This window comes from Myxine glutinosa, chromosome 2 (assembly GCF_964187855.1).
Source record: "Myxine glutinosa chromosome 2, kmMyxGlut1.1, whole genome shotgun sequence".
In the NCBI taxonomy this organism is placed as follows: domain Eukaryota; kingdom Metazoa; phylum Chordata; class Myxini; order Myxiniformes; family Myxinidae; genus Myxine; species Myxine glutinosa.
Genome location: NC_136262.1, coordinates 239,717,159 through 239,772,248, shown reverse-complemented (window position 1 = coordinate 239,772,248; position 55,090 = coordinate 239,717,159). Strand labels below are relative to the sequence as shown.

Sequence of the window (55,090 nt, the reverse complement as noted above, 5' to 3'; positions counted from 1 at the left end):
GGTACTGACCCGCGATAGGTGGAAGTTGGTGCAAGCACTCGAATGTAGCCACGAGGAAGCAGACACGCGTATGTTTCTCCACGCAAAGCACGCCGCTACCCACTACAAGACGATCATCTTAGTGGCAGATGACACCGACGTTCTGATCATCAGTCTTCATCTCAGCAGAACCATCGATAGTCAGCTCTTCATCAGACGAGGAACAAAGGTTCGAGTCAGAATGATCGACGTTGGAAAGTTGGCTGCGGTATTGGGGTCTGGAGTTTGCAGTGCATTGCCAGGGCTTCATGCATGGAGCGGGTGTGACACTGTGAGTGCTCTGGCTAGCCAAGGAAAGATAAAGGCTTTGAAGCTTGTGCAAGCGAATGAGCTGTATCTTCAAGCATTCACAGATCTGGGATCTTCGTGGAATGTACCAACAGACGTCTTCAATAGCATTCAGGCCTTCACGTGTCAGCTGTACGCCAAGAACACGAAGATCGTCGGTGTTAATTCGCTCCGTTATCACATGTTCTGTGCAAAGAAGGGCCAGATCGAATCTGGACAATTGCCGCCTTGTGAAGACTCCTTGATGCAGCATACGCTTAGGGCCAACTATCAGGCGGCTATCTGGCGACGCAGCCTTGAAAACCTACCAGACGTCCCAACACCATCAGCAGGACATGGTTGGGAACTCGATGATGGCGGTTCGCTCACAATCCGATGGATGGCGGGTCTACCAGCTCCAGATGTCGTCTTGAATCTCATCTCATGCACATGCAGAAGGACGTGTCGACCGTCAGATTGCTCCTGCATACTGAATGGGTTGAAGTGCACTGTTGTGTGTAAGCTGCAGGGATGCTCCAACATGGTGCAGGATGATGCTATCGTGGCTCAGGATGCCAATGACTCTGATGGCGACTCTGATGATTAACTTTGTGTGCACTGTATATTGTATAGCATATGTTGTTCTCTATTATAATGCAGGCCAAATTGCCTGAAAATCTTTATAGACAGATAAACGGTTTAGCAAAATGTATAATTTGGAAGATCATACCGGTGTTATTTGACTAAAACATGACATGTTCAATGATACCTCCGCTTGCTTATTAGGAATATACATCGTATGGTGTTAAAATCAGCTCCATACGTCTTTCCAAACTCTAGTAATGAATAATTAATATAATTGGCGGCCATTTTGAAATCCAAGATGGCCACCAAAGTGCAGATTTCCTATGTAACAATTTCCGCCTGCTTATTAGATATCGTATGGTGTTAAAATCCTCTCCGTACGACATTCCTAACTTGCGTTATCGTCAGAATAGATAATGCCAGCGGCGGCCTAAGTCATTTTATGCCTCTTTACATTTATTTGTTGTAAACTCGTGGTGGATGATATGTTTTAGTTTTTGAGTTCTTTTTATAGACAGATAAACGGTGTAGCACAATGCATAATTTGGAAAATCATACCAGTGTTGTTTCACTAAAAAAAGTACAAGTCTAATAATAAAATATTGAAAAATATATGATTTTTTTTCGATAATTGATTTTTATAATAATTAATCTAAAACAAAATGCTTCATATTATTTTTTATTTAGACGGTACACATCGGACGTATATTTAGTCGTCAACCGCACATCGATAGCTAGTATAGAAGTCCAGATACACGTGCAACAATGTACCCCACCAAATGGGCATTTTCGAGCTGGGTGGTTTCAAAGATGGCGTCCATCCGGGCACTAAGCTACCGTTCTCAGATGTCCATCACACCTTTTCTGACACTTGAGACATTGGTCTAATGGAAAATCATAATGAGAATTACTCCCCCCGCCGGAGCATTACTTTTGGTCTGGCTCAAGGACTAGTAGTTCGATCTCCGCACGTGGGCGGTTGAATGGACCCTTCCTGACGTGCTTCCACCGGGCACGTCCCGTACCGGGAACAACGGCTGCAGCGCACACCTCCTGGCCAAGCGAAGCGGGTAAAGCAAAGCGGGCAAAGCAACACGCGGCTTGCCCAGCGCGCGAGGCCCAACGTGCGATCCGTATGCGGCCTTGTAGACGGTGAGGCGAACTGTGCCGGACGCTTGGTTCCGTGCACGAACCCACAGTGACTTGACGTGTCAAAGGGTAGTTACACGTCCCGGTAACTCCTCTCGCCAGACGGGCTTTTACAAGCCGATTCTGTTACGTTGCTCAATCGCGATACCGCTCGCGTCCGAGCTCGGCGAGGAAGAAGAAGAATCGTCGCTTCTCCAGGACCTCGTGTCTTTTTTTTTCCCGTTTCCGGTCTCCTTTTTCCCAGAAGGGCTCCTGACCCTTTAATCACAACAACCTTTAATCGAGTCCACATTGATAAGCAGACCTGAATAGTAATTCACATACATTCACATAAATATGTAACACTCCCCCCCTTCAAGAAAGAAAGTTTGAACCCAGCGAAAACTTTCTTTGCCGGCCAACTTGGATAAACAAACCAGATAACTCACCCCCGCCAACTCATCAGTTCCCCCCGGGCACAGTCATCACTTAAAAATAAAGCAACAAAATTTCACACAATCCCCGAGATTAATTCCCTCTGGACCAAGCGTCAACCACTTCTAGTTTCTCTTGAATGACGGTTAAGAGGTGGTGACCCAAAGCCCCCAAATTTAAACCTCTCTATAGCACTTTTTCGGGAGGCCCAGCGGAGTATTCCTACATGGACGCCTTAAGGAATGTGGAGTTCACGGTTAGTCCGGGGAGGAAAGTTCATTACATGGACGCCTTTAAGAACGTGGAGTTCACGGTTAGTCCGTGCAGGAAAGTTCACTACCTGGACGCCTTTAAGAACGTGGCGTTCACGGTTAGTCCGTGTAGGAGCCTCGGCTCGGCGGCTCCCCCGTATATAGTGCTTCAACTTCTCCAGACTCCTAACAGTTACGGTGGGACCCCTTGTCCCAGCCGTTACCTGACTGGCGGTCTCCTTCTCGGCCAGTGCTCTGACATTCATTCTTTCGGGAGGTGCCGTAACTCTGGGAGCCTCCATAGTAATATCGGCTGCTGCCAACCCCAAAACTCCTGCCAAGTGGTCCTCTTCTGTAGACCTCTCGACGCCTACGAAATGCCTTCCCTACTGTTATGGTCCGACCCTCCAAATCCTTACCATTCCAATTCTTCTCTGCCTCTCTGGCGTCTCTTGTGCTTGCAAACGTGACAAAGCCGAACCCTCTTGACCGTTGCGTTTCCCTGTCTTTTACCACCCACACTTCCACCAGCGGCCCATATCTGTTGAAGACAGAGGTCAGAACTTCTTCCTCTGTGTTGAAGTTCAGTCCCCCTACAAATAACTTGGAACTTTTGTCGCCATCCCGAGCTGGTGGGGTGTTATTTTCCCTGCTGTGCTCTTTACCAACCCTCGGGTTACCATAAATTTGCCCCCCGGCCAAATCATTTCCGATAATCACAGATACTCCCTCTACAGGAAGCGTGGCTTGTAAACCGACGGTGACCGGTCCTGACACCAAATCGGATTCCAAATGGATGACATGAAGTGGGGCACTAACACAGCCACCGATCCCTTGTAACCGAACACTATCACCAGTTGCGGTACTCTTTGACAATGGCAAAATGCCTTCAAGCATTAAGGATTGATGGGCTCCTGTGTCCCTCAAAACCCTAACCGGTCTTGGGTTAGTCAAGTCTCCCTTGAGTGAGACCAACCCCTCATAAATAAATAGTTGGTAACTCTTCTGTGGGCGATTTCTTACGTTTGCCATCGCATTCGGAGTTGTACTAGTCGGACTCCGCTCTGGGTCTTCCCTTTTCATGAGGTAACAACTGGACATCAAGTGTCCAGGTTTCTTGCAAAAAGCGCAAGTAGGCCCGGAGGAAAAACTCGTGGTCTGCCTCGGGCCCCCCGGAAAATAAGTTTGTCTTGGGCCCGCAGCCCTCTGATTTCGAACAGGTGGGGTATCCGCGTTGTCCCCATAATCCTCTCGAGGCTGCCGCCATGTATTGTCGTTCTCTGCACCTGCTGTTCCCCACCTCCCCTGCGGAGATCTAGGTGAGGAGTTAGGTTCGTGGACCCCTATCCGGTGTGTTAAGGCATAATCATCTGCCAGGGTGGCTGCGTCCCACAACTTCGGTACTTTCTTTTCCTGCAGGTACACTTTGATGTCCTCGTGGACACACTGTTGAAATTCCTCCACCAGCATCAGGACACGCAATGCTTCGAAGTCGTTCCCGACTCCTTTTGACTCACACCACCGATCAAACATGTTTTCTTTCACTCTAGCAAACTCCACATGGGTCTCACTCTCCCTCTTCCTGGCATTCCTGAATTTTTGCCGGTAAGCTTCCGGAACCAACTCATAGGCTTTGAGGATGTGCTTCTTCAATACCTCATAATCTGCACATTGGTCCATTGGTAGCGCCGAATAAATCTCTTGAGCTTTTCCCACCAGCACACTTTGCACTAGTATGGTCCAGGCCTCCTCCGGCCAGTTTAACTGTCGAGCCACTTTCTCAAAGTGTGGAAAAAATTTAGCGACTTCCTTTTCACTGAAGGGTGGAACCAGCCTCACATGTCTGCCCACATCCCAGGTGTTCTGGCTAGGTGTCGACCCCGTCAGCAAGGGTGGTACCTCTCCCCGTTCTCTCATTAACTCCAGCTCCTTGAATTTAATTTCTTGCTGAAGCTCCATGTCACGTTCCTTTAATTCCCTTTCCGCTTTTCTCTCCTCTGCTTCGAGGTCCCTTGCAGCTCTCCTCTCCTCTGCTTTTCTCCCTTCTAACCTTTCCTGGAGTTCTCGTTCCACTCTCCTTTCCTCTGCTTGTTTCTCTTCTCTCCTCTCTTCTGCTTTCCTTTCTTCTTCTGCTCTTTCCTTTTCTGCTTTCCTTTCTTCTTCTGCTCTTTCCTTTTCTGCTTTCCTTTCTTATTCTGCTCTTTCCTTTTCTGCTTTCCTTTCTTCTTCTGCTAACCTTTCCTGGAGTTCTCGTTCCACTCTCCTTTCCTCTGCTTGTTTCTCTTCTCTCCTCTCTTCTGCTTTCCTTTCTTCTTCTGCTCTTTCCTTTTCTGCTTTCCTTTCTTCTTCTGCTCTTTCCTTTTCTGCTTTCCTTTCTTCTTCTGCTCTTTCCTTTTCTGCTTTCCTTTCTTCTTCTTTTAACCTTTCCTGGAGTTCTCGTTCCACTCTCCTTTCCTCTGCTTGTTTCTCTTCTCTCCTCTCTTCTGCTTTCCTTTCTTCTTCTTTAATCCGTTCCTGGCTCCGTAATTGCAACTCCAGTTTCCGGAGCTCAACGTCTTCTGGTTCTTCGGGTAGCCACTGCCAGGCTAACTCGTCCCATGTTCCTAATCCCACCATAGACTGTATCACCGTGGTCTGCAACTCTGCCTTCCTCAAATTAGTTCGGACCTCCAAGTTAAAATGTTTGGCCAATTTCAAGAGGTCCGCTTTTAGTAACACTCGGAACTGTGCCTCACTAGGTGTTACCGCAAAGTTCTGTGCAACAAACGCCATGGTGACTATCGTTAACACCTGTTAACCTTCACCCAAGACTTTACCACAATTTTTCAAAAATTTACCAATTAATAATTAATTAATTAATTTTAATTCATAAAAACTATTATTTTATTATGTTATACAATTTTAAATCCCGGACGTAGACCCAATTGCGAATCCGCAAATCGTAATTTGGACGAGCCCCCAATTCTGTTACGTGGTCCTCCCGGTAACTACCTGGTCTCGGTGACCCCCGGACCGTGAGAGGAACTCCGCCAGAAAGATCTATTATGTATGCGCTTTCGTAACGCAATCCATATGAATTCCAATCAAGAAAAAACCCCACACCAAGGATCCGGAATAAACAAGGATATATTCCCCGAGCAATCAACAACCATCAACAATCAGCAATCAATAGTACAAAGATGTAAACTCATCTACCATAACTCTAAGATGGCCATCTTATACATTCCTCACGTGAGCCCCACTCCCGACTCCCTCCATGGTCAATGTCTCTCTCAATGTCTCCGTACTCCTGTAGTTCGATCTCCGCACGTGGGCGGTTGAACGGACCCTTCCTGACGTGCTTCCACCGGGCACGTCCCGTACCGGGAACAACGGCTGCAGCGCACACCTCCTGGCCAAGCGAAGCGGGTAAAGCAAAGCGGGCAAAGCAACACGCGGCTTGCCCAGCGCGCGAGGCCCAACGTGCGATCCGTACGCGGCCTTGTAGACGGTGAGGCGAACTGTGCCGGACGCTTGGTTCCGTGCACGAACCCACAGTGACTTGACGTGTCAAAGGGTAGTTACACGTCCCGGTAACTCCTCTCGCCAGACAGGCTTTTACACGCCGATTCTGTTACGTTGCTCAATCGCGATACCGCTCGCGTCCGAGCTCGGCGAGGAAGAAGAAGAATCGTCGCTTCTCCAGGACCTCGTGTCTTTTTCTTTTTCCGTTTCCGGTCTCCTTTTTCCCAGAAGGGCTCCTGACCCTTTAATCACAACAACCTTTAATCGAGTCCACATTGATAAGCAAAGACCTGAATAGTAATTCACATACATTCACATAAATATGTAACAGTAGACACACACTTGTTCCGAGCTTGGTGGAAGGAACTGAGATTGCCTCCAGTTGGATTAGCCTTCCAAGAGGCAAAGGCAAGTTGTTTCAGGGCAACTGCCTCACCACAAGATTCGGTGTACCATGGACGGGAGGAAGGGTAAGACAACTGAAGACGAGATGGGATAAATCTGTGCATGAGAGAGATCAGTTTGCTTTGGAAGAATTCCCAGGAAGAATTGATGTCAGAGGCAGTGGAGATGGGAGACCAATCCAGACGATTGATGGCTGCTTGAAGCCCGTCCCAGTCGGCCTGAGTGAAATGCCAGACTCTTCGACGCTGAGGAGGCTCTCTGAGAATGGCCAGAGAGATGTCCACTTTGACAAGCACATGATCAGAAGAACCGATTGGAGCAGAAGAAGAGCAGCAGACATTAGCAGGGAAGTTTGTCATAACCAAGTCTAGAAGAGAAGATACTCCATTGGCTGAGATCCGGGTCGGGAAATTGACAGATTGTGTCAATCCCAGTGAGTCACAGAAGTCCTTTGCTGAGGTGCCATGACTGGTGAGAGAGGAACCCACACCCAACCAGGTGGCATGATGACAGTTGAAGTCACCACATATGAGGAAGAGAGAGTTGGGATGAGTGGATAGAAGTTGGTCCATGTTGTCAGAGAGTGAAATGTAAATTGAGTCATCACTGTTTGGGGGACGGTACAGAACACATATGAACAAAAGGTGGGAGCGGAGAGGAAGCCGTAGCCAGAGGTACTCCTGGGGGTGAGGAGGAGAGAGGGCAGTGCAAGGAGAGTGAGGAAGAGAGTTTTTGATAAAGATAGCCACCCCACAACCAGGACGAGGCTCAGGTCTATCATACCGGAAGAGGGAGTAACCAGGAAGAGATATTGAGGAATCAGAGACATCTTGAAGGAGGAAAGTCTCTGTTAAGCAGATCAAGTCTGGATTGTCAGAAGCAACCTGTATGGAGAGATCAGTCAGGTTTGAGCGAAGGCCCCGGATGTTTGAGGTCCATACCGTTAAAGAAGAGAGAGGGGGAGCATCGGGTACAGGACAGGGGAGGGGAGGAGTAGGGTAAGATGAAGGATGAGAGGGGGAGGTAGGGAGAGCAGTTGATAGTGTGTCAGAGATTACAGAAGAGTTCCAAGAAAGGGAAGGATGAGGAGGATGAAAGGTTTGGTGGTGAAGGGATGAGGCAGAGTGAGGGGTTGTTTGAGGGGGGGCATTTTTGAGGGGGGTTGTTCAGGACCTCGTGGGTTTATTTTGACTTATTTATGGCCTTTACAGGCTAAATGCCATGCGCAGCGCTTGACGGTGGTTTTCAATGCTTCAAGCGGCCTCTCGGGTTTATTTTAATTCGGAATTGATTTATGTTTTCAGGTGTAGTGGCAAGTTAAGGTCGATAAAGATCCTGTCAAAGCATATTGGGTGAAAATCCGATGAATTTTGGACAACTCACGCCTTGTAAGGAGAACGTGGGGATTGATCATGATGGGTCAGAGGATCTTCTCAAATGTTCTTCAGGACCTCGTGGGTTTATTCTAACTCCGATTTGATTTCTGTTTTCGGTTTTGGTGGTCGCTGGAGTGGTTGAACACTTGACTACAATAAACTTGGTGGAAATCCGATAAGTTTTGACTAACTTACAAACTAAGCATTTAACATTGAGAGTGCTCTCGCGAGATCACGGCGAGGTCACGTCTTTTCGAAGCTGTTCCATGCGCTCACGCTTTCGAAGCTAAGTGATCTTTCACATTTGTGTTTTTGGCGTATCTTTATCTTTCTTTTGGTGTATGTACCTATTGGGGTGACTTTAATAGGTTTCTCGGTGTTGGTTTTTCATACCTGTGTACAGAATCGTCGGTTTTTTTCATATTGTGTATTCTGAGGCCTAGTGTAGTGCTAGTAGTAGTAGTCTACCGTGTCCTCAGACCTTGGCTTGAGGCTTTTGTTTTTTGTCTCAGCGGTTCTTCGATCGCGCTGCAACTACTGTCGGTCTCTGTTTTTCACGGTCTTTTCACCCATACTCCCTTGTTTTAAAATCTCAAAAAAAAAACCAAAAATTTTTTTCCCTTCCCTGTTCTTATCCGCTTGTACGTTCTTTCGTTCTTCGTTCTTTTGCTCTTTCGTTCTTCGTTATTTGTTCTTTCGTTCTTCGACCACGTTGTTCGAGATCACGTGATCAAGTTGTTAATACATGTTTCATCTGCCCCTGAAGAACTTTATTATTATGTCATATTCTATAACACTTTTTTCTACTTCTTCTATAAAAGGATGCTTTCGACTTGCTCACCAATTCTATTCATTCAAAAAAAAAATTCCATCTCTTACAGTGCATCTTTCATTCATTCCCTAAACTCTCCAGAACTCCACCCATCCTTCAGCGTCCTCAAACGTATTTTTGACTCGAATGTCTCAAGAAACTCATTTTGCAATAAATGTTCGTTTCCCATAAATCGTACACTTTTCAAAATCCAATCTCACCCCTCCCCTCCAAATCTTCCCCATCACCCATCTCTGTCAAATCTTCCCCCTTGCCCCTCCCCCCCAAATCTTCCCAAACACCCATCCCTTTCAAATCTCCCCCCCTGCCCCTTCCCTCCTAAACTCCCCCCACACCCCTCCCCTCCGAGACTCTCCCTCACTCCTCCCCTCCTAGACTCCCCTCTCACCCCTCCTCCTCAAAGCGTCCTCCCCGCTTCTTCCCCCTTCCAACTTTCACCTTCATCTTCCTCAACCTTCTGCCTCCCTCTTCCCCCTCCTCAAATAACACCTCACTGCGCCTCACCCAAACACCATCAAACCTTTTGTCCGCCCCATTCTTCCCTTTCTCCAAGCTATTCTGTAATCTCTGACACACCTGCAACAGCTCTCCCTACCTCTTCCTCCTCTTCCACATCCTGCCCTACCGCTCCCCCCCCCCCCCCTGTTCTGTATCTGATGCTCCCTCTTCCTCTTCCTTAACAGTATGGACCTCAAACATCCGGGGCCTTCGCTCAAACTTAACTGATCTCTCCATACAGGTTGCTTCTGACAAACCAGATGTGATCTGCTTAACAGAAACCTTCCTCCTTCATGATGTCTCTGATTCCTTGGTATCTCTCCCAGGTTACTCCCTCCTCCGGTATGATAGACCTGAGCCTCGTTCTGGAGGTGGGGTTGCTATCTTTATAAAAAACTCTCTTCCTCACTCGCCCTGCACTGCCCTCTCTCCACCTCACCCCCAGGAATACCTTTGGCTACGGCTTCCCCTTCGCTCCCACCTTTTGTTCATATGCGTGTTGTACCGTCCACCAAACAGTGATGACTCCATCTACATCTCGCTGTCTGATAATATGGACCAACTTCTATCTACCCATCCCAACTCTCTCTTCCTCATATGTGGTGATTTCAACTGTCACCATGCCAGTTGGCTGGGGGTGGGTACCTCTCTCACCAGCCATGGCTCTTCAGCAAAGGACTTCTGTGACTCACTGGGACTGACACAATCTGTCAATTTCCCAACCCAGATCTCAGTCAACGGAGAATCTTCTCTTCTGGACTTGGTTATGACTAACTTCCCTGAAAATGTCTGCTGCTCTTCTACTGCTCCAATCGGCTCTTCTGATCATGTGCTTGTTAAAGTGGACATCTCTCTGACCATTTTCAGAGAGCCTCCTCAGCGTCGACGAGTCTGGCATTTCACTCAGGCCAACTGGCACGGTCTTCAAGCAGCCATCAATCATCTGGACTGGTCTCCCATCTCTACTGCCTCTGACATCAACTCATCCTGGGAATTCTTCCAAAGTAAATTGCTCTCTCTCATGCACAGTTTTATCCCTTCTCGTCTTCAGTTGTCATACCCTTCCTCCCGTCCATGGTACACGGAATCTTGTGGTGAGGCTATTGCCCAGAAACAACTTGCTTTCGTCTCCTGGAAAGCAAATCCAACGGAAGGAAATCTCATTTCTTTTCACAAAGCCCGAAACAAGTGTGTGTCCACCCTCAGGGGAGCCAGGAAACAATATCTCTCCGTCCTCAGAACCGAACTCTTTTATCTGTCTCCCTCTTCCAAATCCTGGTGGCGTCTGGTAAAATCTGTTTCTGGTGTTTGTTCCCCCTCCATCCCCTCCCTCACCTTAAATGGCCACACGGCTGACTCCGCACGTGAAAAAGCCGAATGCCTCAACTCTGTGTTTGCCTCTAAATCTTGTGTCCCAAACCCATCCCTCTCTGTACCCACCGTACCCAGTCGTACCCAGCTGCTCCTGGACTCTGTGTCCTTTCCTCCTGACAAGGTGGAAAAGTGTCTGTCAATCCTCGACTCTGATTCTGCAACTGGACCTGACGGCATCAGCCCACGGGTCCTAAAATCATGTTCTTCCGCTCTTTCACTCCCTCTCTCTGTTCTCTTCACCGTCTCTTTTGCTCAAGGTCATCTTCCATCTGCTTGGAAATCTGCCAACATCCCCGCTTTGCACAAAAAAGGTGCAAAAATAGATCCCAGCAACTACAGACCAATCAGCCTTCTCCCAATTATCAGCAAGGTCATGGAATCCATCATTGCTTCAGATATGAAATCTTTCCTCTTCTCCAATGGCTTGATCTCTGATCATCAATTTGGTTTCAGACCTGGACACTCCACTCTGGACATGCTGCTTCTGCTTTCTCAACAATGGATGGAGGTCCTCAATGCCAAACAGGAAATTAGAGCAGTCTCCCTTGACATATCACGTGCCTTCGATACAGTCTGGCACCCCGCTCTGCTCACCAAACTCTCCTCTTTTGGTATCCATGGAAATCTCCACGCATGGCTGGCGGACTTCCTCTCTAGTCGTAGTCAACGTGTGGCCCTGAATGGGTTTCTCTCATCTCCTCTTCCTGTTCAGGCTGGAGTTCCCCAAGGCAGTGTTCTGGGCCCTGTGCTTTTTCTGGTCTTCATCAATGATCTCTCTGACTCTCTTGAAAATCCTCTCTATCTCTTTGCTGACGACTCTACTCTCTGTCGCTCCATTCTTCATCCCTCAGATCGGCAGTCTGCAGCCTCCTCACTCTCTGCAGACCTTGACAAAATCACAGACTGGGCAAACAAGTGGAACATGTCTTTCAATCCTGACAAATCTCACATTCTTACGATGTCTCTCCGAAAAGACTGACTGGACAACCCTCCCATCCACTTTCTGAATAATCCTCTCCAAGAAGTTCTGTCACTCAAGCTTTTGGGTCTCACTATCTGCCATGATCTTTCCTGGAAAAACCACATTTCAAATCTGGCCTCCAAAGCCAGTCGCCGACTGGGCATCCTCCATCGTGCGAAGTCCTTACTTGGCACACCTGAGCTCCTCACCACATACAAGGCTTTCATCCGCAGCTCAATGGAATACTGCTCTCCCCTCTGGGCTGGTGCTCCTGCCTCACACCTAGCTCGCCTTCGCGCTGTTGAAACCAAAACATTCAGAATCATTGGAATCTCCCGCGATGAAGCTAACTCCAAGGGCCTCTCACTCACTCACCGCAGGCAGGTTGGTGGTCTTTCCGTCTTCTACCGACTCCTCTCTGGCCTTGCCCCCCCAGCTCTCTCTGGGCTCTGTCCCGCAAATATTCCTACAGGTCACACAAGATCTGCCTGCAACCCTCTTTTGGTTAAACTGCCAAAATCAAGACTCTCTGCTCACCTTCACTCCTTCATTCCTTTTCTCCCGCCTCTGGAACAAACTCCCTCACTCTCTTCAATCCCACTCCACCCTCCAAGTCTTTAAAACAGCTGTTCACCACCATCTCTTATCTTCCCCCATCCAAAACCTTGATCTTTACTACCCCCGCTAATTTCACCCCAATTCCACTTCTTTGAAATACCAACTTCTGTCCTGGAAGTCCTTGGTGTCCTTGTGCTTTATACTTCTCCCTCCCCCCCCCCCCCCCCTTCCCATGCCTCCTCCCCCCGGGCCCTCTCCCTTCCACACATCTTCCTGCTCTCGGATGTTGTGTTTGTGTGCTTCCCCTTTTCTCCCCATCTTGTCTTCCGCTTCTTCTTTTTGTGTATTTTGTTTGTCTGGTCGATTTGTTTGTGAAGTAAATGTTAGCTCTTTCACGAGCCTCGATTCAGTATACAAAAAAAAAAAAAAAAAAAAAAAAACATGGGAAATGATGACCACTGCAAGGTTAAGTACAACCCTCTCCACTCCTCCCTTCCCATTCCCTCACCTCCCCCACCCCTCAACTCACCCCCACCCCTTACCTCCCTCTCCCCTCCTTTCTTCCCTCACACACCCCTTCTGCTCCCCTCTTCCCATTCCAGCCCCCACCCCTCCTGCTCCCCTTCTCTTCCCCCCCTCCTCACCTCTCCCTCCCCTTCCTCTCTCCCCTGCCTTTCCCCTCCCTCTCCTCCCTTCCCCCCCCCCCCTTTTTCCAACTCTCCCTCCACCCATCCCACCTCTGTTCCCTCCCTCAGGCTCCCCTGCACTCTACCACCCCTTCCCTCCCTCCCTCTCACCCTTCTCCCCCCACTCCCCATCCCTCTCTCCCCTTCCTTTCCCCTCCCCTCTTGTCCCCTCCTGCGTCCTTCACCCATCACCTCCCCTCTCTCACCTCCTCTCTTCATAAGCGACTCTGTGTTGCCCGGCAACGCCGGGTATTTTTACTAGTTTGTAATAGGCCTAGTGAGTGTATAGTTAACGTGTCGGGTATATGATGCACGCCATGATACTTGTTTGGAGGTTAAAAAAAAGAAACTGACACGTCTGGTGCATGACTCGTCATATATAGGGTGGGGAAAGAGATGGGGGTGGGATGGTAAAAAACTGTCGTGGAGGATACACTTGTGTTTTGTTTGGGGGGAAGGGGTTAAAAAAAAATGGCATCCCACATACATGGCAGACATTTTGAGAATAAAAATCCAATAAAAAAGGCCCTCCTTCCTATTTAAAAAAAAACCGGATGATCAACTAGTATTTTGTTTTTATTTGGCCTCACAGGAGTGAAAATGTAGCCACCGTCCAACTTCGCTGGCGAAGGTCATTGGAATCTCCTGCGATGAAGCTAACTCCGAGGGCCTTTCACTCACTCACCGCAGGGAGGTTGGTGGTCTTTCTGTTTTCTACCGACTCCTCTCCGGCCTTGCTCCCCCAGCTCTCTCTGTGCTCTGTCCCCCAAATAGTCCGACAGGTCGCACAAGATCTGCCAGCAACCCTCTTATGGTTAAACTGCCAAAATCTAGGCTCTCTGCTCACCTTCACTCTTTCATTCCCCTTTTCTCTCGCCTCTGGAACAAACTCCACCACTCCCTTCAATCCCACTCCTCCCTCCAGGTCTTTAAAACAGCTGCTCACCACCATCACGTATCTTCCCCCATCCAAAACCTTGATCTTTTCTACCCCCGTTAATTCACCCCAGATACACTTTTTTGAAATTCGAACTTCTTTCCTGGAAGTCCTTGCAGTGTCCATATGTTTTATACCTCTCCCAACTACCCCCAAGCCCTCTCCCTCCCACAGTTCTCTCGATGTCCCTGCTCTCAAATGTTGTGTTTGTGTCCTTCCCTCTCTCTCCCCATCTTGTCTACCGCTCCCCTTATTTTGTGTTTTATGTGTCAGTTTGACTTTTTGTGTGATTAATGTTAATAGCTCTTTCACGAGCCTTGATCTTGTAAACAAAAAAAACAAAAAAAAATGTAGTCAAAGCAAAAACACGATTCGCAAACGGCAAAGACCTGTTCTACGAGTTTTATTCGAAGTACGTCGAGATATTTCACAAGATTACCTTCTTCTCCATTCAATAGCGACACTATACTAAATCTAACCTCTGGGTTCATCTGTAATAATATTGTGGCCCACAAAGCTCGGGGGGCTCGGCCCCAATTTAACATCGAGAGTCCACGAATTGATTTACAATCAACGACTTTGACAAAGCAAATCCAATGAAAATGCGACAATGGCAGACAGCCAGGTGTAGGGAAGAGCAACGACTCGAAAAACGACATTGTATTAATTTGATGAGAGAAATACATCGATTGCTCACCAATTCTACAGGGAATTCCATGAAAGGCGCCATGACACTTCCGCTAATCAGCGATTGGACAAAAAATAAATAATTGTATATATTAAACCCGGTCCACACATCCCGATCCAAGCGGTTTTTACCACATCATAATATCGAAATAGATCGATTTACCGATAATTTACTTTTGCGAACAATAATTTCAATGCTTTTCCTTTAATATTGTTGTTTTTGAAGCATGTTTTATTATGGATATTTCTTTCCGGCGTTTAGAAAAAATTTATCAACAACAACAACAACAACGATTGTTCTCTGGGATATCGGCAAACGTCGCAGAAAAAGACGTAACTTGGATTTTCACGTTATGATCCTCGATAGAAGAAGAATGGATTGGATTTCGTAATAAGAACGTTAATATATTCTTGTACTTATTGTCTAATTTGAATTTTATACTTACGTGAATTACGTAGTGTTGACGTCATATGACTTCCTAGTTCCTTCGGCCGACTTCCTTTCGACTCATCAGGCGCGTAGGGCAGGAGTTGTCGTTTTGAAGCACCCAGACTTCGGAACAGTTGTATATTTCTTTGCACCGATTAGCAAACTACCGCTTCCAGACATTTTGCTCCATCTTTGGTGCGTCCAGGGCCATTTCAATTTGGCCGTGTTTTGGCCTGCCAATCGAAGGGGAGGTGAGAGCCGCTGTTGGTGTTGCTGAGTATTTATTGTGTATAACTATCTATCTATAATTCCACTAATCTCTGTGTGTATGTTTGTATGTATGTTTGTATGTATGTTTCTCTGTGACCGCTGTTTCTCGACAACTACCGGTCCGATATACTTGAAACTTGCCAGGTATATTGCTGGGGACCCGAGGATGTGCCTTTTCAAGGTTTTAAATTAATCGGACAAGTAGTTACCGAGCTATGGCGATTTAGCCGTTCGCCGTTCGCTTTGGCGTTGCGAATGGGCCAAACCATTTCATGTAAATAGAGGGGGGGGTTCTGTGGTCGTTGCGAATGGACCAAACCATTTCATGTAAATAGAGGGGGGGGGGGGATTGTCACCGTACTCGCAAGCCGTTCGCCGTTCGCTTTGGCGTTGCGAATGGACCAAACCATTTCATGTAAATAGAGGGGGGGGGATATAATTTTAGATATATATATAGTACGGGCATATATATAGTACGGGCATGCCCTAGTCTATCTATAATTCCAGTAATCTCTGTGTGTATGTTTGTATGTATGTATGTATGTTTGTCTGTGACCGCTGTTTCTCGACAACTACCGGTCCGATATACTTGAAACTTGCCAGGTATATTGCTGGGGACCCGAGGATGTGCCTTTTCAAGGTTTTAAATTAATCGGACAAGTAGTTACTGAGCTATGGCGATTTCTTTACCAAACTCCGCAAGCCGTTCGCTTTGGACCAAACCATTGCATGTAAATAGAGGGGGGGGATTGTCACCGTACTCGCAAGCCGTTCGCTTTGGACCAAACCATTCCATGTAAATAGAGGGGGGGGATTGTCACCGTACTCTCAAGCCGTTCGCTTTGGACCAAACCATTCCATGTAAATAGAGGGGGGGGGGGGGGGGGATTGTCACCGTACTCGCAAGCCGTTCGCTTTGGACCAAACCATTTCATGTAAATAGAGGGGGGGGATTGTCACCGTACTCGCAAGCCGTTCGCTTTGGACCAAACCATTTCATGTAAATAGAGGGGGGGGATATAATTTTAGATATATATATAGTACGGGCATGCCCTAGTAACTATAAAATGGAGAATATATATTTATTCTCTATAATAAAGTTTTTGTTCGGTTGTCTGCACGTGCTAATCTCCTGAATGGTGAAAGATGGGAGGAAACCTCTGAAACAAAAAATGTCAGGACGGCCCCGTGATTGTTCTAGGCGAGGTGGTGAGGCCGGGCTAGGCCCATTTCTCAATAAATCGTCTTCTTTCATAATTCTCTTCAAGTACAAGTGTACAACTTATGCACTTAATAGGAATATCTGACTGATTGCAACACATACTTTCAAAATTCTCTCACGGGGGCCGACGGAAGAAAGAACAAGAATCGTTGAGCATTTAATAACTGATACATACTGGGCTCGCGTCAGACCTATGTACATAACATAAGATTACATTCATTCAAAAAGAACCTGGGCAACGCCGGGTGCATTCAGCGAGTGTATGTTGCTATGTATATATATATATATATATATATATAGAAACTAGTATAAAGCCCGTCAAAAATGACGGGTTGGAACAGTTTATTTGACGGTGCAGCCGCGTGAGCGCGCCAAAGGCTATGAAACCTGGGCCTAGTGCAGGTGTGCTTGTATCTTCTGTAGGCCTCGTGATTAGACATCCTACAGACGTAAATGAACACTCGGTTTACTCTGCGCACTTTGCACGTCACGTTCAGCGAATGTCACCTCCCTGTGCCTTGTCTTTATTGTGATTTTTAAAAAAACGCTTCCATACACCGACCTTGAAGCTCGGTTTGCAAGCCAAAACCACACCCACTCCTGCAAAACCACACCCACTCATGCAAAACCACACCCACTACTGCAAAACACACACACACTCCTGCAAAAAAAACAAAAAAACACGCACACATTGTGTTTTATATGGTAGCTATGACAAGGATAGCTGTCCTTTCCCTGTCAAGCTGATTGGCTGTGCGAGGCGATGTGCAGTGTTATAGGTACAGTGTTATATGACACCTAATCTTCGGTCCAAGTTGCACTAATTACCCTGCGCTCGCGAAGCAGAAAGCAGGGTTAGGCATTCGAGTGCACGCGTACGTGTGGCGTGTCTGCATTTAAACAATTCATTTCTGCTTGGATCCTGCTTCCGGTCCGGTCCGGAGAGGACGCTGGCGTCGCTTGCTCGCCGCTTCTCTGACTGGACCATTTTCCGTATCTTGCTTTTCTGGTGGTCGTGGCGGATTTTTGGCCATTGAGTCTGCCCTCTGCATGGTCCCGGCTCTGCTCTGCTGCTCCTAGCTTCACCTGCTCGGCTCCTTCGCTGTTTCCTCGGGCCCGCTTCCGTGGGTTGTGCCCATTGTTTGCAGCGGTGGTGATGGCGGTTTGCCGCCGTGATCTTGATTAGCGGCGGCGGTCGTTTGCCGCTGCATTTGCCGCTTTGCCTCCTCAACCTTGGCCTCGTGCTCATCTCTTCGCTCCTGCTGCCCTCTGCATGGTCCCGGCTCTGCTCCTAGCTTCACCTGCTCGGCTCCTTCGCTGTTTCCTCGGGCCCGCTCCCGTGGGTTGTGCCCATTGTTTGCAGCGGTGGTGGTGGCGGTTTGCCGCCGTGATCTTGATTAGCGGCGGCGGTCGTTTGCCTCCTCAACCTTGGCCTCGTGTTCGTCTCTTCGCTCCTGTCTGCCCTCTGCTCGGTCCCGGCTCTGCTTCACCTGCCCGGCTCCTTCGCTGTTTCCTCGGACCCGCTCCCGTGGGTTGTGGCCATTGTTTCACTCCTCGACCTTGGCCTTGTGCTCGTCTCTTCGCTCCTGCTGGCATGGCTCTGCGGTACTTCGCCGCAAGGCTTCTCCTGCTTAATACCCGCTCCACCCCATCATGCATCTCTGCAATCAAATCCAATGGACTCCTGCGTCGACCCAGGTACATTCACCGTGGCTCCGGTCGTAAGTTTGTTTATTTACAATCAGGTCACTCCATCCCCGTCCTCTGGTCGGCTCAGCGCACTCCCACTCATCGTCCCAGCGCACCTGGTCACAACAACGCACACAATCACACCTCCTGTCTGCGAACCCTGGCCAAATCACCTGAATTCATACCCACCGTACAAAACAACATCAAGCTCACCCTGTTCAATACCTGGTCCCTCAACAACACATGCCTCATCCTGAACGACTACATCCTGGAAAATAAACTGGACTTTCTCTGTCTCACTGAGACCTGGCAACAACCTCTGGACTACTTCGCACTCAACCTCACCACACCCAATGGATATTCTTACATCAATAAACCGCGCTCGGAGGGCCGACGTGGTGGAATTGCCGTTATTCACCGACAAGACATCAGGACCAGCCTCATCCCCACCGCATCTGCTCCATCATTTGAACACCTGGCTTTTAAACTCTTTGGTCACACACAGTCAGTCATGGCTGTTGTCTACCGCCCTCCCAAACCACACCCATCATTCCTGTCTGACTTCTACTTTCTGACCCAGCTATGTTCCCTCTCCCCCTCAATCCTCCTCCTTGGTGATTTCAATATCCACATGGACTCCACTGACTTCACTGATTTACTCACCTGCTTTAACCTCACTCAACATGTCGACTTTCCTACCCATAACCGTGGTCACATTTTGGACCTTATCTGCTCTACTGGACTAATTTTGCACCATCTCTCTGGCTCTGACCTCACTCTCTCTGACCACTTAGCCATCACTCTGACCATCAACATCCCCACCCCAGCACCAAGGAATTATCGCACTATCAACTTCCGAAAGCTAAACGCTCTTTCACCGACCTCATTCTCATCCACCCTCTCTGAAAAAATGTCCACTTCTCCCTTCGTTGACCTCCACACCCCTTCTGACCTCACTGACTACTACAACCACACTCTCTCCTCCTGCCTTGACCAGCTTACGCCTATGAAAACCAAAACAGTTTCTTTCACCCATTATGCTCCCTGGTTTACCCCTGAACTCCGCCTGATGAAAACTCGTGCTCGCCAACTTGAAAGACTCTGCAATAAAACAGGTCTCACAGTTCACTCCCAGGCCTACAAGGACCACCTACAACACTATAAAGATGCCCTCTCCCGCGCCCGCTCCGCCTACTACTCTCAAATTATCCACTCTGGCTCCGGAAACCCAAAAGCACTCTTCTCTACAATAAACAAACTCCTTAGCCCCCTGAACACCACCACCCAGTCATTCACAGTAGACAACTGCATCTCCTTCCTTTCATTCTTCCAACACAAAATTGAAAACATCTACAACAGCTTGACCACCGCCGCACCCGCTCCCCCTCAAACCACCTGCCCCCCCTTATCCTGCCATCCCCTGTCTCAATTCTCCCCAGTCTCCCCTACTGACCTCTCTGAACTCCTCATAGGAATGAAAACTGCCACCTGCACTCTTGACCCCATCCCCTCCAGCTTTGTCAAGGCCTCCCTTCCTGCTCTCTCTCCACTTATCATTGCAACAATAAACTCGTCCCTGTCTACAGGCATCGTCCCACCATCCCTCAAAATTGCTGCTGTTACCCCCATTCTGAAAAAACCTGGACTAAACCCTGACACCCTAAATAACTTCAGACCCATCTCCAACCTACCCTTTCTGTCAAAAGTTTTGGAACGCGCTGGAGCCACTCAACTCAAACATCACCTCTCTGCCAATAACCTGTATGAAACATTCCAATCCGGATTCCGCTCCAACCACAGTACTGAAACTGCTCTCCTCAAAATCACCAACGACCTTCTCCTCTCCTCTGACGCTGGCAACCTCAACATTCTCATCCTCCTCGACCTCAGCACCGCCTTTGACACCATCGATCACACCATCCTCCTCACCCGACTTGAAACCACCTTTAACATTACCGGCACTGCCCTGTCCTGGATTAAATCATACCTCTCTGACAGACGCCAGTTCATCTCCATCAATAACTGCAAATCCCCCACTGCTCCCCTCCCCCAAGGTTCAGTTCTTGGCCCCCTCCTCTTCATCCTTTATCTGCCCCCCTTCGGTCACTTAATCCGCTGTCATGGTCTCCATTTCCACTGCTTCGCCGATGACATCCAGCTTTTCATCTCCACCAAGTCCATCTCCACCGCCACCCACTCTATCCTGACAAACTGCATCACTGAAATAAAATCCTGGCTTCAAATCAACTTCCTCAAACTTAACTATGATAAATCTGAAATAATCATCATTGGCCCAAAAACGCTCATAAAATCCATCCATAACTTTGCCCTCAACATCGACGGTATCCCAGTATCCACCTCCCCTCACATCCGGAATCTTGGCATCATCTTTGACCAAACCCTCTCCTTCGACAAATACACTAAACAGATCACAAAGACAGCCTTCTTTCACCTGAAAAACATCGCCCGTCTCCGGACATCCCTCCCCTACGTGGCTGCAGAAACCCTCATCCACGCCTTCATCACTTCCCATCTGGACTACTGCAATAGCCTCCTTTAGGGTTCCCGCTCAACAATCACCAATAAACTCCAATACATTCAGAACTCCGCTGCCCGTCTACTCACCCATTCCCGGACCCGTGACCACATCACCCCCGTCCTTTACAAGCTTCACTGGCTCCCCATCTCCCAGATAATCCAGTTCAAAATCCTCCTCTTGACCTACAAAGCCCTCCATAACCTGGCCCCATCCTACCTGGCTGACCTCCTCTCCAGACACACTCCCACCCGTAACCTCCGCTCCGCTGGTACCAACCTCCTGACCCCCCCATCCGGACCAAATTCAGATCCTGGGGGGACAGGGCCTTCTCCATCGCTGCTCCCACCCTCTGGAACTCACTACCTCACACCATCAGAGACTCCTCCTCACTCACCACATTCAAAACATCACTCAAGACCCACCTGTTTAACACTGCATTCAACATTTAACCCACAGCATTTAACCCCTGACTATCGCCTCTCCTTCTCCCTCCTTTGTGCTTTGAATATTTCCCTATTGATTCTTCTTTTTTGCAATTGTTTTCATGTTTTGCTATGCATTATGTTTTGCTCTCTGTCAAAGCGTCTTTGGGCTTCCTGAAAAGCACTATATAAAATAAATGCATTATTATTATTATTAGTATTATTTTCTCGGCAGCCGTCAGTCCGATTGACACGAAATTGTACCGTAGGAGCGCCTCCGCCTGCAGAATTTTTTACTCATAATTATGATGTCATAGGTCACATGGTATGAACGCCATCTTGAAAAACGTCACACTTCTACATCTCTCAAACTGCTCAATGGAAAAAAGTTAAAACGAGGCTCATTGTCAAGTACTCCCCATGGGGAATAAGATATGTTGTTGATGTCATCGGTGCCTTCATTATGACGTCATAATTTGACAAGTACAATGCTTTATATGATCAGTATGAAAAAAAAAAATTCCTCTGCGACTGTTAGTCCGATGGACACGAAATTTGTACCATAGGAGCGACGCCTCCTGTATAAATTTTTTTAATGATAATTATGACGTCATATGTTACGTGGTACAGGTGCCATCTTGGAAAAATCGAAAAACGTTGCACCTCTATATCTCTGAAACAGCCCCATGGAAAAATTTGAAACATGGCTCATTGTCAAGTACTCCGCATTGGTAATAACGTGAATGATGACATCATCAGTCCCTTAATCATGACGTCATAATTCGACAAGTACAACACTTGATTCGATCAGTATGAATTTTTTTCTCTGCAATCCTTGGTCTGATTGACATGAAATTTTCACCATAGGAGCAACTCCTCCTGTAGAATATTTTAATGATAATTATGACGTAATTGGTCACTTGGTACAGGTGCCATCTTGGAAAAACTTTGCACCACTATATGTCTGAAACCACTCCATGGGAAAAAATTGAAACATGAATCATTGTCAAGTACTCACCATGGGGAATAAGATATGTTAATGATGATGTCATCGATACCTTAATTATGATGTCATAATTATCATTAATCATTCACTGACTACGACAACCACACTCTCTCCTTCTGCCTCGACCAGCTTGCGCCTATAAAAACCAAAACACTTTCTTTCACCCATTCTGCTCCCTGGTTTACCCCTGAACTCCGCCTGATGAAAACTCGTGCTCGCCAACTTGAAAGACTCCGAAATAAAACAGGTCTCACAATTCACTCCCAAGCCTACAAGGACCACCTGCAGCACTACAAAGATGCCCTCTCCCACGCCCGCTCCGCCTACTACTCTCAAATAATCCACTCTGGCTCCGGAAACCCAAAAGCACTCTTCTCTACAATAAACAAACTCCTCAGCCCCCTGGACACCACCACCCAGTCATTCACAGTAGACAACTGCATCTCCTTCCTTTCATTCTTCCAAAGCAAAATTGACAACATCTACAACAGCCTGCTCTCCCTGTCTCAAATGTTGTGTTTGTGTCCTTCCCCCTCTCTCCCCATCTTGTCTGCCGCTCCCCTTGTTTTTTGTGTTTTGTGTGTCGGTTTGTCTTTTTGTGTGATTAATGTTAGCTCTTTCACGAGCCTCGATCTTGTATACAAAAAAAAAAAAAAAAAAAGCTTAACCACCACCACACCTGCTCCCCTTCAAACCACCTGCCCCCCCTTTTCCTGCCAAACCCTGTCTCAGTTCTCCCCAGTCTCCCCTACTGACCTCTGAACTCATAGGAATGAAAACTGCCACCTGCACTCTGGACCCTATCCCCTCCAGCTTTGTCAAGGCCTCCCTTCCTGCTCTCTCTCCACTTATCACTGCAACAATAAACTCCTCCCTGTCTACAGGCATCGTCCCACCATCCCTCAAAATTGCTGCTGTTACCCCCATTCTGAAAAAACCTGGACTCAACCCTGACACCCTAAATAACTTCAGACCCATCTCCAACCTACCCTTTCTGTCAAAAGTTTTGGAACGCGCTGTAGCCACTCAACTCAAACATCACCTCTCTGCCGATAACCTGTATGAAACATTCCAATCCGGATTCCGCTCCAACCACAGTACTGAAACTGCTCTCCTCAAAATCACCAACGACTTTCTCCTCTCCTCTGACTCCGGCAACCTCAACATTCTCATCCTCCTCGACCTCAGCGCCGCCTTTGACACCATCAATCACACCATCCTCCTCACCCGACTTGAAACCACCTTTAACATTACCGGCACTGCCCTCTCTTGGATCAAATCTTACCTCTCTGACAGACGCCAGTTCATCTCCATCAATAACTGCAAATCCCCCACTGCTCCCCTCCCCAAGGTGTCCCCCAAGGTTCAGTTCTCAGCCCCCTCCTCTTCATCCTGTACCTGTCCGCCCTTGGTCACTTAATCCGCCATCATGGTCTCCAATTCCACTGCTTTGCCGATGACATCCAGCTTTTCATCTCCACCAAGTCCATCTCCACCGCCACCCACTCTATCCTGACAAACTGCATCGCTGAAATAAAATCCTGGCTTCAAATCAACTTCCTCAAACTTAACTATGATAAATCTGAAATAATCATCATTGGCCCAAAAACGCTCACCAAATCCACCCATAACGTCGCCCTCAACATTGACGGTTTCCCAGTATCCGCCTCCCCTCACATCCGGAATCTTGGCATCATCTTTGATCAAACCCTCTCCTTCGACAAATACACTAAACAAATCACAGACAGCCTTCTTTCACCTGAAAAACATCGCCCGTCTCCGTCCATCCCTCTCCTCCACGGCTGCAGAAACCCTCATCCACGCCTTCATCACCTCCCGTCTGGACTACTGCAACAGCCTCCTCTATGGTTCACCCTCAATAATCATCAATAAACTCCAATACATTCAGAACTCCGCTGCCCGTCTACTCACCCATTCCCGGACCCGTGACCACATCACCCCCGTCCTTTATAAGCTTCACTGGCTCCCCATCCCCCAGAGAATCCAGTACAAAATCCTCCTCTTGACCTACAAAGCCCTCCATAACCTGGCCCCATCCTACCTGACTGACCTCCTCTCCAGACACACTCCCACCCGCAACCTCCGCTCTGCTGGCGCCAACCTCCTGTCCCCCCCCCCCCCCCCCCCCCATCCAGACCAAATTCAGATCCTGGGGGGACAGGGCCTTCTCCATCGCTGCTCCCACCCTCTGGAACTCACTACCTCACACCATCAGAGACTCCTCACTCACCACATTCAAAACATCACTCAAGACCCACCTGTCCAACACTGCATTTAACATTTAACCCACAGCATTTAACCCCTGACTATCTCTTCTCCTTCTCCTTCCTTTTGCTTTGATTATTTACCTATTTATTTTTGTCTTTTTGCACTTGTTTTTTGTACTCTGTCAAAGCGTCTTTGGGCTTCTTGAAAAGCGCTATATAAAATAAATGTATTATTATTATTATTATTATAATTCGACAAGTATAACGCTTCATCCGATCAGTATGAATATTTTTTTTCTACAACTGCTGGTCCGATGGACACGAAATTTGTAACATAGGAGAGCCTCCTCCTGTATAATTTTTTTAATGATAATTATGACATCGGTCGCGTGGTACAGGCGCCATCGTGGAAAAATCGAAAAAAGTTGTACTTCTCTATCTCCAAAACAGCTCCATGGGAAAAAATTGAAACATGGCTCATTGTGAAGTACTCCTCATGGGGAATAAGATATGTTAATGATGATGTCATTGATACCTCAATTATGACGTCAGAATACGACAAGTACAATGCTTGATTCGATCAGTATGAATTTTTTTTTCTCTGCAATTCTTGGTCTGATGGATACGAAATTTTCACCATAGCAGCGCATCCTCCTGTAGAATATTTTAATGATAATTATGACATCATGGGTCACGTGGTACAGTTGCCATCTTGGAAAACACGTTGCACCGGAAGAGTTGGCTCGCACTAAATTGACTGTGCAGGGTAAGTATTCTATGAATACCGTCTCGTTGTTCAGGAAGTGCAAAGGAGGTTTTTGTGGAGAATTCTTGTGTATCGGCAAGCCGGACAATAACTGCTAGTTTGACTGGCACCACAAAGTAGAGTATTGGTGATAAACTAAAAAAAGAAGAAAGTAAGACAGTCCGATTCAAAAATGATTCAAATGCAATGATTTTGAAACTCCAAAATGCAATGATTCAAAAAGATCATTTATTTGTAATTACAGGGCTAAAATAAACCATTATTACATGCAGAAAACCAAAATAAAACAAATTTCAACTTTTCAGTGATTTTTCTCCAGGGAGCCCAAGATACGAGAGCTGAAGTTCCAAGAAGCTCAGGGACTAAAAGGTTAAGATGAATATTTAGGAATACTATTGCAATGCAATGATAATGAAAATTATGTAACCAGTATCGAGTAGAGTTACATCTGATAGTTAGAGGGCTAGGTATCAGACAATAAGTAAAGTAACCAGATGTGAACCGTTAGGGTTCACAAAAGGACGACTCTGATATTGGATGGTAATATTTTGATGGTAATATATTGATATTGGATGGATCAAGACTCGTTGCTCACCTTCACTCTTTCATTCCTCTTTTCTCCCACCTCTGGAACAAACTCCCTCATTCTCTTCAATCCCACTCCTCCCTCCAGGTCTTTAAAACAGCTGTTCACCGCCATCTCTTATCTTCCATCTAAAACCTTGAACTTTTCTACCCCCGTTAATTTCACCCCAGATCCACTTTTTTTGAAAGACCGACTTCTTTCCTTGAAGTCCGAGCAGTGTCCATGTGTTTTATACCTCTCCCACCTCCCCCTTTCCCATGCCTCCTCCCCCCAAGCCCTCTCCCTCCCACAGATCTCCCTATGTCCCTGTTCTCTACTGTTGTACTTGTGTGCTTCCCTCTCTCTCCCCAACTTATCTCCCGCTCCCTTTATTATGTTTTTTATGTGTCCGTTTTTTTTTTTTGTTATTAATGTTAGCTCTTACACGAGCCTCGATCTTGTATGCAAAAAAAATAAAAATTGCGATGAGTGTATGGTGAAGTGAAAATTATTCTGACTGGTTCCAGCTTGCTCCGTCTTTTTTTTTTTTTTTTTTGGTTTTTTTTTGGAAAGAATTGGTAAAAATGAGACATTTTCTCAAACTGCTATTATCTTTTAGAGGGCTTGAAGACAATATTTTTGCTGGTGCTGCAAAGCTGTTGGTAGAAAACTTTGTACCTGTCCATATTTTGCGTATTTTATTACCTATCATGTTTATATTTCTGCTAATCTACCTTTCCTTGCCTCCCCACTTTGCTTCTCCTTTTGATGCTTTGTGAAAGGTAATTCATCAAGGTTTGCTTCACATTGCTTCAAATGGAGAGTAAGAAATTCAACCTCCCTGCTGCCACACTGGATGACCTTAGTAGCCGTTTCCTGCTGCACATACCAGCTGAAGAACGAGAAGATGCTGTGAGGCTCTGCTTCCAGGTGGAGCTTGCTCACTGGTTCTACCTTGACTTCTGGCGGGCACAGGAGCCTACGCTGCCCCAACTTGGTCTGCGTGACTTTGCTCGAGCAATGTTTAACCACTGCCCATTCCTTCTGGGTGGTTATGCTGTAGAGTCGGTGCTGGACTCGTGGAAAGAGTACAAGCTTGGCGTTCCAACATATGGTGCTATTATTTTGGATGAAAGCCTCGAGCGAGTGCTGTTGGTCCAAGGTTACTTGGCCAGGGCTGGTTGGAGCTTCCCTAAGGGCAAGGTGAATGAAGAAGAGGCACCAGTAGACTGCGCTGTGCGAGAGGTCTTGGAGGAGACAGGCTTTGACATTCGTGATCGAATTGACCCATCTTCCAGAATTGAACTTCGAGTTGGAGGGCAATGTGCACGTTTGTACATTATCACTGGTGTACCTTTGCAGACAAAATTTGTGTCCCGCACGCGCAATGAGATACGAAGTATCGACTGGTTTCTCTTAAAGGAACTGCCTTGCTCCCGCCATGATCAGACACCAAAAAACTGCCTTGGTTTAAATGCAAATAAGTTTTTCATGGCCATTCCCTTCATACGGCCTTTGAAAGAGTGGATTTCTCATCATGGCGTTTTTTCCAGGGATATGCAGGCAGCAAACTTAATGGTGAAGGATGAAAATCACCAAGCAACGCAAGCAACAGAGATGCAGCTGTTGCATGCGCAGCAGCTTGCAATATTCCTCGAAAAAACAAACCATCAAACGGAGCTAATGCTTCAGTGTGCCAGTGGTCAAAGGAAACGAGATGCACCTGTTTTGGCGAAAACTACTTCACACTCCCAAAAAACCATTGAACTGCCTAGCAGGTCAGCAGTAAATAAACAGTCAAGTTTTGAGCATGATTTTCTTTTGCCTTCTCCAGCTTTTCTCAACTTCCGCTTTGATATGGAACCTATACTTTCTGCTCTCAAGGACCCGGCAAACTTTACGAGAAAAACTTTCTTTCGGCAATAACTTTTTTCAATTTTTTTTTTTGTTAAATGATTGGATTCAAATTCTATGCCAGGTACGCAAACTTTTTTTTTGTATTGTTATGTGCAACTGCAATGGTATACAAAATTTCTTCATATCTGTTTTCCACCCAAGGAATTACAGTGTCAGAAACCATTTCCATTCAAGCATAGAAGAAAACTTCAGCAAAGAGTAAAGTAAAGTAAAGAAACCGAAAAGACTAAGATTTTAGCAACGCTTCCTAATTTGCAGTAGTTGTTTGAGCATTTTGATCTGCCTCAAACAAGTTTCATTGGATGCAGTATTGTGGAGGGTTAATGAGTAAAGATCATGGGTAGGGACAGGGGATTACTTGAGATATCTTGAACTTGTGCGATTGAACAGAATAAGGAAGGAAATTATAGAAGCGGGAGAAGAGAAGAACAAAGGAGTAGAGATGAGTTGCATGGTTGGATTTTTTTGAAGTTTCCAAAGACCTCAGGAGAGGTGCAACGAAAGTAGGCCATCTACAGTCGCGTGAAAAAGTAAGTACACCCCGTGTAAAGTTTTGACTTTTTCAACATACAGATATTTGATCTTCATTTCAACAACATTGATAGATAAAGGTGATATAATATAACAAATATCATGAAACTTTTATATTTTGCAGTCCATTGTATAATTTAAATAAACATAAATGCAAATTTCGCATGTGGAAAAAGTAAGTACACCCCTACATTTATCACTACTTCAAATACCTAAAATTAGAATCAGGTGCACCAGCTCAGGTGCAAATGATTAGAACATCGTTAGAGAGGATCTTGGAGGAACCTGTCTTATTTAAACCTCAGACATTTAGTTTGGTTTTCTCTTTGTTGTTGAAGTGTGCGGCATCACCATGCCTAGATCAAAAGAGCTCTCTGAGGCCTTCAGAAAGAAGGTTATAGATGCCTACGAGTCTGGGAAGGGATTTAAAAAGATCTCAAAAACAATTTGAAATCAAGCATTCGACAGTCCGGAAGATCATCTACAAGTGGAGAAGATTCCAAACAACTGCCAACTTGTTCAGGCCAGGCCGCCCCAGTAAGTTCAGCCCGAGAGCAGACCGCAAGATGCTGAAAGAAGTCTCTAAGAACCCCAGAATGTCATCACGGGACCTACAGGTAGCTCTTGCCACTGTTGATGTCAAAGTGCACAAGTCGACCATTAGAAAGAGGCTGTACAAATTTGATCTACATGGGAGGTGTGCCAGGAGGAAACCTTTGCTGTCCAGAAAGAACATCAGGGCAAGACTGGAGTTTGCCAATGAACACCTAGGCAAAGACCAGCACTTCTGGAACAATGTGCTCTGGACAGATGAGTCAAAGGTAGAGCTATTTGGCCACAGTACCAGAAGACATGTTTGGCGAAAACCAAAGACAGCATTTGACCACAAGAACCTGATACCAACTGTAAAGCATGGTGGTGGAAATATTATGGTTTGGGGCAGCTTTGCTGCATGAGGGCCTGGGCAGCTCACCATCATAGATTCCACTATGAATTCTTCATTGTACCAGCGGGTGCTTGAAGATAATGTGAGGCCATCTGTCGGAAAGTTGAAGCTCAACCGAAGGTGGACCTTGCAACATGACAATGACCCAAAACATACCAGTAAATCCACCAAGGAATGGCTGAAAAGAAACAAATGGAGGGTTTTGGAATGGCGAAGTCAAAGCCCGGATCTAAATCCCATCGAGATGTTGTGGGGGGATTTGAAACGAGCTGTGCATGTAAGAAACCCCTCAAACATCGCACAGTTGAAAGAATTCTGCATGGAGGAGTGGGCCAAAATTTCTCCCAGTCGATGTCAGAGACTGGTGGACAGTTATAAGAAACGCCTACTTGAGGTTGTTTCTGCCAAAGGGGGAAATACCACCTATTAGAGCCAAGGGTGTACAGTACTTACTTTTTCCACATGCGAAATTTGTATTTATGTTTATTTAAATTATGCAATGGACTACAAAATGTAAATGTTTCATGATATTTGTTATATGAAATCACCTTCGTCTATCAATGTTGTTGAAATGAAGATCAAATAGCTGTATGTTGAAATATGTTGAAAAAGTCAAAACTTTACATGAGATGTACTTACTTTTTCACGTGACTGTACCTGTCTGTGCTAAGAAAGCAGCAAGAACTGCAATTTTTGTTGGAAATGCCAATGATGTTGAGAGCTTTGGATTCCACAGTCTCCAGGAGGTGAAAAGTAGGAGCACAAGCCCAATTGTTGTTTGGATTCATTGTATGGACCTGAAGCCCTTTGCGACTTAGCTCCTCCATGAGCCAAGATTTTTGCATGCGTAAAGTATTTCAGAAGTGTATTGTAAAAATCCTAAAAGACTATGTAAAAAATGCTTCATTGGTAATTCAACGAAGACGTCTCTCCCATGCCTCCTCTCCCCAAGCCCTCTCCCTCCCACAGATCTCCCGATGTCCCTGCTCTTAAATGTTGTACTTGTGTGCTACCCTCTCCCCATCTTCTCTCCCGCTCCTTTTATCATATGTTTTATGTGTCAGTTTGCCTTTTTGTGATCAATGTTAGTTCTTACACGTGTCTCGATCTTGTATACAAAAAAAAAAAAAAACTTTATAGGAGGGACTCGTCATGGAGAATATTTTATTGCTAACGCTGATGTCATCGGTCACATTTTATGGTGGCCATATTGGATTAAAGGAAAAAATTTGGACATTTTCTCCTGAACTGCTCAATGACAAAAATTGAAACTTGCCTTTTGTCATGAACTCGCCATGAGGTATATCGGGTGATAACTGATGCTATCGATGAAGTGGTATTCCAGCCATAATTGGTTGAATTTAAATCCTTATCCAAAAATGGTTTCCTCTGCAACCACTTGGTCGATTCATGCAAAACTATAACATCAGAGGGACTCCCCTCGTAAAGCCATCACTCCATGACAAACAGCATTGTCAAGTTGACGGACCATCTCCAGAGGAAGCGGCAATGACTTTTGTAGACGTGCAGCAGTTGTTTTCCACTAATACAGAACGCAACAACCCTTGTATACCCGATTGGGAAGCCAATAGTCAAATGTACCTGTCCTTACATTTTGTCACGCCACCTGTGATATAATCCTGTTATTAACTTCTTGCTGCGAAAGACAATCAGTGACATGGTTCTTTCAACAAAGTGTGGAAATGTAACTCATTGATTGGGACTGGTAACTCATTGATTGGGACTGGTAACGAAGCAGATAGACGATTTCGTAAATGAATGTCAGGAATGTGCACGAACGTGGTAATCTCTTGTTCACCTGGTCACAGCCCCGGGCTAGAGCACCCTCCTATTGTGAGGCAAATGTGACTCCCAGCAGGGGGGGAAGCGAACCGGCTCCGTAAGGCTAGCGGGATGACTTTGTAACATTTCTGCGGAGAAGGGATTAAGACTTAGCGCACGGAGGATTAACTCGAGTGTGCCGATATAAACGAGGACAAACTTTGAGTCGGGAGCACTTGTCACGAGAACCTCTGCCCGACGGAACGAACGAGTACGCAATGGGAAACAGCGCTAGGAGAGCACCGGCCAACGAAGAAGAACCAACGACTTGAATTACTAAATTCGCTATGGTATTATAGTTATTTTGTATTTGAAACAAGTGAATTATTAGCTAATAAAGCTTTGCTTTTGTAAAAGCCCTGTTTGGTCATATCGTAGCCTCCTGAGTCAAATAACTATTCCCGAACAATATGGAGGCACCGCTGGGATCAATTGGACACCGACAAGATCTTTAAAGGTAAGTGTGTCTTGTTTTTTGTCCAGTATGATTTATGAACCTGGGAATAGTTATTTTGTATATACATGGAGGATTTGGTGTTTGGGCTTCCCCACGCACCATTGGTGCACGGAAGCCCTGATAAGGAAAATATAGATGGGACCCTTTGCTCAGGTGCTGTGCTTGCGACACAAAGATCCATATGAGCGGGGCCCGGGTGCTGTGTAATTAATTAGTACACAAAGAACCAATTACCTGGGTGCTGTGTAATTAATTAGTACACAGAGAACCAATTACTAGGGTGCTGAATAATCATAAAGATCCATTTTTTTGAGCTGGCTCTCCCGGTGCTATGATTTATTCAAAGAACCAAATTTTGTAAGAATTAAGATATGATTTTTGTCGACATTATAAATAATAATAATAATAATTCATTTATTTTGTATAGCGCTTTTCCAGAAGCCCAAAGGCGCTTTGACAGAGTGGCAAACATAATGCATAACAATACATGAAAACAACAATTGCAAAAAGACAAGAATCAATAGGGAAATATTTAAAGCAAAAGGAGGGAGAAGGAGAAGAGATAGTCAGGGGTTAAATGCTGTGGGTTGAATGTTGAATGCAGTGTTGAACAGGTGGGTCTTTAGTGATGTTTTGAATGTGGTGAGTGAGGAGGAGTCTCTGATGGTGTGAGGTAGTGAGTTCCAGAGGGTGGGAGCAGCGATGGAGAAGGCCCTGTCCCCCCAGGATCTGAATTTGGTCCGGATGGAGGGGGTCAGGAGGTTGGTACCAGCAGAGCGGAGGTTGCGGGTGGGAGTGTGTCTGGAGAGGAGGTCAGCCAGGTAGGATGGGGCCAGGTTATGGAGGGCTTTGTATGTCAAGAGGAGGATTTTGTACTGGATTCTCTGGGGGATGGGGAGCCAGTGAAGCTTGTAAAGGACGGGGGTGATGTGGTCACGGGTCCGGGAATGGGTGAGTAGACGGGCAGCGGAGTTCTGAATGTATTGGAGTTTATTGGTGATTTTTGAGGGTGAACCATAGAGGAGGCTATTGCAGTAGTCCAGACGGGAGGTGATGAAGGCGTGGATGAGGGTTTCTGCAGCCGTGGAGGAGAGGGATGAGCGGAGACGGGCAATGTTTTTCAGGTGAAAGAAGGCTGACTTTGTGATCTGTTTAGTGTATTTGTCGAAGGAAAGGGTTTGGTCAAAGATGACGCCAAGATTCCGGATGTGAGGGGAGGTGGATACTGGGATACCGTCGATGTTGAGGGCAAAGTTATGGGTGGATTTTGTGAGCGTTTTTGGGCCAATGATGATTATTTCAGATTTATCACAGTTAAGCTTGAGGAAGTTGATTTGAAGCCAGGATTTTATTTCAGTGATGCAGTTTGTCAGGATAGAGTGGGTGTCGGTGGAGACGGACTTGGTGGAGATGAAAAGCTGGATGTCATCGGCGAAGCAGTGGAATTGGAGACCATGACGGCGGATTAAGTGACCGAGCGGGGACAGGTAAAGGATGAAGAGGAGGGGGCCAAGAACTGAACCTTGGGGGACACCTTGGGGGAGGGGAGCAGTGGGGGATTTGCAGTTATTGATGGAGATGAACTGGCATCTGTCAGAGAGGTATGATTTAATCCAAGAGAGGGCAGTGCCGGTAACGTTAAAGGTGGATTCAAGTCGGGTGAGGAGGATAGTGTGATCGATGGTGTCAAAGGCAGCGCTGAGGTCGAGGAGGACGAGAATGTTGAGGTTGCCAGCGTCAGAGGAGAGGAGAAGGTCGTTGGTGATTTTGAGGAGAGCAGTTTCAGTACTGTGGTTGGAGCGGAATCCGGATTGGAATGTTTCATACAGGTTATTGGCAGAGAGATGATGTTTGAGTTGAGTGGCTACAGCGCGTTCCAAAACTTTTGACAGAAAGGGTAGGTTGGAGATGGGTCTGAAGTTGTTTAGGGTGTCAGGGTTTAGACCAGGTTTTTTTAGAATGGGGGTAACAGCAGCAATTTTGAGGGAAGGTGGGACGATGCCTGTAGACAGGGAGGAGTTTATTGTTGCAATGATAAGTGGAGAGAGAGCAGGGAGGGAGGCTTTGACAAATCTGGAGGGGATGGGGTCAAGAGTGCAGGTGGCAGTTTTCATTCCTATGAGGAGTTCAGAGAGGTCAGTAGGGGAGATTGGGGAGAACCGAGACAGGGGATGGCAGGACAAGGGGGGGCAGGTGGTTGGAGGGGGAGCGGGTGCGGCGGTGGTCAAGCTGTTGTAGATGTTGTCAATTTTGCGTTGGAAGAAAGAGAGGAAGGAGATGCAGTTGTCTACTGTGAATGACTGGGTGGTGGTGTTCAGGGGGCGGAGGAGTTTGTTTATTGTCGAGAAGAGTGCTTTTGGGTTTCCGGAGCCAGAGTGGATAATTTGAGAGTAGTAGGCAGAGCGGGCGCGGGAGAGGGCATCTTTGTAGTGTTGTATGTGGTCCTTGTAGGCTTGGGAGTGAACTGTGAGACCCGTTTTATTGTGGAGTCTTTCAAGTTGGCGAGCACGAGTTTTCATCAGGTGGAGTTCAGGGGTAAACCAGGGAGCAGAATGGGTGAAAGAAACTGTTTTGGTTTTTACAGGTGCAAGCTGGTCAAGGCAGGAGGAGAGAGTGTGGTTGTAGTAGTCAGTGAGGTCGGAAGGGGTGTGGAGGTCAATGAAGGGAGAAGTGGACATTTTTTCAGAGAGGGTGGATGAGAATGAGGTAGGTGAAAGAGCGTTTAGCTTACGGAAGTTGATTGTGCGATAATGCCTTGGTGTTGGGGCGGGGATGTTGATGGTCAGAGTGATGGCTAAGTGGTCAGAGAGGGTGAGGTCGGAGCCATAGAGATGGTGCAAATTTAATCCAGTGGAGCAGACAAGGTCCAAAATGTGACCACGGATATGGGTAGGAAAGTCGACATGTTGAGTGAGGTTAAAGCAGGTGAGTAAATCAGTGAAGTCAGTGGTTATTGTGGAGTCAGTGGAGTCCATGTGGATATTGAAATCACCAAGGAGGAGGATTGAGGGGGAGAGGGAACATAGCTGGGTCAGAAAGTAGGAGAAGTCAGACAGGAATGATGGGTGTGGTTTGGGAGGGCGGTAGACGACAGCCATGACTGACTGCGTGTGACCAGAGAGTTTTAAAGCCAGGTGTTCAAATGATGGAGCAGATGAGATGGAGATGAGGTTGGTCTTGATGTCTTGACGGTGGATAACGGCAATTCCACCACCTCGGCCCTCCGAGCGTGGTTTATTGACGTAGGAATATCCATTGGGTGTGGTGAGGTTAAGTGTGTAGTAGTCCAGAGGTTGTTGCCAGGTTTCGGTGAGACAGAGAAAGTCCAGTTTGTTATCCAGGATGTATTCGTTCAGGATGAGGCATTTGTTGTTGAGGGACCGGGTGTTGAACAGGGTGAGCTTGATGTTGTTTTGAACAGCAGGGATGAATTCAGGTGATTTAGCCAGGGTTCGTAGGCAGGAGGTGCGATCGTGTGGGTTGCTGTGACCAGGTGCGCTGGGACGAAGAGTGAGAGTGCGCTGAGCCGACCAGAGGACGGGGATGGAGTGACCTGATTGCAAATAAACAAACTTACGACCGGAGCCACGGTGAATGTACCTGGGTCGTCGGAGGAGTCCATTTGATTTGATGGCAGAGATGCATGATGGGGTGGAGCGGGTATTGAGCAGAAGAAGCCTTGCGGCAGAGTACTTCAGAGCCATGCCAGGCAGGAGCGAAGGGACGAGTACGAGGCCAAGGTCGAGGAGGCAAAGCGGCAAACGCAGCGGCAAACGCAGCGGCAAACGACTGCAGCCGCTAATCAAGACCACAGCGGCAAACAGCCACCGCCGCAAACAACGGCCACAAACAACGGGAGCGGGCCTGAGGAAACAGTGGAGGAGCCGGGCAGGCGAAGCCAGGAGCAGAGCCGGGACCGAGCAGAGGGCAGACCCAACGGTCAAAAATCCGCCACGACCACCAGAAAAGCAAACTATGTACAATGGCCCAGTCGGAGAAGCGGCGAACAAGTAACGCCAGCGTCCTCTCCAGACCGGACCGGAAGCGGAAGTCAAATACTTTAATATATGTAACGATTTTTGTAACGATCGTCCTGCAAAAGGTCTGCTCGTTCTTTTTCCTTTGAGTCGTAATTCTGTTGAATTCTCATTGCAAGTGCGGAAGTTAGTACGCTGGTAGTGATCGAGTTCCGTTTTTATCGATTTAGGAATAGTGAATGAGCGAACAATCGACAAACGATTATAGCTATTATTCGTGTTTTTTCTTGCGATTTCTGTAAATATGGGTTTTTGTGCTGTGTAAATAAATGCGCCAGTTCAACGCTGGTTATTAGAAGCCTTACCATGTACTAAGAGCAAGATCGTGCCATGAGTGCACCATGGGACGATCTGCTTCCAAGTCGTGTATGGCCTGTACACTCGTTTACACACCCGTACACGTGTAAAGTAGTTTACACTTGTTTTTTGCACTTGCTCAAAGCACGCGACTTGCTCGGCGTGCGACAGGGAGCCGGGAAATGGAGTTTTATTTATATATATATATATTTTTCCCTCATTCCAATTTATGTTATTGCGACAAAACGGCTTATATCTTTGGAATGGCTCGTCGGATTTAAACAAATTAAACGAAATTGTGTAGGACGAAAGCCGTGGGTCCAAGGTAAGAAAGAAAAAAAAAAGGGTGGAGGAGAGGAGAAGGGAGGAAAATTTTCCTGCCATTTTTATAACACCTAAAAATCGTTCGATCAACATACAAATTAATGACAGGCAACGCCATCTCATGCCGGTCCAGAATTATTGTGAAAGATGGCGATTGGATGAAAATTGCATACCGACACTCCCTCACTGTCCCTCATTGTCCCTCATTTCCATTCCGGCTACCTGTCTCTTGCTCCCGCTCCTTCTCCCTCCCTCTAGTTCCCATTGGCGGACGCTTTGCGAGAAGCAAAGCGTTTGTTGTGTTGTTGTTGCAGTGTTGTTGTTTTTTGTGTATTTTCTCTGCTCCCTGTGCTCGCAGATTTGGTTGGTACATATATTTTATTGAAAGATGAAAAGTATATAGATATGGGATTGTAATGGGATTTTAATGGGATAGATATAGAAGATGTTTGTTTTGTCAAGAGAAAGTGACAATTGGCTGAGAAGTCACTGAGGCCGGGTTTTGGCCTTTGACAGCAGAGAAATTGTGTTCTGACAGCAAAAGACTTCCAAATAATGTTTGTGGCTGGATTGCTTCAAGAGAAATGACATACTATTTATTTTAATATAAAATCGCTATGAGATTGCTTGTCCCAGTAAAGGACATTAGCTTAAAGATGATATATTTGTATTGGGAAGGAACTTAGGAATGTTCAAGGCCGGACATGATCATTGGAAAACTTACAGTAAATTTGGGAAAAAGATGTGACTTTCCATAAAATTCTCACAAAATATCTCATAGGAAGGAAGAGAATAAATTTGAATTGGAAATTGTGGAAAATTAAAATTAAAAGACCCTGTATTGGACTAACATGGGTGTTTAGAGAGAGACAGACAGACAGAGAGAGATAGACAGAGAGAGACAGACAGAGAGAGAGACAGAGAGAGAGATAGACAGAGACAGACAGAGAGAGATAGACAGAGGGACAGACAGAGAGAGAGATAGACAGAGAGAGATAGACAGAGAGAGATAGACAGAGAGAGACAGACATAGAGAGAGACAGATAGAGAGAGAGACAGACAGAGAGAGACAGACAGAGATAGATAGACAGAGAGAGACAGACAGAGAGAGACAGACAGAGAGAGACAGACAGACAGAGGGAGAGATAGACAGAGAGAGACAGACAGAGAGAGAGACAGACAGAGAGAGAGACAGACAGAGAGAGAGAGACAGAGAGAGACAGACAGAGAGAGACAGACAGAGAGAGATAGACAGAGAGAGACAGACAGAGAGAGACAGACATAGAGAGAGACAGATAGAGAGAGACAGATAGAGAGAGAGACAAACAGAGAGAGATAGACAGAGAGAGACAGACAGAGAGAGAGACAGACAGAGAGAGAGTTCTTGGGTTAATGGGATTAATGTGTATGTTAGGAACATTTTGAAGCAATTGAGAGTTCTTGGGTTAATGGGATATAAATAAATGCATCTACAAGTTGATGGTTTAATGACATTATAGGGTTCCAAAGCAGAATGATTGCACGAACTTGGGAAAGAACTTTCAAGCCCTATGGGATAAATTGGGTATTACAAGCAATGGAGTTTCAAAATTTAGCATGCAGGAAGGAATTTTACAGTCCCATTTCAGGACCCAATGAAGTTTAAATTCTGCCATCAATTTTGGCTGTCTCACGAATGAAGGATGAGTTGCCTTTAGTGGTTGCAAAGAGAATTTGTGGAGACCAGGCAAAATTGGGAATATATGTCAGATATGACCCTAGTACAGAACGGTGATTCGTCGGTTGGCATGGGGTGGGGATCGGAGGTGACGACCGATGATCTTCCATCTCAGTCAATGGATGGATCTATCCTGACATCATTGGGGAGGGGGCGTATACAGGAAGTCATCTAGAGTGATTAATTTGAATGAATGATTCATGATATGAATGAATGAAATTGAATAATTGAATTGATTTCATTGAATAAATTGATTGATTGATTGAGCAAAAGGCGGTCTCAAGAAAGAAGCTTTGATATCTTTGTGAGATATTATCAGTGTGAAGACAACCTTGGGAAATTGAGCAGGATGGGGAGTCTATATATAGATATATATGTGTGGTTACCATTGTGTGATTTCCCCTTCGACAGAGCGGACACCTGAGGATTCACCCATTTCATACTGACCCGTTTGGCTCATCTACTGATCTGTGAGATTGGGTTGTGCAAAAGCCACAGGTGAGAGATTCTCTGGAGGTCACCGTTTGAACAGGTGGAGAGATCCTTCCTGGAAGTACGAGTGAAGCTTTAGAGGAACCTGGAACAAGCTACAACACATCCAACGCTACTTTGATAAAAGGTGGAACAGACCCCAGTAGATTTATTTATAGTATATATAGTACAGGTGTGTACAGGTGTATTCCAAAACGCAGATCCTAGTAATCTACCTGGTACATTGAGTGAATATTGAGTGTATGAATATTCACATACAGGCAGAATGGGAAATGGAACCTGCAAGAATACACAAGAACAACCAGAGATTCCACAAAAAGGTACTTGTACATATCATATGTACGACCATTATGGTGCAGAAGCTATAAGGGAGGTCGAGAATTGGCATTTCTGGACAAAGGGACATGCTGAGGAGTTTCCAAGAGATGGTACATTTGAGCGAAGTCGATTGGAAAGATTGGGACAAAGATTGAAAGCCAGGAAGAGACAGAATCTAACGGTAGACTGGCTTGCATTCCATCTTTGGGATGGTGAATCCAGACAACGGGAACAGCAAGAACGGATAACGGATCTAGAACTTAAAATAAAAAGGATACAGGATACAGTGGAGGAGACAAATGCATAACTGCCCTCTAAATTAGGAATAAAAGTGACAGTTGTCCCATCTGATTCCCATTTGTCTCCCCAAAAAGGACGGTACAGAGAATTTTTTTCGTGTTTCAGGAGATAACCAGAGATTGCAGTGACAACTCAGGGATGTAGAGATGAAGCCCAGCAATACAAGTGCACAGGTGCACAGACCAGGCAACGACAGAAACCGGTGTTTCGAGTGTGGAAAGATGGGACATTGGAGAAGAAGATGTCCGTATGTCAACAGGAAGACAAGTTCATGGGGCAAACCAAGATCAAGGGTACCAGTGCTTACCGGTACCTCAGACAATGATTAGGCCTTCATTGCTGCAAATCCCAAATGATGATTGGCCTCAACAGATTCGATTGCTGGACAAACATGAATAACTGTCGATGATTCTTGTGTCTGAAAAGTTTTCGGAGCAAGAATGATTCATTTTTTCTTTTTGCTTGTTAACAAATTAATAATTAATTGATCAAATGCCAAAATTGGATCTTCTATTTTGGGCACAGCAATTTTAAATTTACAAAGTTTGGAACAATTGCGTTGCAAATTTTTTGAAACCAAGTGACAAGAGTCACATGATGATCAGGTGGGAATTTCGGACTATTGTTCCGCATGATCGATAGGTCAGTGGTCGACTGACATGTAAATGGGCGTGTAGTCAAATTTGGATAAATTATTGTGGGAACTGAAAGGGTAATTTCAATGTGACATCATAGGGGTTTTCTAAGAATAAACTTTTTGGTCCATTTGTGTATTAGCATTTATAAAATTGATGGACAAATTTTATGAAATTGAAATAAAAACTGACACCCATCCTGATCTATAAATAATGGTTCCAACGCAAACAAATATGCATAATGCATGTGTGTGTGTGTGTTTTTGGGTATCAATGTTTGTGTTTGTTGTTGTTTTGTGTATCAATCTTACAAGATTGTTGACACCGACAGTGTGCCTTGTCTGAAAGTAGATAGTTCCATATGGATGGGATCGCATATCGAGAAAATTCGTAAAATAAAATAGAAATATAATTTGATTATAAACATCATCTCTTTTGTCAAGGGAGATGGAATATAAAGATTTGATTTGCTGAGTTATGAGCAGCCAAAAAAATAAATTGGGAGTAATCTTGGGATTCCATTTTGATAGAATTAATAAAAGAATCAAAGCTATTTATGGATATGAGCTTCATAAAAATGTGGGAGTACAAAATTAGCCAAATTTGGGAGAGGTCTTACACTGACTTCCCAGAGTACTCTGCTCACGGACAGCAGTGGGAAATTATGGGAAAAATTAGATCCAACATAATGAATCTATAAATGAATGAGATAGGGATAATATCCTCAATTTGTACTAATTATTTTATTGTGGGTAAAAGAATTAATTTATCGTAGTGGATTGTTAACAGCAGCCTGAAAATGTCCTGAGAGTGTGCATCCATGTCATCAGAAATCCCAGAGTTGTATTTACAAACAACATTTGGTAGAGGTCTTGTGTGGACGAGCACTTCCTTGGTAGATTAAAAAAAAACGGTACTGCATGCTGGCAGCCACTTTTGCGGCCAGTTAGGCCAAATAAATTGAGAGGAAATTGTAGTTAAATACGTAAGTTACACATGGCTATTTGTAAAAAAGGAAATTTGTTGAGATGGGAAACATTTTTCGAAGGTTTATTAAAGTGTTATAATATGACATGTGGCAAGGCAAACTATTGGATGGGAGAATTCGATCTGGTTTTAGAATAAATTTATTGACCCCTTGAAGTTAATTCTTCGAATCATTGTTTCACTGGCATTTTGAGTTCACATTGGAAATAGTTTGGTAGAGCTTTGGTTAAAACCTTTGGTTGTGGTATTTTGGAACGAATAATTGATAAACCATAGGAGATTGATAAGAAGAGAAACAAATATGGATCCAAAATAGAAAGTTGGATTCATGCCTCTCATTGCAAGCGAGCACATGGGGCTAAGGTGGATGGTCCCACAGAAAATGAGGCTGCACCTAGCAGCCCAGCAGAACATTCAGTGGCAGATAAATGATAGTCGTGATTTACATTCATTTGAATTACATTTTAACACCCCTTGCATTGATAAACATTACATTTTCAAGCGCAGCATGAGGGATAATGTATCACAACTACACTCATGATTAGGGGATTTAGTTCGACCCCAGGAGATAGGGGGATCAGGGTAAGACAAATAATCTGATTTATGTTACATATTAAGGGATTTCCTTTATTTACCTTTTAGGAAGCTTGTTAGTTTGGTATATAATGTTGAATGTCATTGACATATAATTATGTTATAGGTATGAACATATACAAGGGGTAGCTCACATGTCTTACAGATGGCTACAAGTGGGACAAGAGGGAGCAAGATACCACGATTATATAAAAGGGGGTGCTTTTGCATGGTTGGGAAACACATTTGGAGGAGTAGCAGACTTGTTTGTTGGTTTAGTAGTTATATGGACAATTGTCTTAGTGGTGGCTTGCTTGAAAGCCTTAGTGATGGTGTGTTTGAATAAGGTAACCAACAACACTATGATAATGCATGAAGTGACAAATGAGGAAAGAAATGTGGAACCACAAGAGGAGGATTTTATGACGACATAAATACTGAGATTAAAAGATTAAATCAAGTGATGTTGCAAATGAATACAGTAGAATTAAGATAATGGCATAACGACAATGTTATGAGTTGTGTCAATTACAAGATCAGTGAACTCATATCACCACAAGTGACACACTGTTAGTAAAAAAAAAAAAAAAGGAAAAGGAAAAGTGGGGAGGAATTATGGTAATAATACATTATGCTGGTTTGCAAATTTGTTGGGAATTAGATATTCCTGTTTGTGATTGTAATCATATACAATTTATTTTCTTTGAGGAGTGCTAAAATACCTGCATGAGTTAATTTTTGAACTATATTAACCTGAAAGCAATTGTGGATGCTATTCTTAGTTTAGTAGTAAAATACATACCTGATTGAATATTATTTGTGTGACGCATATAAATGAATATAACTTTTGAATGTTTTAAGGGAAAAAAAAAAAAAAAAAAATTGTTGAATGTGAAACTGTCGGAAGATATACATGATTATGCTGATTTCATGGTAAGATGTACCCTATCTGATTCAGTGTGTGTGGAAAGCAGATTCAGATGTGACTGAGCATAAGGATAAGACGAGATCACATTTGAAGGGGGTGCTAACGGAATTGGGAAGAAGTTCGAGAAAGAAAATTTGTGGCTAAAATGAAGTTAATCGTGGCATACACCCTCCTTCTCAAAGAATGATGAAGACATTCTCCTGTGTAACTTGGAGATGGATGTTTACCTTCACCAAGGAAATTTATGTGACCATTTGCCTGGATCACACTGCAACATATGAAAGAAAGGCGATCACTTACTCTTGTTCGAAGGCTTGGAACATTCATCACATCAGAAGTTGCAGGACAACAACATTTTACCTGTGACCCCTACGAAATGCGGGGACATATGTTATTACTTCACCAACTTCCGGGGAGCCAGCATGGAGCTGCAAACAAATGGCTGTGCGTTTTCACAACAGCTGTGCACGATTCTGCTGGTGGCTCCTGGTATGGACCATGGATGACCTGAACACCATGGTCCCAACATCATTGTGGATGCATCCGGCATCCCTGTTCCACATCTTGCTGGCCAATCAACATCACACCAATACTTGCTGCCCACTCATAATGAGGGAGGAGGCAAGTCGACTACAACTGGGCGAAGGCCTTGTTCAGGAATCATTATGGTTTTCAGCAAAAGTGGCAAGAATGCTACATGGAGAGCAGGGTCAGTCTATGACTCCATGCAGTTATTACAACAGCGAGACCCTACACGAAGTAGTGCAGGTGCTATGAAGACATTAGGAGAAAATGTTTCATACCTGAATTCAAACGCAAGTGATCAGCCCTTCCTTTCAAACAAAGAATCAACATTTGTTTGGAGGCAAACGTTTTTGCCAGATGTTGCAGATGCTTAAAAACATGAAAATGGTGAAGTGAAATTGTTGTATCTTGGTGATGGTGAAGTGTTGTTTTGAAAAGATATTTGTGATGCAAATGCAATAGATTGAACAATATGGAAGGAGTCAATGACCAAGGAAATGTTTTGTGATCAGATTCTTGCAGGATGACGGTGTATGCCGAAGGGAATTTAATTACCAAAGTTGTGGTTTGAGTACTTGTATTGATATTTACTTGTAGTGATTGATTGTTTACTTATACTTGTATTGATGTTTACTTGTAGTGATTGATTGTTTACTTATACTTGTATTGATGTTTACTTGTAGTGATTGATTGTTTACTTATATTGATGTTTAGATTAATGGTTAATATAAACAAAAACTAGAACGGGCACTCGGTAGAGCGCATACCTTCGCCGCAGCTACTGTTCTGTACTTGGCATGGGAGTGTAGGGAACAGAACAGTGAACAGTTTGGTGCTGATTTCATGCAAATCGGATAAGAATTGACCGAGTTATGACAAAAAACGCACATTTTGCAAGGTCGTGACCCCCCTGACCTTTGACCCCCAACCGCTAACAAGGGTAATGTCTTCACTGGGTCATGTCGTATATCACAAGATCGGGCATTGAATTCTGAACATTTTGGCATTAGTTGCATGCCAATTGGATAAAAATTGACCGCGCTATGGTAAAAATACGATTTTGACCTTTTCGTGACCTTGACCTTGACCTTTGACCCGATTGCTCCCAAAATCTAATCAAATGTGTCCCGTATAATAACCAATCATCCCACCAAATTTCATGCAATTCGGTTGAATACTTTTTGAGTTATGCGAATAACATACACACACACACACACACAGACATACAAATAAATACACAGCGATCAAAACATAACCTTCCGCTTTTGCGAAGGTAACAAAAAGATGAGGGAATTGTGGAAATGTAACTCATTGATTGGGACTGGTAACGAAGCAGATAGACGATTTCGTAAATGAATGTCAGGAATGTGCACGAACGTGGTAATCTCTTGTTCACCTGGTCACAGCCCCGGGCTAGAGCACCCTCCTATTGTGAGGCAAATGTGACTCCCACCAGGGGGGGAAGCGAACCGGCTCCGTAAGGCTAGCGGGATGACTGAGTAACATTTCTGCGGAGAAGGGATTAAGATTTAGCGCACGGAGGATTAACTCGAGTGTGCCGATATAAACGAGGACAAACTTTGAGTCGGGAGCACTTGTCACGAGAACCTCTGCCCGACGGAACGAACGAGTACGCAACGGGAAACAGCGCTAGGAGAGCACCGGCCAACGAAGAAGAACCAACGACTTGAATTACTAAATTCGTTAGAGTATTATAGTTATTTTGTATTTGAAACAAGTGAATTATTAGCTAATAAAGCTTTGCTTTTGTAAAAGCCCTGTTTGGTCATATCGTAGCCTCCTGAGTCAAATAACTATTCCCGAACAAAAGACATCACCGAAGGGTAAAATAAACTCACCAGATTGATATACTGAGTTCAGAAAGTAAACCCAAGTCAAGAAAAAATATATATTCCATATTAAATGCCAAGCCTGTATATAAAACCGAAAAACACGGTCCAGGGGCCCGGGAAGCCGTACGTCCGTCTGTCCATCTTTTCGTGAAGCCGTCAAGCTGTGATTATGTGTCTATTAATACTGCACTGTTTGAACACTGGTTGCTTCCTGTCTATTAATTAATTATGCATTGTTGTAATATACCTTTCGACCCTTGAGACTGCTGAGAACCCTTAGAACTTTGAAGACCCTTTACGACCCCCCCAAGACCCTTAAGACCACCAAGAGCCCGAAAGACCATGAAGACCCAAAACACCCTGAAGCCCTTTAAAGACCACGAAGACCCTGGAGACCCCAAAGATGCAAAAGACCCAGAAGACCCAAAAAGTTCCAAAAGACCTGTAAGCCCCATAAAACCCTTTAGACCCATTAAACCCCAAGATCCTGAAGACTTTTAAGACCACTTTGACATTGAAGACCCTTTCAATACTTAAGACACCTTTAGATCCATTCACTCCTCCAACCTTTTATACCCTTTAAGCCTTTACACCCCTTAAATCCCTTTCGACCCCTTAGGGCTTAGACCTTAACACCATTTAGATCACTTACACCCTTCGGACTGATTAGACAGCTTGGACACTTGACCATTTAGACCTTACACCACTTGGACCTTTTTTTGATTACAGATAAATTACAAATAAATAATATCACCAACATTACAATCTAGAAATCGGTCAGAGACCGAGGACTTGCCGGAATGTACTTTTTTTTCAGGGGTGTTGGTTGGAAGGAAATCGGATAATGTTTGACAGAGTTACTAGTAAAAAAAACAATTTTTGACCTCGAGTTTGACCTTTCAAGGTCAAAGGTCATTGTGCCAAATGAAATGTATGTGACTTCCTATATGTCAGTAACAGTAAGTGTATGCATATCTCTTGTACTTTTAGAGTTATAGTGGTTTGAAATATATTTTAAATGAAAACTCGACCCCCTGATTTCACGTTTTGGGTGACCTTGAGCTTGACCTTGGGCCTAGAGAGTTAAAAATTGGGCAGTCTATTCCAGGGCAAGGCAAATATGTCTAACGTATGGCGATGCTATGTGCAACGATGTAGACGTAGTACTGCGGACAAACAGACAGATAGACAAACCAACCAACCAACCAACCAACATACTTGCCGGAATCTCTTCCGGCAAGTAATAAATTTGTACAAAAGAAATGTTTGCATTATGATTGGTGTAAATCATGACAACACAGAAACTCAAATTCAATCAGGTCATTATCCTCAGTTTGAACAAGCTTGTGCCTCTACAGCGATGTGTGGTGAGGCGAGTGTAGCGAGCTGAGCCATGCTAGTCGATATTATAAAAGGAGCCGAGTCTATCTGTTTGTCATGCTATAACTTGAGAATGGGTTAACCGATTTCAATGAAACCAACGGCAGTGGATTCAGGGAATTCCCAGGACGGTTTGCGACGCAAAAAAAAAAAAAGACGGAAGGCAGGTTTGTGTATGGGTACATGGGCACTTGTGGTGAAACTGCAAACGCAAACTTGCGACGTTGGTTATCCCCGCATGGAGGGCAGTATCTCACAGGAAGCTTTTTTTTTGTTTTTTTGTATACAACATCGAGGCTCGTGAAAGAGCTAACATTAATCACACAAAAAGTCAAACCGACACACAAAACACAAAATAAGGGGAGCGGTAGACAAGATGGGGAGAGAGGGGGAAGGACACAAACACAACATTTGAGAGCAAGGACATCAAGAGAACTGTGGGAGGGAGAGGGCTTGGTGGGAGGTGGGAGAGGTATAAAACATATGGACACTGCAAGTACTTCCAGGAAAGAAGTTGGAATTTCAAAAAAGTGTATCGGGGGTAAAAATTAGCGGGGGTAGAAAAGATCAAGGTTTTGGATGGGGGAAGATAAGAGATGGTGGTGAACAGCTGTTTTAAAGACCTGGAGGGAGGAGTGGGATTGAAGGGAGTGGGGGAGTTTGTTCCAGAGGTGGGAGAAAAGGGGAATGAAAGAGCGAAGGTGAGCAGAGAGCCTAGATTATGGCAGTTTTTCCATAAGAGGGTTGCTGGCAGATCTTGTGCGACCTGAAGGAATATTTGGGGGACAGAGCCCAAAGAGTTTGTTCTTGCTCCATAGATTAACCATTGCAGTTATGCCGAGGAAATGAAAAGGCCTGTTTTTTGTTTTTTTTAGCAATTACACAAAGATTGGTATTCCCATCAGCGAAGTGACGGGTCTTCTATGCTAGTTATATTCTAAACGAGCCGAGAGTAATGTAATACTAATCGAGCTAAACCTCTTTGGGCCAATATTGCCCTAGCCGCAAGGACCAACTAATGTGCATGCTGTCTATGATAAACCTCAACAAAAAGAAAGACCTTAATAATTCCCCATATCCTTCTCGTATTCTCTTTGGTCTTGCCAAGTTAATTTCTTAACTACCCTCTGTTTACACCTGTACTGATATAAGTCTGACTCCAGTCCTTGTATTTTGTATATATATTGTTACGGTTTTTAGAACCTTCACTAGTAAATTTTAGTAAATGTTTCCCTTATAAATGTTCCCCTGTAAATATCCCCATCAATTGGTTTGTTAACGATCGCACCCTAGTTAGTCCATGTACAACACGTAGCGAACCATAGGACCTCTCCGTAGGTATTTCATTATTATGCGTTTCAGTTAAGGATCTGTTCCCAGTAGTTGAATCTGCGTTGCATTAATCAAATAAGATAGGCCCCTTTCAATTTCCCCAACGCCTCACCCACGTCTCCGCAAGTAACAGTCGGCAGCTTTCGCTGCCCCTTGTCTTGGTTCGCTTGATTGCCCCAAGCCGCCATTTGCCATGCGGTCAAGCCGAGGAAGAAGGGGGCGGAGCCGCCAGATCATGGGCGTGGCACGCCGACGCACCACCCGAGGCGGGGCCATCGAGCCCCCACCAGCCAACCAGAGCTGACGAAAGACCATTGCGGGCGTGGCTCTATGAAGCGCGGATTGATTCCAACACTAGCAAAAAAAGCGGCTGCAAGGGACTGCTTCGAGGTCGGGTGAGAAGGTACGAGTTGAGTGAGAGGGTTCAAGAGAAGGCAGAGAAAGACGCGTGAGAAGGTACCGACGAGAGGGGAAGGACCTGGAGTGCACGACGAACTGGCATCTTGTTCAAGGGAGAGAGCGTTGACACGGGCCATTTGTTGTAGATGGAGCATCCCAATCCCATCGCTATATGCAACGTCCGCTCGCGGTGAACGATACGCGCTCGCTGCCTGCCAGGGTTTTCCCGCCACGACGCGAGTCGACTCCACCGACGAGAGGGGAAGGATTTGGAGTGTGCGACGAACTGGCATCTTGTTCAAGGGAGAGAGCGTTGACACGGGCCATTTGTTGTAGACGGAGCATCCCAATCCCATCGCTATATGCAACGTCCGCTCGCGGTGAACGATACGCGCTCGCTGCCTGCCAGGGTTTTCCCGCCACGACGCGAGTCGACTCCTGGAGCCGGACCTCGATGCCTACCGTCTGCCTGGGCCTTCTCATCCCTTCTTCCAGTCAATCCTGCCTGCTATTCCCCTTTCATGTAAGTCCGTTTGTCTGTCCTGGGGAATAATATAAGACTGCTTCAGGCTGCCCTGTGTCTTCTTCTTCTTCTTCTTCTGTATATTACTTTCGTTTCTTCTTTGGTTCTTTGGTTTTGTACATAAATTAATAAATGTCTGGTATTCCTTACTTTGGTTTCTTCTTTCCCCCGATCGCTTTAGTCCCTTCTTTCGATTGAGTACCTGTGGCACGATTCGGCCAACCGCAATAGCCGGGTTTAGTCCTTTGTTAACGGCTCGAATCGCGGATTGCTAAAACGCTCGGCAAATACCATCTTGTCCGTGGTTCGAGCGGAACTTGTCTCCCTGTTTTGCGGAGAGATTGGTAAAGGTATTCGGGAGAACACCTTGACCAATAACCCTGACCAATTTCACCCCGCAAAAGAGCGTTATAAGTACCAGGACCAGAGACGGCCAGCTTAACAGGCCAAGGGGATTAACCCCCCCTTGCTAAGGGGAGTGCCGTCTCTGAGATCCGTAACAATATACAGTCACGTGAAAAAGTAAGTACACCCCATGTAAAGTTTGGACTTTTTCAAAATATTTCAACATACAGCTATTTGATCTTCATTTCAACAATATTGATAGATAAAGGTGATATAATATAACAAATATCATGAAACATTTACATTTTGTAGTCTATTGTATAATTTAAATAAACATGAATGCAAATTTCGCATGTGGAAAAAGTAAGTACACCCTTGGCTCTATTAGGTGGTATTGCCCCCTTTGGCAGAAACAACCTCAAGTAGGCGTTTCTTATAACTGTCCACCAATCTCTGACATCGACTGGGAGAAATGTTTGCCCACTCCTCCATGCAGAATTCTTTCAGCTGTGCGATGTTTGAGGGGTTTCTTGCATGCCCCGCTCGTTTCAAATCCCACCACAACATCTCGATGGGATTTAGATCCGGGCTTTGACTTGGCCATTCCAGAGCCCTCCATTTTTTTCTTTTCAGCCATTCCTTGGTGGATTTACGGGTATGTTTAGGGTCATTGTCATGTTGCAAGGTCCACCTTCGGTTGAGCTTCAACTTTCCGACAGATGGCCTCACATTATCCTCAAGCACCCTCTGGTACAATGAAGAATTCATCGTGGAATCTATGATGGTGAGATTCCCAGGCCCTCATGCAGCAAACCTGCCCCAAACCATAATATTTCCACCACCATGCTTTACAGTTGGTATCAGGTTCTTGTGGTCAAATGCTGTCTTTGGTTTTCGCCAAACATGTCTTCTGGTACTGTGGCCAAATAGCGCTACCTTTGACTCATCTGTCCAGAGCACATTGTTCCAGAAGTGCTGGTCTTTGCCTAGGTGTTCATTGGCAAACTTTAGTCTTGCTCTGATGCTCTTTCTGCACAGCAAAGGTTTCCTCCTGGCACACCTCCCATGTAGATCAAATTTGTGCAGCCTCTTTCTAATGGTAGACTCGTGCACTTTGACATCAACAGTGGCAAGAGCTACCTGTAGGTCCCGTGATGACATTCTGGGGTTCTTAGAGACTTCTTTCAGCATCTTGCGGTCTGCTCTCGGGCTGAACTTGCTGGGGCGGCCTGGCCTGAACAAGCTGGCAGTTGTTTGGAATCTTCTCCACTTGTAGATGATCTTCCGGATAGTCAAATGATTGATTTCAAATTGTTTGGAGATCTCTTTAAATCCCTTCCCAGACTCGTAGGCATCTATAACCTTTTTCTGAAGGCCTCAGAGAGCTCTTTTGATCTCGGCATGGTGACGCCGCACACTTAAACAACAAAGAGCAAACCAAACTAAATGTATGAGGTTTAAATAAGACAGGTTCCTCCAAGATCCTCTCTAATGATGTTCTAATCATTTGCACCTGAGCTGGTGCACCTGATTCTAATTTTAGGTATACACAAAGAATTAAGTTAAGCACCCCCCCCCCGTTTTTTTACAACCTCGCACATTACAAGTTTGTTGTCGTCAAAACAGTGTAATATACCCATGATATTGCTATATTTTCTGGAGAAGTGATATTATGGTCACATAAAAACATAACAATCATGCCGTTTTCAATATTTTATTCTGAATAATTTAAGGTGAAATTTTTTGGGAATTTTAGGCATATTTTCACCTCAATTTAAGTATGGAGCTATAGGTCCATCACGGACAGTGTGGATGACGTTTATGTTTTCTAACGTACAGTCATTGTTCTGAGAAGACCTCTAGCGATCTTTGCGTCAATAACGTGTGTAGGACCCACGTGATCGGATCACTGACTCAACCAATCACTTTTTTTCACTTTGATCACTCAATTTCATCAATGGATAATTGCTAATGTCATACCAATCATTATTTGATCTCACATACCTTAGAATATATGCCAATGTATACATATACACAAAGAATATATATTAGGGGGTGCTTACCTTAATTCGTTGTGTAGGGGTGCTTAACTTAATTCTTTGTGTATATTTGAAGTAGTGATAAATGTAGGGGTGTACTTACTTTTTCCACATGCGAAATTTGCATTTATGTTTATTTAAATTATACAATGGACTACAAAATGTAAATGTTTCATGATATTTGTTTTATTATATCACCTTTATCTATCAATATTGTTGAAATGAAGATCAAATAGCTGTATGTTGAAATATGTTGAAAAAGTCAAAACTTTACATGGGGTGTACTTACTCTTTCACGTGACTGTTTATGATAAATGCCTCCTGCTTATCCTTATTAGCTCTTCCCACCTTGTTCCACCATCCTGGACTCTTTCTGCCTCGAGCTGTACACCTCACTGAAATATAAATTACTCTACACTCTACATATTTGCTCCAAATGAAGGTAATTCTGATTTGACTCTTATTAGGTTCTCTAGTGTAGCAGCATAGCAAACCTGTTGTGCATTTTGTGATACAAGCACCAAATTTGGCACAAATGTACATTAATATGTTGCGAACTTTTTCAGATATTGGGCCACTTGAAATTCCGTAATTTTTTTTTTCAAATTTTTTCAAATTTCGTAATTTCAAATTTTTCGGGTGACACCGTCACAATTTCGGTCTTCGAGGCCGGCCGATATAGTGGGGCGGCTTAGCCCAAATATTCAAAAGAATTGTGCATTTTGTGATACAAGCACCAAATTTGGCACAAATGTACATTAATATGTTGCGAACATTGTGTGGTCAGCAATGAAGACGAGAGTCTGAATTACATGTATGCAAAAGACCTTGTGAACCAGTGAAGCAAATACACGGGTAAGCATGAATTAAATCTAGGGCATGATATAATTTCCATGATGTTTACCTCTACACTCAATGGTGGAAGGAGGTAATGTTTTGATCCCAGCTTGTCTGTATGTCTGTTTGTCTGTTAGTCCACAAAATTCCAGACAAAGCTTGTAGTAGTGGTAGTTGTAGTGGTAGTGGTGATAACAGAAATTGTTATATAGAACTGAACTTATATTATTATTATATGCAGAAAATAACTTCATTTCTATATGCCCTGCAGTGGACAGGTTAATTGGTTTATGCACTGAAGGGGTCACCCTGGTGTGCACTGCTGTGTTCTGCCTCACTGAGTTGTTCAGGTATGATGTACTCAGCACAAGCTTCCGGTCGGCCCGGAGGTGGGGGTGCGGGGCCTGTCACGGAACGTCAAAACAAACGGCCTGCCGGGGCCGCCCAAATGTCGGGCGTGAGGGGCGCGTCCACTAATGGAACGCCTCTCGCTTCCCAGATCGAGGGCCACGTGGTCAGGAGAACCTCGTCCCTTCCGGTCACACTTTGCCTATCGGCCGGCCTCGAAGACCGAAATTGTGACGGTGTCACCCGAAAAATTTGAAATTACGAAATTTGAAAAAATTTGAAAAAAAAAATTACGGAATTTCAAGTGGCCCAATATCTGAAAATGTTCGCAACATATTAATGTACATTTGTGCCAAATTTGGTGCTTGTTTCACAAAATGCACAATTCTTTTGAATATTTGGGCTAAGCCGCCCCACTACTCCCAAAGTACAGCACCTCTGTCCTCAGACCATCAAAGTTCCTTCCTGACATCTAAAAAAGCCTTATTCTGCTATCCCGAACTCGAACTCTCAACAGTATCATATGTTGCACACTATATTATAGTCACTTAATTGTCCCCAAATGCCTCACCTCCACCTCTCTATGGGATCATTGCTTAAAAAGAGGTATAACACTGGAATGCACTCCTCATGGACATCCTTACTGGGTCACCATTTTCAACCGCTCTTCACAAAGCTTCACCAAACGGTAGGGTTGGTCATAAGCAAGAAGCCTATTGTTTTTGGGGTCAAAAGGTCAATAGATCAACATAGGCCAAAAGGTCAACAACCATTTCAAATTTCTAAAATCCTAAAATTTCATCCGATTGACTTGAAATTTCAATAGGATTTGCATATCAGCTTACTGAAACCAAACACCAAATATTTTTGAGGTCAACATAGGCCAAGTTTCTAAAAAAATCTTTTTTCATCGGATTGACTTGAAATTTTAAGAGGATTTGCATATCTGGACACTGTCTTCAACCACCAAGTATTTTTGAGGTCAACATTGCCAACAACTTATTTTAGGGATTTCGCAAATATCGTGCTATCCACGACATATTTCTTGTTAATTTGTTTTTATCTAAGAGGAAGCAATCAATCAGTTTTTAGCTCACCTTGAATGAAGTTCAGGGGATCTTATGCGATGGCGCGTCATCCGTACGTCAGTCAGTCAGTCCATCCGTCCGTCCATAAACACTTACAACTTATTCTCCAAAACCGCTGAAGGGATTGTGACCAAACTTGGCACAAATGATATTTGTTGTGTTGTGACGAAAGTTTGTTCACGGCATTAAGAAATCGGGGTCTAAGGGGGATTACTGGGATCAAATTGGATCCAAGTTTGACCCCCCAAAATAGGAATTTGCTTTTTCCTCTGAAACTACACACACTATTTTGATGAAACCTGACCACAACCTTCATCACCCATGATGTACCGAAGTTTGTTCACTGCACAAAGAAAATCGAACTCTAAGGGGGTTATAGTGGGGGGTCAAAGTGGGTCCAGGTTTGACCATTTGACCCAAATAAATCTGACCCTTTATAGGCCGGGGGTTGCCCCCCAAAATAGCTTTTTGCCTTCTCAGAAACTACACACGCAATTTCGATGAAATTTCACCACAACCTTTATCATCCATAATGTACCAATGATTGTTCAAGGCATGAGAAAAATTGGGGTCTGAGGAGGTATATGGGGTTGGGGTAAGGTCGGTGGGGGGGGGGGGGGGTGGATTGCCCCCCAAAATCGGTATTTTTTGTTTGTTTGTTTGAAGTCTCATGATTATGTTGGTGTGATTCTACATGCTGCCCTGTCTTCCAGCAACCATTGAAATTGGTTTAAAATACGAGTTACCTTCAGTCAGAGCAGTATACTGTTTAGTCTACCAGGTGAGCGCCAGGGGTATCGCCCCTATGTTTAATAAAAAGCCATCACCAACAACTGAATGGATGCGCGATGCGCCCATGAAACAATGAACGATCTGAGATTCTTCAATTACCTAGGTTAACTGGGCCTGGTAGATATACCATGAGAGATAAACAACAGTGGGAATCATGAGACAAGAAGAGTTCTCTGGCCAACCTGGCTGAAACAAGCAGGAGTGACCGCCAGTACAGTCTCAGCTTTCTTCCCTGCCCACAGGAGAGGAGAGGGCGTGGCTCTGGTTGATTGGGGCGTGGCTCTGGTTGATTGGGGCGTGGCTCTGGTTGATTGGGGCATGCCTCTGGCTGATTGGGGCGTGGCTCTGGCTGATTGGGGCGTGGCTCTGGCTGATTGGGGCGTGGCTTGGCTGATTGGGGCGTGGCTCTGGCTGATTGGGGCGTGGCTCTGGCTGATTGGGGCGTGGCTCTGGTTGATTGGGGGTGTGGCTCTGGCTGATTGGGGCGTGGGTCTGGTTCATTGGGGCGTGGGTCTGGTTCATTGGGGCGTGGCTCTGGCTGATTGGAGCGTGGCTCTGGTTCATTGGGGCATGGCTCTGGCTGATTGGGGCGTGGCTCTGGCTGATTGGGGTGTGGCTCAGGCACAGCACCACAGGCGAAGTGCACAGCTTTCGCTTAAGCTGATTCTGAGCTCCCATACTACTTCCACCTGCGCAACTGCCTTTGTTGCTTCGGCCTCTTGTGTTTCCCATAATGCATTGTGCCCCTCCGCTCTCACTCACCAAAGGACCGAAGGCCCATTTGACGGGTGGAGGATCGCCAATCTCACAGTTGTCAAACAGGCAGTCCCTCCCCCTCTGTTCTTCAGCTTTCCGAGATGTTGCTTTCCCGCCAAAATAGTGCTTCAAAGCCTTCCAAAAAGCTTTAAAGAACATTTTTGACGGATTTCCCAGGGTGATGACTGATGACATTGGGTGAAAAAGGTTGATATTGTAGGAGCTGTGCTCCCACGTAAATCGGAAGAATGGACGCGACAAAAAGCTGGAATTCGTCCGAGTTTCTTTATTGTCACAAAACAACTCGGGTACTCTGAAAAGCCCGTTTATCGGGCAGCAATATATTGTTACGGACCGCGGATTAGATGTTATTTTGACCGAGCGGTGGTGTAGCCGCGGCCGAACAGTTATTCCCCGACTAACCCGATTCAACCCAAACGTTGGCCGTATCGCGCCACCGCTATTCAATCGGGAAAAGACTAAGACGACGAATGCAAAGAGGAAAAGGAATAAGACGAGAAAAGGGTTGAAAATACTACTAAATTTATTTACTATTTACAGGCTCAAAATAACCAAGGAGAAGGAAAGATAATAAAATAATATACAGAAGCTTTTAGAGACACAGGGAAAATACTAGCTTATCTAACAGGCTTACTTACTACCCAGGACAGAACAAACAAAGACACTGACTCACGCGGGGAATTGCAGAGTGGATTGCTGAAAGGAGGTGTGTGGCTGGAGGGGGGAGGACGGCACGGAGCTGGCTGGAGCTTGATCCCGCACGGGACGTCGGGCTGGACCTCGACGGCCGCTGATGCCACCGAGCCTGTCGTGTGCGCGGAGTCACGGGTCGGAGCTGCTTGTCTCAGTAAAAGCGCATCTGCTCTGGCGACCCAGCTCTTTCTTTGGACT

The 55,090-nt window shown here is 45.2% G+C and overlaps 1 pseudogene across 1 annotated transcript; it reads left to right on the top strand.

Annotated features, from left to right (window-relative positions):
- The first annotated feature begins 14,967 nt into the window (after positions 1–14,967).
- Positions 14,968–30,288, top strand: LOC137420720 (m7GpppN-mRNA hydrolase pseudogene; annotated as a pseudogene). The gene is made up of 2 exons (XR_013622498.1): positions 14,968–15,204; positions 26,443–30,288. The product of XR_013622498.1 is annotated as a m7GpppN-mRNA hydrolase pseudogene (transcript).
- Positions 30,289–55,090: the final 24,802 nt, after the last annotated feature.